The 60,948-nt window shown below is 41.5% G+C and overlaps 1 protein-coding gene across 1 annotated transcript; it reads right to left on the reverse strand.

The window, feature by feature from the left end:
• Window positions 1–28,141: 28,141 nt before the first annotated feature.
• SDC1 (syndecan 1) lies at window positions 28,142–59,656 on the reverse strand. The gene is made up of 5 exons (XM_058179476.1): window positions 59,430–59,656; window positions 34,298–34,385; window positions 32,160–32,686; window positions 31,780–31,915; window positions 28,142–30,212 (listed from the first exon to the last, which is right to left on the reverse strand). Exons 1-5 carry the CDS (start codon window positions 59,490–59,492, stop codon window positions 30,046–30,048), a joined length of 981 nt encoding a protein of 326 aa, XP_058035459.1. The 5' UTR covers window positions 59,493–59,656; the 3' UTR covers window positions 28,142–30,045.
• Window positions 59,657–60,948: the final 1,292 nt, after the last annotated feature.

Genomic DNA, 60,948 nt, shown 5'->3' on the forward strand with positions numbered 1-60,948 from the left:
CCAGCTGTGGGAGTCCCTTTGTGTTTAGTTACCACTGGTACGGAACCTTTTACGATTTTCACCTCAGCTCAGAGTGTAGCACATCACCCAGATTTTTCATGAACTGGATTTGCTATGCCCGTTTATTATTATTCTGAATGGTTCAAGATTTGACATTATTAAAGATTTCATCCCATTTTGGAGAGTTTATTATATTATGATTGCAAAAAAGCAGATTAAATTTTAGGGTTGTTTTTTTTTAAAGAATAGGTAAAAAAACAGTTCCAGGATCCTCTGGGCGATCCGGGAGCAATTGTGGCTGGTAGTTCGGCGATCCTGTAGCAATGGTGGAGCAAACCTCCGCCCACCCGCCCAGGGTATCATTACTTCCTGGTTTTAACCAGGAAGTAATGTGTTTTTTTACCTTCTGAGCATGCGCAGAAGGTTTTGCGCATGCGCAGAAAGTTTTGCACGTGCACGGAAGGTTTGCACATGCATATGACGTGCGTGTGCGCACTTCCGAACTGGTAACAAAGGTAAGTAGTGTAATGTATCTTTAAATATTTTGGCGGGAAACAAACACGTTGCTGATTGGTTGAAGCCGCCGGTTAGACTGTATATAAGGAGAGGTTTTTCCCCAGCCTGGTTGCTGGGTTCACCATATATTAAAGAGCTGTTGTCACTACCCTGGTCTCCAGCCTCGTTACTTCCCGAACTTAACACTGGCGACGAGGATGGGATCTCGAGGCTAAAGAGCACCAGGAACGAGCTGAACGCATGGAAGAACCGAACCCAGCAAACTCAGGGCAGACTCGCGGAGATGGCCAGCTACACTCCGCCCGCGCCGTTTGACCCATCCAGGGAGAAATGGGGAACGTACATGACCCGTTTCGAGAGTTTCCTCGAGGCTAACGAACTGCAAGGAGTTCCAGACAACCGCAAAAGGGCATATTTCCTGAGCCACTGCGGTCCCGAGGTCATCGACATCGCGGAAGCCCTGGCAGAGCCAACGCCGGTACAATCGGTATCGTGGCAAACTCTGCAAAATCTATTGAAGAACCATTTCGCGCCAACACCGTCTAAATACGTACGGCGTTTTGAATTTGGAGAGCGCAGACAACAAGAGGGCGAATCCATCAGCGATTACATGGCCGCCCTGAGAAAAGCCTCCAAAGATTGTGGGTACCGAGACTTGGATGAGGAGCTGTTAGAGCAACTCATCCGTGGGGTCAGAGACATTCGTTTGCGGAGGCGGCTGCTATCAAAAAGCAATCTAACGCTGGCAAACGCTCTGGACGAGGCCAGAGCTCATGAGATGTCCACCCAAGCGGCGGAAACCCTACAAAAGCCGCTCACACCAATGGCGAGCGCGAAATCAACCCCGGTCCACAATGAAGAAATCCAGACCGAATCAGACGGCGAGGATGAGGAAGGAGTTTGCCTCACCGAGAGAAGAGGCAAAGAAGACCGGGATGAATCACGGAAGTTGCGGAGGGCAACACCAGCGTCAACGATGCAAGTTCAAGGACGCTACATGTCGGCGGTGCGAGAAGAAGGGGCACCTGGCTCAAGTCTGTCGAGCACCCCAACCTTCCCGCCGAAAATTCAAACCAGCCAATCAGAGCGCAGGATCGGCAAGGCGACCCGCGATTGGTCAAAACAAAAAGGGCGCGAATTCAAATCGAACGACCGTGATAATAGGCCGTGCAGCAACCCGCGTCGAGAAGAAAATCTTCACTAAACCGAAAATCGAAGGAGTGCCGTGCCGACTAGAAGTGGACACCGGGTTAGCGATCACAATCATGTCCTGGGACACTTTTGCGAAAGTTTTGCCGAGAATCGCCAAACGCAAACTGCAAACACAGCGGCTACGAGTTCACGACTACCAAGGGAATCGCATCCCTGTTCGAGGGACCACCTCCGTCCGCGTCGAGTACGGACCACACAAGAAGACCCTGCCCATCACGATAGTCGAAGGGACCCTGCCAAGTTTGTTGGGACTAGACTGGTTCCGTGCATTGGGCATGGGAGTGACTGGCATCTACAGAAGTGACTTTAACCTAAAAGACACACTCATGAACGAGTTCGAAGATGTCTTCAAGGACTGCCTGGGCAAGTACAAGGGGACCCCTATTTCCTTCAATTTAGACCCCCAGGTAGCCCCCATTTGGTTAAAGGCAAGGAGAGTCCCTTTTGCCCTTAAACCCAAGATTGACAAGGAGATAGACAAGCTCATCAGTCAGGGGATTCTGGTGCCAGTCGATCACGCAAAGTGGGAGACGCCAATCGTCACCCCAGTGAAACCAGATGGGTCAGTTAGAATCTGCGCTGACTACAAGGCGACGTTAAACAAAGCCTTGCAAAAAAGCGCTTACCCGGTCCCCGTGGTGCAACACTTGCTGCACTCGCTGGGGCAAGGCACTTTTTGCCAAGTTAGATTTGGCCCAAGCCTATCAACAACTGCCCGTAGACGCCAACACAGCCGAAGCCCAGACAATTGTGACTCACAGAGGTGCTTTCAAGTGTACCCGGTTACAGTTTGGGGTGAGTGTGGCTCCTGGTCTATTTCAAAATTTAATGGAGCGACTTCTGCAAGGGCTCCCGGGGGTAGTCCCCTATTTCGATGATGTATTGGTATCAGCCGAAAATTTAGAAGAATTGGGGGAACGATTGAGAAAAGTTCTGGGCATTTTCCGGTCAGCCGGTCTAAAGGTTAAAGTGAACAAATGCCAAATAGGGGTAGAATCCGTAGAGTTCTTGGGTTACAGAATAGACAAGGAAGGAATCCACCCACTGAGAGCAAGGTCAAGGCAATAAGAAAGGCTCCAGCGCCCAAAAACAAAACAGAGCTATAGGGATTCCTGGGTCTAGTGAACTTTTACGCGGTCTTTTTGAAAAATAAGGCAACCGTTGCCGAGCCGCTACATAAGTTACTGGGAAAGAATACTGCTTGGTCTTGGGGAAAGACGGAAGCTAGGGCTTTCGAAGCAGTAAAAAACCTACTCTCGAGCGATAGCTTACTAATTCAGTATCATAGCACAATGCCATTGGTATTAGTTTGCGATGCTTCCCCTTACGGAGTGGGGGCTGTGCTCAGCCACAGGCTTCCAAATGGCACAGAAGCCCCAATAGCCTTCTACTCCAGGACGATGTCCTCGACAGAGAGGAACTATAGTCAGTTAGATAAGGAAGCTCTAGCTATAGTGTCAGGGGTAAAAAAGTTTCACGAATATGTTTTTGGTAGAAACTTTGAAATTGTTACAGACCATAGACCATTGTTAGGGTTACTGGCTGGCGACCGCCCAACGCCTGTGGCACTTTCGCCCCGATTGACCCGATGGACTATCTTTTTGGCCGCCTACTCCTACAACCTGCGGCATCGCCCAGGAAAAGAATTGGGACATGCGGACGCATTAAGCAGATGCCCACTACCAGGGGCGATCGAGGACCCCACTCCGGGGACGCCCGTACTGTTAATAGACTCTCTGGACTCTGGCCCAGTCACGTCTAAGGAGGTGGCTAGGGCGACATACCGGGACATTATTTTGAGAACTGTACTTGGTTGGGTACAAAGAGGGTGGCCCGCTGCGCCGGGCGAGCGTTTTAAAGAGTTTGTAAAGAAACGTGGGGAACTTTCGGCTCAAGGGGGGTGCCTGCTATGGGGGGATCGAGTGGTGATCCCAGAGAAATTGAGGAAAAGGGTGTTGGATCTCCTCCACGAGGGTCACCCAGGGATCGTAAGGATGAAGGATCTAGCGAGAAGCTATGTGTGGTGGCCCTTAATGGACTCGGAAATTGCTGAAAGGGTAGGGAAATGCCAGGCCTGCCAAGAGTCCAGACCGCTACCCCCAACGGCCCCGGTTCGGGAATGGGAGAGACCCCAAGGGCCCTGGTCGAGAATCCACATTGATTTTGCCGGCCCCTTCCACGGCCAAACCTTCCTGGTAGTAGTCGATGCCTACTCCAAATGGCTGGAAATCATTCTCATGAGATCCATGACAGCCGAGGCCGTGATCTCAGTTCTCAGGCACCTATTTGTAACCCATGGGTTGCCCGACACACTAGTTTCCGATAATGGCCCGCAATTCACGGCAACCCAGTTTGAGGAATACTTGGCAGAAGAGGGCATCCGACATGCCCTCTCGGCGCCTTTCCACCCTGCGACGAATGGCCTTGCAGAGCGTTTCGTCCGGAGCGCAAAAGAGGCATTGTCCAGAATCAAGCCAGGCGACTGGCAAACAAAAATCGATGTTTTCCTGGCCGTCCAACACAGAACCCCCTGTGTCACAACCGGCAGAAGCCCAGCAGAATTATTAATGGGCCGAAAGCTCAGGTGCCCACTAGACCGGTTAAATCCAAACTATACACCGGAGGATTACAAGGGGGGACTTGAAAAAACTAGAGGGATGGAAATAGGCGACCAAGTGTGGGCACATAACTATGGTGAAGGCCCAATCTGGGTAGCAGGACAAATCTTAAACATAACAGGTCCAAAATCATACTTGGTGGAGTTAAAGGACGGCCGAGTATGGAGGCGCCACATAGACCAAATACGAAAACGCATAGTCGAACAATCCGATCTAGACGAAACAGGCCCTGACCATACAATGTTTGAATCCACAGCTGACTCAAACCCGGGAAAATCGCAGGACTTATCTGAGTTCCGGGAGGTCCAGCGACGCCAACAGGTTCCATTAGAAAACAGCAGGGACGACTCTGCAAATAATCCAGGGCCGGATGGCCTAGAGGAGGAGCTGAGAGGAGCAAACAGCCCCTCCGGTCAGCTCGACCCACTCCCAGGGAATGAACTGCGCAGGTCCGAAAGAGTCAGGAGACGCCCAGTCTATTTGCGTGATTACGTTGAAAAATAATATGTAAATATCATGTAAATAGGGGTAAAGTGTTTTCTGGGAGGGAAGGAGTGTAATGTATCTTTAAATATTTTGGCGGGAAACAAACATGTTGCTGATTGGTTGAAGCCGCCGGTTAGACTGTATATAAGGAGAGGTTTTTCCCCAGCCTGGTTGCTGGGTTCACCATATATTAAAGAGCTGTTGTCACTACCCTGGTCTCCAGCCTCGTTACTTCCCGAACTTAACAAGTAGATTTCATCCCTGCAGCTAATTAATTCATTAATGAGGTTGTTCAAAAAGAATCATATCCACCTGGAATATCAGTTTACTGTCCACTTTTTCTTCACTGTTTTGAGAAAGTGAGCAACTTGGGAGTTTCCTGATGTTTCTGATCTTTTCCCCTCAGCTTCTCTGAACATTGAGCATGCTATCTAAAGCTGATGGCAGTTGCTGAAAATTCAGGGAAGCCACAGCCAAACCCAGATTGATAGGAATGTGAAGTTCATGTAATAGCAATAGCACTTAGACTTATATACCGCTTCACAGTGCTTTTACAGCCCTCTCTAAGCGGTTTACAGAGTCAGCCTATTGCCCCCCAACAACCTGGGTCCTCATTTTACCGACCACAAACTATATGCAAGAGAAGGTCTAGGATGAGTTAAATCTTATCTGAATAAAAGCAGATGATTGCGTATGAGCTGTTCCATAATTTACAAGTGGGAGAACAGTGACATCAGCCTATTTCACAGGGCAGTTATAAAAAAAGAATAAAACGTTGAATATGAGAAGCTATTAAGTATTAAGGAAGGAGTATATAAATAGATAATATGTATGGAAACATGCTAGAAAAGTATGTACGCTTTCATAAAAGCTAGGAACTTGAATGTGATAATGGAACATCTCAAATTCCTAAACAGCCACACCAGTCTCTACAGGAATGCTGCAACATTTCTGAGGTACTCATGGTTTATATTCTGCATTCCTTTTTCCTTTTTTTAAAGAATATATTTTTAAAAAAACCAAAGGTTTTTGAAGTCACTTTTTGATGGTTATTCTCTTTGGAAAAGTTATTACCGGTATGTTATTTAAAGGCAGCATTTCAAAAATCAGAACTCGGTCCATGAAAATCATCAAATCAAATCTTTATAGACATCACCTTTTCAATATTATCATGCAAAAAAGACATCCCTAAAAAAAGTCAAAAGGCTTTTTTTTTCATTTTGAGGGTAGCAATAATTGTAAAAGATTATTGGTCCAAGACACCCTTTTTCAAGTGATTAATTCTTCTTCCGTTCCAAAAGTATCTGCTAACAAAAGCTGTCTCCCACAGAGCAAAGTCTGTGCTACACCTAAGATATATTAACAATTTCTTCTCCGGTTGAAACCTCTTGTATTCTTAAAGGGATATTTCCACTTTGTTTGCTGCTTCTTCTGTCTCGGATTCATTGTTGTATGAAAGATGCTTCTTTCTCCCCACCCTCCTTCTTACACTGGCCTCACAGAATCCGGGAAAGCTAAGGACTAGCCACGTTTATATGGAAAGTACAATCTGTGAAATAATCAACTCTGTACAATAACGCAGGGTTCCCAAGAGTTCGTCTTAGCTGCCAATGAAATCATTGGGGGTGGGACTTTTAGAATATAATTGTCACGCTCGTGTTTTCTGGCTTATGCAATGGCAGCCTTTATTTGCACAGGGTTTTAGATAAGACCTGCTGGGTTGCGTCCAAAATTAGTCATACTCGGGAAAAGTGAATCATTGCTAAGCTAAGTTATATTCATCTCACTGGAACTTACCTGCAAGAATGTACGCTGTTGCATGATTTTCCTACATGACTTCTGTTGCACCTTTATTCCACAGAGTTATTGTCTCCCAAAGCAGATCACATCATTAGAGAGAAAGAAAGGCCCTGCCTTGGGTTTACAAGGGATGAGAGGCGAGAACCATAGAAGTCATAGTCACATAAATGTCTAGATTGGTCTTCATTAATAACCTGCTTGAATGGCAAGCAAGGGTTCTGGGCTATCTGGCAGATGAGTCTTCAGCCTTCCAATCCTGAAGACAAATCTTCTCCCTGGCAGGGAGAGGTCAAAGGTCACTAATTTTACCCAAGGCACAATATTCAGTCTTCCATCCTTCTGAGGTCAGTAAAATGAGGGCCCTGACTCTGTAAACCGCTTAGAGAGGGTTGTAAAACACTAGGAAATGATATATAAGTCTAAGTGCTATTGCTATTGCTATTCTTCCTAGATGGCTGGGGTGCCACTTCTTATTAGCATTGTCTTGAGTTGAGAAAGTGTATGTTTAATTTGAAGCCAAACCATAATATTTTAAGTATTTTAAAGATTTTTGTCCACCCTAGGTTGTGCAACCTTATGCTATAAAAATGATGGGGCACAAGGATAACTAATTCTCAACTTAATCACAGAAACTGTATGTCAATGAAATCCCTTCTACTTCTGGGTGACCCCCTACTTCTAAGTGGAAAGTTAACAATAGTGGTTCTAATTACAGTATTTAGTCAGCACGATATCAGATCAGATGCAACCTATCTTCCCAAAGGACTAACAGATAGCCATTCAGACAGACAGATCCAGAAAATGGGGCCCAGCTCAACAGGGTAGGTCATTGGTGTCCACTTGGACCAGATGTGCTATACTAAAAAGAAGCGCTGGGTGCTTCTAATGCAATTATAGGATGTACAAAAGGTCTTGGACACATTGTCACCCATGCTGAGAGGTAAAATTGATTATCACATTAAACTAAAGTCTTTCTCAAACACGGATTCCAGTTGTCCTCAAAGTCTTTGAATTTCGTATCAAAATGCAAGCAACTTGGTTCTTCAATGGAAGAACCTTGGGCCAACATGGTCAATAATGAGAAGTACTGGGAGTTGTAGTTCAACAACACTAGCACAGAGCCCAGATTTCCCACTGCTTGATGTAGCAGATCTTCGGGGAATGGCAGCCATTATACAGAAAAGTTTGGCTAATCTGCACTACTATTAATCTTCTCATGACTGTAACTTTGTTGCTTGTATCCTTATGATTTATATTGATATTGTTTCCTGATTGCTTATTTGTACCCTATGACTATCATTAAGTGTTGTACCTTAGAATTCTTGATGAACTTTTCTTTTATGTACACTGAGAGCATATGCACCAAGACAAATTCCTTGTGTGTCCAATCACAGTTGGCCAATAAAAAATTCTATTCTATTCTATTCTATTCTATTCTATTCTATTCTATTCTATTCTATTCTATTCTATTCTATTCTAATAGTCCTGTCAGATGTAGCAATTGCTGTAAGTGTTGTGGCTCCAGCCCCCGAACCTGGCCCCATGCCCAAAAGTGACTCCGAGAGTGAGGGGGAAGGGCCGGTAAGGCTTACCTCAGAAGCACCGATTCCTTTGGCCTGGCTCCAGGAGCCAGAACCAGGCCAGTCAGAGGATGTAATGAGGCTGACATCCCCTAATTCCTCCCTTCCTCAGGCTATACCTTCAGACACGGCTGATAATCATACTAATCAAGCCTGGATCGACCCGTGCTTCAGAAGATTAGAGAGGCGGCGTCATCAAAGGGAAGGGTGGGGCAGGAGCCCCACCCCACAGGATATATAAGGAGCTTTGGGACTGCTCTCAGTTCCATGGGAAGCAAATTAGCTGAACCGTGTTGAAGTGAGCTGAAGTCTTAATCTGTTTGAACTTTTTGGCAGGCAGCTGCGTTTTCTCGGCCAGTACTGATAGGAGCTGTGAACCCACTGGCTGTAGGCCAGCTCGTTACTCCAAAGTGAGGATGGAGACAGAACAGTAAGGGATTTTCATCTCCAGGGCAAAAGGACCTTGAGTAGGTAGTACAAAAACTCTTGAGTGAAAATTCCCCTTTGCCTGCAAACTCAATCACCTTTTGTTACAATATTAGCTTTGGGTCTGTTAATTTGTGTAGGAATACACAAATTAATATGCAGCCATTTCTATGTAATTGGAGCCTTCGAGCAGTCAAAAATGTCACAGCAGTCACAGAGGGGCCTCTGTGGCTCAGACTGCTAAGACAGTCTGTTATTAACACAGCTGCTTGCAATTACTAGTCCCACCAGGCCCAAGGTTGACTCAGCCTTCCATCCTTTATAAGGTAGGTAAAATGAGGACCCAGATTGTTGGGGGCAATAAGTTGACTTTGTATATAAATATACAAATAGGATGAAGACTATTGCTAATATAGTGTAAGCTGCCCTGAGTCTTCGGAGACGGGCGGGATATAAATGCAAATATATATATATATATATATAACCACATTCCAAATACATGATGACTGAATATTGCAGGACTGTTAGAAGGAAGACATACATTTGCTTGAAATGCACATCCTTCTATTTATTGCTGTCATTGATTCCTGTTTTGTTTTTTAAAATGGCTGCAGTAATTTATTTGGAAAGCTCATGTATGATACAAACTTGGAGGCCTTAAAATAATCATCAAAATCTTATGCACATCTCCTTGAAGCAAATTGTGGTCTAGAAATGCCTGTTGCTTTCTTACCCAAATCATTTTGCAAATACCTTTTTGGTGACAAAGAATCGGCGCTCAGTCTCCATCAGATAAAGGCAGGGAAACTATTTAGCTGCGCTGGGTGGCTGAGTTTTGTATGCGTGGCTATGGGAGATGATGGACTGTTGTCTTCGTACATTTCTCCACCCTTCTACCTCTGGCTTTCCTGCCCCAGGAGGTCACTGAGTGCAACAGTATGACAGCCAAATTAGTTCCTGCCTGAAATGGCTTTTCAGACTCAATCCAGCTTCTGCAAGTACAAGGGGAAAAAAGAAAAGAAAAGAAAAATAGAAAGATGATGCATTCATTTGTCTTTCTGAAATGTTTTCTAGGTTTGCGGTTATAAGAGATCACTAAAACGGATCTGATGTGCCTTTTTGGCAGTGTTACAGAACTACTGTAAGTTGTAAACAATGCAAAAAATAATTTGGAGAGGAGAAAGAGAATAAAACATTGGTGGGGTGTTTTTTTTTAAAGAAACATTTGGACAGTTATAGCTGATCCTTATATCTGAGGGGTCCTTGGTGCTCTCTGAGCTTGCTTGTTTTCTTCAAGACATTTCATTACCCAAACTAGATAACATCATCAGTGCAGGCCAGAACTGATGAAGTTACCTAATTTGGGTAGTGAAACACCTGCAAGAAAACAAGCAAGCTCAGAGAGCACCAAGGACTCCTTATTTCAACTCTGAGCTATAAATTTTCTCCCTTACTGGATCCTTTGTATCTGCAAAGCATCCAACATTATCCTTCTGTGTTGTAGACTTTTAACCAGTACAGTACAGGAAATCTTTCATTTCTGTGCAAGTATGACCTCAAAAAATTGGATTCTGCTCACACAAAGCAGACTAGAAGTTCTTCTACAGTTCTGCATTAGTTGTCCCATTGTTGTTATAACACAGCAACAATGCAGCGCCATGAAGGGAACAATGTTCCCTTTGCCCCACTCACAAAGGTGACTTCTCTGCTCTGAAAACTGCCAGTTTGATTCCAGAGGCAACTAAAGATGTTATTTATCATATTTAAAGCCCATCACAGCTGTGGACCTGAGCCTCTGTAGGACTACCTTCTCCCAGTAACTTCTCCCCATCTGTTGAAATCTGAAAGAGAAGCTCTCTTTGGGTCCCAACTCAAGAAGAGAAGAGAAGAGAAGAGAAGAGAAGAGAAGAGAAGAGAAGAGAAGAGAAGAGAAGAGAAGAGAATAATTTATTGGCCAGGTGTGATTGGACACACAAGGAATTGTCTTTGGTCCATATCCTCTCAGTGTACGTAAAAGACAAGATACATTCGTCAAGATGTCATGGTTGAGAGTTGGGCAACTATACCGGAAAAGGTGTCATGGGTGCCATGAAATCCAATCTCCTGAAGTAGTCCTAACCAGTGGTGGGATTCAACCAGTTCGCGCCACTTCGGGAGAACCGGTTGTTAACTTTCTGAGCAGTTTGGCAAACTGGTTGTTGGAAGAAATCATTAGGGCAGAGAACCGGTTGTTAAATTACTTGAAGCCCATCACTGGTCCTAACATATTGCTCTCAACCAAAGTAGTTCTAGTTTTGAGTTTTGTTGGACTGGAGCAATGTGCGTCAGTGCTTCTATCATAAAGACATGCTTGTATGAGTACCCACAACATTGCCAGCACCTGAAAATAACCATATCACAATTTGTGCATTAGAGTTAAATCCTCCTGACAGTGAGTTTTGCAACTCACTCTAGACAGGGCTGAATCTTTAATGGTTTCAAGTGAGACACTATAATCATTCCACTTTAATTCAGCAGTAGCTGTCCCAGAGGTCAATCACTCTTGGAAGTGATTGCTCATCAGAGAGAAAAAAACTTGACCACAAGCCAAACAAAAGAGCCCATTCTTTTTCTTTTTCCTTAAGCATGGTTTGAAAGTTGAACGAATTTGCTCTTTTTGTTTACAGTATAACAAATCCCCAGCTAGATAGGGATACCTGGACAACTTTGCCTGATCTTGCAAAGTTAAGCGGGATTGGACCTGGTTAGCAGTTGGATGGGAGACCACCAGATATGCCAGGAATGGTTGAGGAAACATCCTGGATGAAGGCAGTGGCAAACCTCTTCCATATTATTGCTAAGAAAATTACATAGATGGGTCTGTGTGGCCAGTATAGAACCAAAGGTATAAGAGAAGTTACCTTTATCATTTTTATAGACTTTACCATAGATGTTACCTTTATCTTTATAATGGGTTTTAATTTGTTTATTATTTGTTTTGTAACATCCAGAGCTAAAAGTGAAGCAGTTTGAAGGTTGCTTATTTAAAATGGAAGGGGAGGTGGACAGCTAGGGAAGATTGCAGTGGGTGAAGGGAAAGCTGCTGTGACTATCTATCAACCTTCTGTCCAGCATTGCAAAAAATAGCAAAACCAACAGCATTTAGATTTATATACCTCTTCACAGTGCTTCACAGCCCTCTGTAAGCTGTTTACAGAGTCAGCATATCACACTCCCGCAACAATCTGGGTCCTCATTTTACCCACTTCGGAAGGATGGAAGGCTGAGTCAACCTTTAGCGGGTGAGAATTGAACTCCTGGAGTGAGCAGTGAGTTAGCCTACAGTACTGCATTCTAACCACCACACTGACGCAATGAGATGCACGACTAGCTATTGATTCGTTGCTCGATTGTAACTTGTCACTATCACTCACCTCTCTCACAACAACCTAAAGAGTGTCAGGAGTCCTGCTGCTTCAAGGGAATGGGGTTGGGTTCAGATCTACCTATGTCATGCTTCTTGGAACAATTGCATCACTTACTCCTTAGCATAATGCTCTTTAGAACTTTCAAATGTGGAGTGAGAAAAACCAGAGCAGGTGCAGGACAATATGGGAAAAAACAGGGAAGAGCTTTTTAGTTAAAGTGGAGTTAAGACGAAAGAATGGGTCAGAATAGATACAGAAGCGATTTGGGAAAAGACTGCAATAGATGATTGATCTTCAGAAGACTACCACTCCCCCTGTCCTTATCCTGGGAACAGAAGCCTGAAAAGTACCCATCTGATATCTAAAATGAGGATCCAGATTGTTAAGGCAATATGCTGGCTCTGTAAACTGCTTAGAGAGGGCTGTAAAGCCCTGTGAAGCGGTATATAAGTCAAAGTGCGTTTGCTATTTCATAGAACTTTCTAAGAGAAATGGGGCGGTGGGGGTGGAAAAACAGCTGAAGAACAGTGAAATATTATTTTCCTTTATATGTTTGGTTCAAGAAAGAGTGAATTCCATGCTGCGCAGAAATCAGTTTACAGAATCAGAAAGCAGTCTACAAGTTAATAAATAAATAAAATTTAAAAGGATGCTACGATGTGTTGAACTCCTGTTTCCATCAAGCTAAATGCTGGTTGTGGTTGAAAGGGTTATATTCCAACATTTTTGGCTGCCATCAAGTTGAAGAGAGAATAAAAGTAAGCCATGTGTCATTTTTTTTCAACTAGAAAGGGGCAGGGAAATCTATCTCCTGGTTGAGATTAACCCTGAACACAAATTATGCCAAAAATAGACAAAATCTATTAAGAAATTATTTTTAAACATCCGCTCAACAAAAGTAGCCAATTAAATCAAATATAATCATACCTACTAGGGATGTAAGAAGGATCAAGAAATACTATACAGTCATTTTATAGTAAGAGTAAAATGTCCACCTAAATCTTTAAGAGAGTCTGGGTCAGTTGTACAGCCAGTGGCCACTTCAGTTTGACCCACAGTGTTCTCTTCAGGGCCCAATCCAATTTTTTTACATGGCTTCTGCATCCAGCACATTTTTTGAGAGAAAACATCAGATTTTCTTATATTCCTTTATAGACATCAATAAATGGTGAGCTAAAGCCTGCTGTAATTGTATTTCACTTGATTCAGCTATATTTTAAGTAGGTCTCTCACAAACCCAGCAGTAGGTTTAGGAAAAATTACCTGACTCACTTTCATATGATTGATTCATGCAAATGATGATGCAGAGAAACCAAGTCTGTAGGAGAGACTGTTCCTCTGTTGATATGTGAAGCCAGGAGTCTCATATATTGGCAATGGCCTGGTTTACGCCTGATGCTGCATTCTCAGCAAAATTATACTAGTTTTCCCAGTAACACACCTGGATCTACCCAGGGAGCTCACAAAGGGAAGCAACAAATAACACCAGTCCTGAACATGAACACGGGGTTGGATGGTCAGAAGGAGTTCCTGAAACTAAGTGAGAAAAATACAGAATACAGAATAGCAGAGATGGAAGGAACATTGGAGGTCTTCTAGTCCAACCCATTGCCTAAAAAGAAGACCTTATACTATTTCAAACAAATGATTGTCCAATCTCTTATTTTAAAAAAACCCTCCAGTGTTGAAGCATCCACAACATCTGGAGGCAAGTCGTTCCACTGATTAATTGTTCTGACTGTCAGGAAATTTCTCTTTACTTCTAGGTTGGTTCTCTCCTTGGTTATTTTCCATCTATTGCTTCTTGTCCTGCCCTCAGGTGCTTTGGAGAATAGACTGCCCTATTATTCCTATTTTAATCTGAAAGAGTATCTGATTCAGAAGGGGTTCCTGATATCCAGTGTCAACCAGATCAAGAATCAGAATTAAGAAGATCCCAAAGATCTAAAGAAGTATGAATGTAAAGGGGTACAGGGACTGCCAGCAGAAGTGGATGGAGAATGCTCAGGGAGAATGGGACCCTTCAGAAAAGGAAACAGGAATTCTGACAGAACAACCAAACTAAGAAAGCCTTACAAGCTCTAAGTGGGTTTTCAAAACACAGCATGATGTTCATGAAAATGTGCAATCCCATAAAGGAAGATTAGTAGCAAATTAGTAGGCTACACTGAAGATTATGATGAAGTCATTGAGCCAGTGGTTATACATGCAAACATCACAATTGTTTTAAGTATAGCAGCATTTAGAGAATTGTGTGTGGGCACATAGGCATTGCTACAGCCTTTCTGCGTGGTATTCTGAAAGAGGAGATTTAGAGGCACTAAGTCATCGTGTTCGGAAGCATTAAAGAGAGAAAAACTGGTGTATCGGTTTTAAAAATTTTACATATAAACTAAAGCCAGCAGCCAAAGCAGAGTTGATGAATCAAGCTCAGCTGATAATAAGTGCTCCTAAATCATGAAAAGTCATGTGGGACTCCAGTAAACAAGGATGGATCCAAGGATTTACAGATTGCACACCTCGTCCTTCATGGGGAGTGCAATTCTGCCCAGCCCAGGCAATTCCCCTAATTTTCAATTCCAGGAACTACTGAGTCCATGAACTTTTCTTCTCTTCAGGATCTTCTAGATCTTCATTCAGATCTTCATTCAGTTCCAGCCTTGGTCCCTTTAAGACTTGTGGACTTCAATTCCCAGAGTCCCTCAGCCAGCAAAGCTCTTAAAGGGACCAAGGTTGGAGACCCCTGCACTACTGTACTCCAGCACTGGTTAAATTCCCCGTGGCCTCTTCCGTTTCTCATCTTACAGGACTAAATATTGACAGCCTGTTGGTGACACCTCACCTCAAATCTCCTGGTCGCCATATTCAATGGCTTTTAGATAGCTATCAAATAGCACTGACGGTGATACTACGGCAAGACTGGCAGCCATTTCCAAATGTTTTCAGGAACCTATGTCCACAAATAGGAGCAGAGCTATTACTTGATGGTGCACCCCCAATTCCCGATCTTTTCAGCTGACTCAAAAAATGATATCGTGGACAACTATATTGATAAAAATTGCAGAATTGTACTTCAACAGGGCACCAAAACCTGTTTTATCTCTAGACCAGAATCCACCATCAAAGACACCTATAACCTTTCAGAAACACCCCACCCTCCACACTGTGGCTGACAAAATCCAGACTGAATGAGATCAAGTAGATCACCATGCTCAAATATTCTACTGCTACAAGTGTCTTGTCCACATTTCAGGGCCCCAAAAGCTGTAATTGTGCCACAGAACTGAACAAGGCAGTGTGAGGGACAATTTACAGTGGTCCTTGACTTACGTCCACCATTGAGCCCAAGATTTCTGTGGCTAACTGAGACATTTGTTAAGTGAGTTTTGCCCCATTTTACAACCTTGCTTGCCACCGTTGTTAAATGAATCACTGCAGTTGTTAAGTTAGTAGCCCGGTTGTTAAGTGAATCTGGCTTCCCCATTGACTTTGCTTGTCAGAAGGTCGCTAAATGGGATCACATGACCCCAGGACACTGCAAATGTGTCATAAATATGAGTCCGTGGCCAAGCATCTGAATTTTGATCATGTGACCATTGGGATGCTGCAATGGTTGTACGTGTGAAAAATGATCATAAGTCACTTATTTCCAGTGCAAAGTTGTAACTTCAAACAGTCACTAAATGAACTGCTGTAAATCAAGGACTATCTGTATTTGAAACTTTAACTCTTGCAGCATTTACAGCATTAGGAAGATAGGGGCCGGTTTAGCTCATGCTGGTAAAGCCTGTTATTAAGAACACAGTAGCCTGCAATTACTGCAGGTTCGAGCCCGGCCCGAGGTTGACTCAGCCTTCCATCCTTTATAAGGTAGGTAAAATGAGGACCCAGATTGTTGGGGGGGCAATAAGTTGACTTTGTAAAAATATACAAATAGAATGAGACTATTGCCTTATACACTGTAAGCCGCCCTGAGTCTTCGGAGAAGGGCGGGATATAAATGTAAACAAAATAAAATATATATATATATATACAATTTGATTTTCCAAATGACAGTAGACCTCCAAAAATGGTTCTCACTGCCTCATACCAGGCTAACATATGTTCAGTTAGCTTCACATTTATTTCTACAATGGAGATTTGGTCATTAGCTCATCTGCTTCCCTATTCAATCTTCTCTAGTGAGCTCAATAGCAACTTGTACTTCGCAATGTCAGAGCGGACACTCAAGAGTGATTGTATCAATGGCCAAACACATTTAATCATTCCATAGTGAGTCTAAACGAAATTCTGCCTTTCGCACTGTTAATGTATATTTCCCCCCCAGGCATTGTAGCTATTATATCTAGTGGATCCCCCCGCACACACACAATTGTATAAATAACCTTGAATATGTCTCAGAAAGATGTACCACTGGTGCATCTCTTGGCCAGTTCTTTTCATCCTATGTCATGTTCTTCCTCATCTGCTCTGAACCATATGGAAGGCCCAGGGATTTAAGGGCCTGGGCCTGGATCCAAATGGGGTAAGAGATACAACAGTAGTCCCTCTCCTGATACCTCTGGATCATTAAAAACAGAAGCATCATCTCCAGATTGCAACCCAGAGGTCTTGTTAATATTCAAGATACAGGGCCTCTACTGATTCTGCTAGTCTGGTTGCACAGTCCATGAGTACTTCCAATCCTACAAGTACTAATAAAGACAGATTTTAAAAAAAAACACCAGAAATATAAACCCTTTGCTTCAGGGTACCAGAGAGCGTTTTTAAATTACTGATTAATATTTCCTTTTATCTCTTACTTCTTCATCAGATCAACTCCAGACTTTGCCTTATTGAATAACCATAGATTTTCTTATCTGCTGCCTAGAGATAATTAGTCCCCTAAGGCTTTCCCTCCCTCTGTTTTTCTGAGTTTCCCCCCCATTAAAACCAGGAGAATAGTTGAGAATCAAATGAATTGATTTTCTCTACGAAGGTTTTCTCTCGACAAATATATGTTGGGAATCCCAAGAGTCTGGTGTCTTATATCTAAAGGCGAAGACACAAATCCATCAAACCTTTCGGATAAAGTTTCAAAGACAAAGACAGGTGGAGGTTGACTTGCTCCAGTGCTGATAATGGGTGGCTTGATATTGTTTCATGTTCTTGGGGAGTAATCAATGTGAATCAAATGCTTCCATCATATTGAGCTACATTCCCTTCCATATAATAAGATGCCGAGATAAATGTTGTGAATCATGAGGCATGTTCAGAATGAAAAATCCATTAATTTAATTATTAACAACATAACACCATTTTTCTTAACTTTTGATTCATTTTTTTCCGGCCATCATATCCAGAAGGGATATCCAGAAGGGCCCAGGGGTGAGGGGGTGGCGGTTGCTATTAAAGAGAGTCTAGAGCCGAGGGAGACCACTGTACCTCAGATCGCCGGGTGTGAATCCCTCTTTGTGAGATGGGGTCATCGGTGTCAGATGGGCTTGCTGGTCACGTACCTGGCTCCTTGCTGCGTGACAGCTGCCCTGCCCGAGCTCCTGGAGGTGCTTGCCGGGGTGGCAGTGGAGACCCCCAGACTTTTAGTCATGGGGGACTTTAACTTGCCATCTGCCGCCTGCCATCGACAGTGGCTCAGGAGTTCATGGCTTCCATGACGGCCTTGGACCTGACTCAAGTAGTGGATGACCCCACTCACATCGGCGGTGGCACTCTGGATCTTATTTTTATCTCTGGTCAGTGGTTGAAGGATCTGGATTTGAGAGATGTAGTCATAGAACCTTTGTCATGGTCAGATCACTCTCCTTCGCCTGGACTTTCTGACCGCCACTCAACACCGCAGGGAGACGCAACCACAATGGTGGTCCCCCCCCAGGCGCCTGATGGACCCGGAGAGGTTCCGGACGGAGCTTGGGCCACTTCCTGAGGGTCTGGCTCACGGCACGGCAGAGGAACTAGCCGCAGCCTGGCAACGGGCTGCGGCTGGGGCTTTAGACCGTGTCGTGCCTCTGCGGCCTCTGACCCGCGCAGATCCCAACCGCCCTTGGTTCTCCGAGGAGCTGAGGGGATGAAACGCCGGAGAAGACGCCTAGAGAGCTCCTGGAGGTCTAGCCGCTTAGAGGCTGATCGACACTAAGGGGTATTGGGGTGTTGTGTGTGTGTGTGTGTGTATAAATAAATAATATGGTGGGTACAGCAATAGCACTTAGACTTACATACCGCTTCATAGTGCTTTACAGTTCTCTCTAAGCAATTTATAGAGTCAGAATATTGCCTCCTACAATCTGGATCCATATTTTATCAGCCTTGGAAGGATGGAGTCGATCCATCCTTCCGCTCACTGGAGTTGGGAAAAATCTGTTTATATAAATACTGAAAATAAGCTAGTTTTGCGGAGAAGAAGGCTTTGATGAACTTTGGATGATAAGTAGTGGTGGTATTCAGCCGGTTTGCACCAATTCAGAGGAACCGAGTCTCGCCACATGGCCACATGGTGGAAGCTGTGCGTGCTGACACACTCACATTTTCGGTGAACTGGTGGTGAAATTATTTGAAACCCACCACTGATGCTAAGCTGTAATGCTCAAGACCATCATTCTCCCGCCTGATCCCTTTGAGTTCTAGCTCCTAACCCCTTCCTTGGTAAAAGATGGAAAAGATAAATCCATGTATCTGGAGCACATTAGATCAAAGAAAACTTACACTGAGTTCTGCTGCAGTAGCATTTAGAGGAATGTAAGCAATATGCTAAGGGGGTATTGGGGTGTTGTGTGTGTGTGTATAAATAAATAAAGTATCTGAAATCACACCTGGAGCATCTCACTCACATCAGAAGGGCTGGGATACAGACAGTACCCTTGAACTCCGTTAACACAACCATAGGATAAGCCTCATATTTGTGAATATAGTGGCTCTGCTCACTGCGATGTGTGAATCGTTGGCCTTTTAATATGAATTATTGCCCTCAACCATTTGCTGCCATGCATGGAGTGCATCACGGAGTGGAAGGATGGAGTGGATCCATCCTTCCACTCACTGGAGTTGGGAAAAATCTGTTTATATAAATACTGAAAATAAGCTAGTTTTGCGGAGAAGAAGGCTTTGATGAACTTTGGATGATAAGTAGTGGTGGTATTCAGCCGGTTTGCACCAATTCAGAGGAACCGAGTCTCGCCACATGGCCACATGGTGGAAGCTGTGCGTGCTGACACACTCACATTTTCGGTGAACTGGTGGTGAAATTATTTGAAACCCACCACTGATGCTAAGCTGTAATGCTCAAGACCATCATTCTCCCGCCTGATCCCTTTGAGTTCTAGCTCCTAACCCCTTCCTTGGTAAAAGATGGAAAAGATAAATCCATGTATCTGGAGCACATTAGATCAAAGAAAACTTACACTGAGTTCTGCTGCAGTAGCATTTAGAGGAATGTAAGCAATATGCTAAGGGGGTATTGGGGTGTTGTGTGTGTGTATAAATAAATAAAGTATCTGAAATCACACCTGGAGCATCTCACTCACATCAGAAGGGCTGGGATACAGACAGTACCCTTGAACGCCATTAACACAACCATAGGATAAGCCTCATATTTGTGAATATAGTGGCTCTGCTCACTGCGATGTGTGAATCGTTGGCCTTTTAATATGAATTATTGCCCTCAACCATTTGCTGCCATGCATGGAGTGCATCACGGAGTGGAAGGATGGAGTCGATCCATCCTTCCGCTCACTGGAGTTGGGAAAAATCTGTTTATATAAATACTGAAAATAAGCTAGTTTTGCGGAGAAGAAGGCTTTGATGAACTTTGGATGATAAGTAGTGGTGGTATTCAGCCGGTTTGCACCAATTCAGAGGAACCGAGTCTCGCCACATGGCCACATGGTGGAAGCTGTGCGTGCTGACACACTCACATTTTCGGTGAACTGGTGGTGAAATTATTTGAAACCCACCACTGATGCTAAGCTGTAATGCTCAAGACCATCATTCTCCCGCCTGATCCCTTTGAGTTCTAGCTCCTAACCCCTTCCTTGGTAAAAGATGGAAAAGATAAATCCATGTATCTGGAGCACATTAGATCAAAGAAAACTTACACTGAGTTCTGCTGCAGTAGCATTTAGAGGAATGTAAGCAATATGCTAAGGGGGTATTGGGGTGTTGTGTGTGTGTATAAATAAATAAAGTATCTGAAATCACACCTGGAGCATCTCACTCACATCAGAAGGGCTGGGATACAGACAGTACCCTTGAACTCCGTTAACACAACCATAGGATAAGCCTCATATTTGTGAATATAGTGGCTCTGCTCACTGCGATGTGTGAATCGTTGGCCTTTTAATATGAATTATTGCCCTCAACCATTTGCTGCCATGCATGGAGTGCATCACGGAGTGGAAGGATGGAGTCGATCCATCCTTCCGCTCACTGGAGTTGGGAAAAATCTGTTTATATAAATACTGAAAATAAGCTAGTTTTGCGGAGAAGAAGGCTTTGATGAACTTTGGATGATAAGTAGTGGTGGTATTCAGCCGGTTTGCACCAATTCAGAGGAACCGAGTCTCGCCACATGGCCACATGGTGGAAGCTGTGCGTGCTGACACACTCACATTTTCGGTGAACTGGTGGTGAAATTATTTGAAACTCACCACTGATGCTAAGCTGTAATGCTCAAGACCATCATTCTCCCGCCTGATCCCTTTGAGTTCTAGCTCCTAACCCCTTCCTTGGTAAAAGATGGAAAAGATAAATCCATGTATCTGGAGCACATTAGATCAAAGAAAACTTACACTGAGTTCTGCTGCAGTAGCATTTAGAGGAATGTAAGCAATATGCTAAGGGGGTATTGGGGTGTTGTGTGTGTGTGTATAAATAAATAATATGGTGGGTACAGCAATAGCACTTAGACTTACATACCGCTTCATAGTGCTTTACAGTTCTCTCTAAGCAATTTATAGAGTCAGAATATTGCCTCCCTACAATCTGGATCCATATTTTATCAGCCTTGGAAGGATGGAAGGTTGGGTCAACCTTGAGCCTTCTGGCAGTGAGCTGAATTAGCCTGCAACACTGCATTCTAACCACTGGCCCACCACAGCTCTAACCAGCCATCGAATCCCAGTTTACTCAGTCCAGTGCCCCTGCAAGACTGCTCTCTAACATAGTCATCATTTTCTAAATAAGTGGACAGTTTTGAATGCAAATAATTGGGCTATAACCCCATTGACCTCACCCCATTCCTAAGAGGTCTGTAAGGGGCGTGCATAAGTACACCTATGTGCCTACCGTCCCAGTCCTACTGCCCCCATTTATTTGTATCCATTTCCTGTATTCATAATCATGTTTATACCAGCGGTGAAATCCAGCAGATTTTGACAGGTTCTGGGGAACCGGTAGCGGAAATTTTGAGCAGTTTGGAGAACCGGCAAATACCACCCCTGGCTGGGAATTCCCCTGCCACACCCACCAAGCCACGCCCACAGAACCAGTATTAAAAATGTGGATTTCACCACTGGTTTATACTTATATCTGTTACAAGTATAATAGCTTGACAAACACAGTTCTGGGCTGCATAAACAGAGGGATAGAATCAAGATCACGTGAAGTGTTAGTGCCACTTTATAATGCCTTGGTAAGGCCACACTTGGAATATTGCATTCAGTTTTGGTCACCACAATGTAAAAAAGATGTTGAGACTCTAGAAAGAGTGCAGAGAAGAGCAACAAAGATGATCAGGGGACTGGAGGCTAAAACATATGAAGAACGGTTGCAGGAACTCGGTATGTCTAGTTTAATGAAAAGAAAGACTAGGGGTGACATGTTAGTAGACTTCCGATATCTTAGGGGCTGCCACAAAGAAGAGGGAGTCAAACTATTCTCCAAAGCACCTGAGGGTAGAACAAGAAGCAATGGGTGGAAACTAATCAAGGAGAGAAGCAACTTAGAACTAAGGAGAAATTTCCTGACAGTTAGAACAATCAATAAGTGGAACAACTTGCCTGCAGAAGCTGTGAATGCTCCAACACTGGAAATTTTTAAGAAAATGTTGGATAACCATCTGACTGAGATGGTGTAGGGTTTCCTGCCTGGGCAAGGGGTTGGACTAGAAGGCCTCCAAGGTCCCTTCCAACTCTATTATTATGTTAATATGTTAATAATATATACATGCTTGACAAATAAATAAATAAAATAAACCCTTCCTTCCTTCCTTCCTTCCTTCCTTCCTTCCTTCCTTCCTTCCTTCCTTCCTTCCTTCCTCCCTCCCTCCCTCCCTCCCTCCCTCCATATACGACCCAGGGCGAGTCATCTTATAAGGGACAGAATGAAACAACCTCCTCCCCAAGAAAAACAAACCAAACAATCCGGAAACCAAAACACGCACCATAATAGCAGTAAAGTACCATCCACTGTTTCCTGTTTCTAAGAATGATGATGGTTCTTTGCATTATGGAATGCTATACCATTTGTCTTTGGTCACTGAAATAATCTTTAAAGAAAACTTTTTAAAGAAATCTGACAGGCAGGAAACCCAGTAGGTACCAAGAGAAAGGTCTATTGACCAGAGGTGGGTTTCAGCAGGTTCTGACCAGTTCTGGAGAACCTGTAATGGAAATTTTGAGTAGTTTGGAGAACCGATAGTAAAAATTCTGACTGACCCCACCCCCATCTATTCTCTGCCTCCTGAGTCCCAGCTAATCGGGAGGAAATGGGGATTTTGCAGTAACCTTCCCCTGGATTGGGGATGGAATGGAGATTTTACCGTATCCTTCCCTTGAAGTGGGGTGGAATGGAGATTTTACAGCATCCTTTCCCTGCCATGCCCATGAAGCCACACCCACCAAGCCATGCCATGCCCACCAAGCCATACCCACAGAACCGGTAGTAAAAAAAATTGAAACCCACCACCGGTATTGACCCTTCGGTGTTCAATGGCACCATGTTGGGGAACCCAGCACTACAATAACTAATGGCTAAGGGGGCTGGGCTTTGCAATGTTTCCAAATCTACCTAAACACCCAAAGGAAAAAAAAGCTGGATGTTTCATTAATTTGCAAGTCAAAGGGGAGGGAGGGGAGGGTATCTTGCTAATATGAATCCTGACAAGTGAAACAAAGCTCTTTTCACAGAAGGATCAGCTGAGGCATGCTTCTGCTTCCTTTTGAAAGGAGCATCAAAGAGCAGAATGCCTGGCAGATTAAAGGCAAGTGCTTGCCTGTAGATGACAAAGAGAGACTGAATGTTAATAGGTGGTTTGAGGAAAGAATGTTCATGCACATGTATGCATAGTCATGGATACACACACACACACACAGTTTCTCCTTGAAGTCAACAGTGGAAATCCACCTCCCTCTTCTCAGTTTTCACAAACATCTGTGCAAAAAAGCTGCATCTGCCTCAGAATAACAGTGTCAGGTGGTACCTTGGAGTCTTCTAGAAGACCTTGGAGGTCTTTTAGTCCAACCGCCTGCTCAGGCAAGAGACCTTATACCATTCCAGACAAATGTCTCTTCTTAAAAATCTCCAGTAATGGAGCACCCAGAACTTCTGGAGGCAAGCCATTCCACTGATGGATTGTTTTCACGGAAAGGAAATTTCTCCTTTAATTCTTCAGGATCTGTGTTGAAGCCCCAAAGTCTTGCCCACAAGCATCGTGGCCAAGATCAACATTTTACCAGGGTTCAAAAAGGAAAGCTGTGCCAGAGGTGCTGCTGATCCTCTGGCAGCTGCTACAAATGTGAAAACTGAGGTCACTGCAACCTGTTACGCAGAAAATGAAAATGTTGAGGACTCCAGGTTTTGCCAGGTAATATTGTTTGTCTAACTAAATAGCAGCCCCATCCCTTTTTTTAAAAAGCAAACAAGACCGTCTCACCCCACTGGGATTGGTCCATACCAGTTTTGCTGGCAGAAGAGGCATTCTGTGGGTCCCATCAGCCTGATTATTCCAGCTGATGGGATCCAGCCAGGAGGAGGGTTTTCTCTGCTGTTGCTCCTGCCTTTTGGAACATCTTGTCCACCGATGTGAGGTTGGCCCCAACCAACCTCACAAATCTTTTCAGAAGGACTTAAAGTTGTGGCTTTGCCGGTCAGCTCAGGGCCTCAGTGGGGGAACAGCACCATGGAGGTGGTTGATTGAGTAATAGCAGATCCCCCCCTCCCCACTCCACCTCTGCCCCCTCATGTGTCCTTGCTTTTAATGTCTGATTTTAACTTTTTATGTTTTAACTGTATATGTGTAACTTATTGAGTTTCTTTAGACGTTGTTTTAGCCATAAGCATATTTTTATCCTTTTTGGTTGTTATTTGATGGACATCACCAGAGTTATGGCTATGCAAATGGTATACATTTTGTAAGAAAATAAATATAAGTGATTCTGGATCCAACTCCTTTCAATAGAAATTCCAAATTGCTTTCATTTTAGTGCATGTTTCCTGTTTGTCTTCCCCTGTGCCTTGTTTGGGAGATTATATACCTTTCTCCAGTTACTGAAAATACCTCCTTCATTCTGCCCATCCCACTGCCAACTCTAATGGAATTTTATCAAAATTTGGTGGTGGTGGTGGTTTTTCAAATCCAAAAACAATGTTTTATAAAAGAATCCGTTGCTACATGGAGATTTATCATCTGTCATTTCCATAAATATACAAAGTAGGTAACTTCACAAAGAGCTTTTTTTTCAAGCAGTTTATCTCATTGGCTCAAGGCAGCATGTAAAATGTTTATTATCTCTTATTTTACTTGGTTAGAAGAGGGGAAAATTACATTGTGCCATGATTATAGTGCAAAGACAAGGACTAGACAGATTAAGGAGATTAAAGTTCAGATCTCAGCGTAGCAACCTAATTCACTGAGTCACTGGACCAGCCGCACTCCCTTACCTTAACCAATCAGTCGGTGGTGAGGAAGAAAGCGGAGAGGATAAATATAAACCCTGTCTGGTGTTTAATTTGTTGCAGAGCATGAAAAAAGCTAAGTAGCTTTCCTTTCACGTGGATACTTCTCACATGCTATCTCTCTAAACAAACAAACAAACAAAATAATTTCCAATAGCCTAGCCTTGCTCAGAAACCTGATGATAAAAAAAAACCAAAAAAAACCCCCTGATTTTAGATATATTATTGTTATTAAACACCCCCCACCAGATTGATTAACTTGCACTGGTACAGTGTGTACAGGTGTGCTTGCTTGCCCAATGTACACACATGCTTTCAACATTTATTCCTCATTTAAAACCTTTAGCTTAATGAGGAATGATAAATATATGCTGGAGCTTTACCTGGTGGACCTTGGCACATTTTTCTTGGTTTAGGAATCTGCAAATACCATAATTAAAAGCTTTGTGATGGAAGCTGCAAAAGTTCCAACTTTGGCTACTATACGGGTAAAAACAATTTGTCTTCTCTGGGAGGATCCAGGGCAAAACTCATCAGCAATGCAAGGATGAGATCAGTGGCAATCCATGCAGAACTTGGGCCAACGGCTTGTGAATAGCGTCAAGGAAACCTTTCCAAAACTGTAAAGATATTATTTTTACAATACAATTGCAATGCAATGCCTTTGTTGCTATGATCTGTGGCTGTAATGAAGTCAACCCAGGAGAATTATCATTTGTCATTAGACAACTTTTTTTTGGGGGGGGGGTAGATACATACTTAGGAACTACCAGTAGAAATCCTTTCTTCTCTGAGCTTTTGGTGTTTTTATTTTGTTGACATGTCAACTGTAGGGATCCCAAGGAGCCATTTTCTAGTGCAAATACACACCCTTATAGTCATTATTCTGTTTCATGTTTCATGCACATCTGAAAAAATTGTATTACCAAATCAAGTGAGGAACAAGCTGTGTGTTAATGTTTGGCTTTCGGGCTCTCTCCACATGTGAGAATAATATACACAGAAGATGAACATACTTTTGCTCCGCATAGCCCTGTCCAGCATTTCTCTTGGTTTATCCTGTAAACCCATATTTTACAGAATAATCTTATCATTAAGGACTGTTAAAGAAAAAATGCCTGACTCAGATGTCATGATGTCCACGTTTTGGACTATGACTGACACAGATCTGATAAGAAGAGGTGTCCAAAACAACTGGAGGGCTTCAGGCTTCCTATTTCCATTCTGGAAGATCAGTAAACAATCTCAGATATTTTATGCATTAGCAAGTTTTAGCCTTTGGCTGGGAATGGTTGCTATAGCAAACAGACTATGACAGCAAGGGTATATGTGTGCAAAAGATGGGGGGGGGGAACCCTAATTCAGAAAACTACTTCTTAAGCTGATGATGTTCAACATTGTAGTTTGGGTACCGTTTTCCCATACTCATTTTCACAGCTGTGGTTAACATGCAACAGACTAATACTTACTTGTGAAAAAAACCCACAACTGCTCCTTAAATTGTGCAACTTATTAAACCAGTAAGCGCTAAGAGAGAATAAAAAGAATAGATGGATTTTGCAACTTCTGACTATCTAAATCTTATGTCCCCTATTATTTTTTTCTGGCTTTAGCACATTTTACTATGAATTGTGACAGTCAGCTATGAATACAGGATGTCAATAATAATAATAATCACAGTAGCAGAGCAAGGGGACCAACGAACAGAAGCAAACACCATCAAATGTTAATGGCAGTAATCGAGCCACAGCTTTCTCCTGAACTTCATGTTCTTTGAAATCATAACATGTAGTATGGTATGTTGACCACACAAATATAGCCCTCTTGCTCCTTGTCTTAGAGCAATGACTGGGATGGGAGCAGTTTTTTTCGCAATCTTGACAGTAAGCTTCACAAAATCACTCCAAGGAGAAAAGCTCTGAGTATGAGCAAATGAAACAGAAAATTTCAACTGTAGAAATGCTACTTTTAACATCTTTCAAACAGAAATGCAGAAATGCTATCCAATCACTCTCCATGTGCATAGCCCCTGTACGGGTCCGAATGAATGAGTGAACGAATGTTGGGTAAGAATTGGAGGAAAAAAATGTTATGAAATTTCTGTGAAAAGGTTGAGTAAAACTTCTGGAATATTCTGTAGTTGTTTCCTAAGTTTTTTGCAAGCAAAAAGTCCAGTAATTTGAGGTGGTCAAATTGCACACAAAGATATACCCAAAACAAAATCCTCATGTGAAAGGACCCCAAGTCTCATTAAAAGAAGAAAAAGTTTTGCCCCATACAGTCGAGTTATATCACTTCCATTTCTCAATGGAAGTGATTCTATGTACATCAAATACGTAAAAGATAATTTCAGACTAGAAATGGACAATCAGACCACCTCTTACAGAAGAATGCTACCAGGCTAGTCCTACTGTACTGCAATATAGAATTTTGTTTATTACTCACTACCACATAAGCCCCATCTAGAAAGTTAGTAATTACATAGCTCCTAGAGCAAAGTTTTCCCAGGGTAGAAGACCAGCTGCTTTGCACAGGTCTTGATCCCTACTCAAGAGTTCATACCATCCCTTAGAAACATTCAAACTGACCAGTAAGTTGCCCTCATAATAGACCTTCACATCTTCCCTTACACTAGAAATAAACCTCTGCGAATTGTCTGCCTTTAACAGGCATTTTTTGCATCTTTAACATTTCAGCGCATGACTAAGGTAGGATAGGTGTGTGCTCATTTTGACCAATATTCTACCCTTTATGTCTATGGAGATTCTCCATCATCCAAGGTCATGGTTGTCTCAAAGGTGCTTTTCCAAAAGTGAACTAAGAACTTTCTTGGCTTATTTTTTTTTTCTTTTGAAAACGTTACACTTCTCATTCAAGAAGCTTCAGCAGCTTTTGGAAAGGCAACTTTGGGACAATATTCTATCTTGTTTTTTAATGCTCAGGTTGCATATTTTTCAAATAGTTCTAAATGCTTCTTGATCAATCCATCTGGAAACAGCCCAGGAGAAAGCCATTGCTTTTTTCACTAAATGGAAGCATGCACATTTTTAGATGCATTTCAGTCAACCAAGCTAAACAGGAACAAGCAAGCAAGGGTCCTTGTATTCTAAGTCCCCCTCCCTCTCCCAAATAACCTTGCAATTCAAAACATGGGGAAAAAAGTAGAAAATGAGTAGAAAAACGTTTTTCAGGTAAATGACGTGAGACAAACTTATTTTGACCGACTGCCTTTTTATTGCATGTGTATGGTTGTGGAATACAAAACAAACAAAAAAATCAGCAATTGATTGTACTTTTTAGTTTCAAGATTCTATTTTCAAGCTTGACCATTAAAAAAAAAACCACGAGTTTTATTCTTTGCCTGAAAAAGAAAAGTATTTCCTATGTCTGAGAAAGTCAATGATCATATTTTCCATACATAAAAAGGACACATTACTTAAAAACTTCACCATATAGTTTCTTGGTACTGTAAGAAGCTGACAGCCTGTTTTCACTCACTGAAGCTTGTAACCCATCAAGGGTCTTTCCAACAGGAAGAGATAAGAAAGGCACCAACTGTGCAGTGGGCAGCAAGTCACAATTATGCTCCTTCTGAAATATTTACTCCAGCTGAACATTGCATATTTCCTCACAGTGCACTAGTGTAGCCCCATCCTTTTATCTAAACTTTGCTAGAAGCAGAAAAATATATTGCAAACCAAAAAAATGATGAAACAAAGAGCCTAAATTGGATGCAAGTGTTTTCTTATAAACCCAAAACCTCTACAAAACATTGCGGTATAGATTATTCACATCCATATCCTCCTCCTGTGCATTACGGAAATAATATGTCTATGCTTCTTTATTCTAAACAGAAATTTTCCTGTTAGGAGAGATCATCGTCTTTTCCAAACATGGCGAACACACTTAAATACTGGTTCAGAAGTGCCAACATTCATTGATTTGGTCCCAGTGATACAAAACCGAGCCATCACCTCCCGACATTAAATTTGGGACACCACAACGGTGATGAAGGCACACAATCCATTCCTACCTCCCTCTTCTACACAAAATAATTTCTGAAGATCTTTGAACTTCAAAATCTCTTAATGTTCTCGGCTGGACCGAGATAAAAGTCATCACCCATGTACATAATTCCCCTAGGCCCTGCATGTCAAAAAGGTGCGCTCCCTGAATTCCTACTGCAAACACCAATCTAATAGGATTCTAATCCCTGGGATTTGGCAGAAACAGGAACCCTCATTAGCCTTGGCATGCTTTATCCTGTAAGTTGCAGGCCACACCTGGCATTCTAGATACTATGCGAGAGAAGTTTCAAGGCGGCAGTGTTGAGAAGCCATTATCAAAAACTCAGTGCAGAAGAGGTAGAGAAAAAGTACTGGTCCCAATGCTAGGACTGGCGTGGGGGTTTTGTGCAGCGAGCAGCAGAGATATTGCAGTAAGATCAAAAGAAGAGGAAAAGGGGTGAACGTCTTAAATATCTACTTCCCTAGGTGGTTGCTTCAGAATTTGAAGCATCGGTGATACACCATTTCTCCCACTGAGCTCTAGTGGAATCATACTTCTATTAGAGAACTCCACCTCTCTGGTCAGATCTGTAACTTTTCAGGTGGACTTCCCACACTATTGGCTTATTTATTCAGGGACTTAGCATTAATGGCCAAAATGGGGAAAATTAACTGCCGAAAGCCACACCGTTGTCTTTAAAAAGATTATTTTCTAAAATGTGGCTAGCCAATTTTGCTGGGGAGGGAGGGGGGTGTAATCTCTGACAACACACATATTGTACCATACGAATTCCTCGGTGCGTTCGTAAGACATCAAGACTATATATATATATACACACATATATATATACAGTTGATTCCTTATCTTCCCCTAGGAGTCTTTAGACAAGATAGGAAGTCCCACTTTACAGGTAATCTTTTGTGCAAGAAAGCAGGTAAGGTTTTTATTAATCCCGATTGACTTTGGAGAAATTATAGTTCCCAATGGCAAGGAGGCAGAGCCTTAGATTCAGTCTTATGGCTTTTAGTTTTCCCCCCTTTTAAATTGCAGCGAGAACTCATGATGTCCAGGAATAAGAAAACGGTCTTTAGTTTTCGCTCAGTGTGTTCATGCATAGAATTCTTCTTGCTTGTGTGGTTTTTGATAGCCTCCATTCGATTGTTTTGGCTCATCCAATGAATAACTTCCTTCATCTTTTTTCTTCATTCTATATAGCATGAATGCAACTAGGAATCCAGCAAAGAGTAAGCCTACGAGTCCACCAGCGATGACTCCTGTGGGAGAAAAAAAGGATAACGTTTACATTTTCAAGCTAGAACCAAAGTGGAAAGAGAGGTTGTTCTAACCTCTGAGGGAGATTATTGCCAAAGGATATCATCAAGGAAATTCTGTATACTGAATTCAAAAGATAAAGCAATCTAAACAGCCATCTTTTTTCTCCCATATCCTCAAAAGCAATCTCTGTTTATGGTAAAAGTATTTTCAATCAACTTTTGTGCACATCTTTACAATCTTTAAAATAATTATAGGATCTTTAACATATGAACATTTGCTTCAACAGCTACTAGTTTCTCTGCCTCAGCTGACTTCTGTGGTTCATGATTTGCCAGGCTCCAGGTATTAGCAAAGGTATAAACATATCGTTATAAGAAAGTTCACATCAGACCCACAATACTCTTTTGAAATATTAAGGATGATAACCACCTAAAAACATCGGAAAAAACTAATGCAAAATGTCATGATTTCAAAATGCTAGACACATTCTTAGAAGTCATTGCTAAAAGAAAATTTGAGATTATAGTGCACAATGGAACAAATTTAGCAATATGAAGAAAATCCATAGTTCTCTGAGGAAAGAATGAAGGATAAATGTACCAAAATAAAGAACTATGGATGGGCAGCAGAAAGAAATGATTATTGGGTCCCTCTTCATTGCAGGGAAGGGAAGGGAAGGGAAAAGGAAAGGGAAGGGAAGAGGGGGGGAGGGGGGAAAGGGAAAGGGAAGAAGGGGGAAAGGGAAAGGGAAGGAAAGGGGAAAGGAAAGGAAAAGGGGAAAGAAGAAAAAAGGAAAGGAAAAGAAAGGAATGGAAAGGAGAGGAGAGGAGAGGAGAGGAGAGGAGAGGAGAGGAGGGGAGAGGAAAAGACATCCACAACATCAGAGTTATATTTTAATTGGCTTTACAAATAATCTAGTTGCATAAAGGTGTGTGATTTCCTTTTGCACACACCTTTATCTGAGCCATTCAACTATTTGATTCTAGATTTTGGCTTTAAAATCCATGACCAAGACCAACTAGTTGTGAGCATCTTTAAGCTCTGTTGTAATGCCCTGCAGTAACTGTCACATTCTGTCAGAAATAACGTCCATTATAGACATTGATATAAAACAATTAATATTATACAGAAAACAGTGTTGGCTGTTCAACCATGAATGTAAACCAATGTATTGAACATACATAAATTTATATGGAGGGTTGGTGCATTTCAATATACAGAAATAACATATACCCCGTTCAGATACATACATATACATTTGTAGATACATAAATACCAGACCTATGCAATATTTGAGTTTCAGTTCCCAAATGGTGTTTCAGTACTTGTAGGAGCATGAATTTAGTAGATCTACAGATCTTTAAAACAATGGTGTCTTCTCTCAGGGTTATGTAGCAGGTTTGAGGAGAGTAGGGCCAACTACTTGACCTTGGAAGAACAACAACTTTAAAGTATTATAGATAGGTGGCATATTTGTATCTCCATGCACTGCTCCAAATATATTTTTGGAACTAAATCTGAAGTGCTGCACAGTCCTAATACACCCCAAAACAAACACAGGCCTACCTCCTAGCACTTCTTTCCTGTCCATTAACCCTTCGGATTTTGCGTCCTTGGCTTCTGTATCGGCCATCCTATTTTCTGTTTCAACGTCCTTTGCATTCATTTGATTTTCCTCATGTGTTGAAAATATAAAATCTCCCTGTTTGGAAGAAAGAGACATAAATGATGTTAAGTTTCAAGGCCCCTATATTTTAAATACACATCCATGTATCCCAAGGGATCCAGCACTGTGTCACACGTTCCAAAGCCTGCATCTAAAACAGTTAAATTTTAATATGTATCAGGAGTAACTGATAACTAAGAAGTGACGAAAGTACTAGGAAAAGTATTCCAAAGCACTTGTGTTCCAACATACTGCAGTCAATTATTTATCTTATTCTTACCTGATCACCAGAACCATATTCTTGGAAGCCATCATTTTCAGGTAGTGGAGAGTTATCCGTTACAGCAGTAGAAGACACTACAGTGGGTAGGGCACTATTCAAATTTCTCTCACTTTCTGGCACCATGCCAAGCGAGCGTGTTTCGTCAATATTAGATTCGTCTTGAATATCAATGAATTTGACTGTGCTAGCAGCCCGAGAAGTCGTAATTCTGGCTGTGGAAACGTGATGTGCTATTGGGAGGCTTGTTGTCAACGCAGCAGGTTTTGTTGTGTCTGGCTCCGTAATTGAGTCAAAGCCTTCGAGAGTTACTGGTGGCTCCTTGGATACGACAGCAGTATCTGGAAACTCGGGTATGCTTGCTGTAGAGACAGGTACCCTTGAATAATCTTCCGCAGGGCTGTCTGTTACTTGAACCTTTGTTTGAGCATCTCTAAAGCTGGTAGAAACTTCAGGCATCAGAGAAGTATTTGTGCTTTCTTGTAATGGAACATTGTAGGCAATCACTTCATCTTCTATCGGAGAACCTAACATCAAAATTAATTTTAATCAGGATTCGAAAGTAAAGTATAATGCTACAGTAAGAGAAACCTTGGCCAAATAGTCTGAAGAATTCCACCCCACATTTTTAATAATCCCACTTGATGTCATCCGAATGTTCCTTACCAATGCTGCAAAAACTCTTCTGTTCCCCTGTATTTGAAGACGTTACAAGCCTTTGCAACATTTATTTGCTAAAATGAGACCTGCCAGATTAAACAAAGCCTACCTAGCCCTCCAAAAGGCTTACAAAAAGAATATGAGGATGATAGTCCTTTGTCACTACTCCTTCCTAAGCCGTTCCAGTTTAAGGAATGTCACCTTTGATTTATGGACTCTACAAGGTAGGCCACACTAAGAAACAAATGCTATGTAGGTCAGCACTACTTTTACATAGTAGCAGAATCTTGCGAGTCTGAATGTGCTTTTCCCCTTCCCTCATTTTATCTTCGCGTGAACTAGGGAGGGGCTTGTCTGAGATGTTTTCTCAAATTAGTTTCTCAGCCCACGCTAAAGTCCCTCTTATCCGATCATTGCCTTGGAAGAGCTCTTTCCCTTCTTGTTTAATGCAAATCCCTTTGCTCTCTAAAACAGGGGTCCCCAACCTGTGGTCTGTGGCCTAGTAGTGTAATTGCCACTGGGCCGCGTGAGGGACCGGCTGGTGCGGTGCCTCTGTGCGTGCATATGGCCCCACTTGTGCTCACGTTGTTGTGGGTGCTCCCAGCACCTGAGCTCACGTCGCTGCAAATGTTGCGTGCACTCGCGTGCACATGTGCTTTTCCCTCTCACAAAATCATCCCCTCTTTTCCCTCTGTGCCACCAACCCGGAAAGGTTAGGGAATTCTGCTCTAAAGGGACAAAGGTGTATCACCTTTTCTAAGCCATGGGCAGTACTAAACCTCAATCTCATTTCATATAGCACTTAAATTATAGTGTTTATGTTTATATTTTCTTCAACCTTCTATTTAATAGCATTCCTTTATATCACATTTTTAAAATGCAGCTAGAGAGCGTCTATGGGGATTTCTAGGCGATGCAGACTTTATTAGGAGTTTATTTATAAATAAATTTATAAATATTAGGAGCAAACGTGACCTCAGGTTGTACAACTTGGATTTATTATAAGGTAGCATGCAACCATAGAGAAATTCAGCAACTGGAAACCTTATATTGTATGAATTTCTTTAACCCCCTTTCCAAATTTTCTGAAGCAATAATCATTATTGCTCTCCTGGCAATAAATGTTAATTCCCTATGTTAACACTTTTTTTTAATTATTATTTTTATTTGAATTTATATCCCGCCATTCTCCGAAGACTCAGGGCGGCTTACATTGTGTTAAGCAATAGTCTTCATCCATTTGTATATTATATACAAAGTCAACTTTTATTGCCCCCAACAATCTGGGTCCTCATTTTACCTACCTTATAAAGGATGGAAGGCTGAGTCAACCTTGGGCCTAGTGGGACTTGAACTTGCAGTAATTGCAAGCAGCTGTGTTAATAATAAACAGACTTAGTCTGCTGAGCCACCAGAGGCCCCTTAAGCACTTAAGCAAGAGTTTTATTTACAATAGAAGAACAGAGAACTAAGCATACCTGCACCCGATGATAAACCAGAAAATGAATCATCGTCATCTCCAGATGAATCCTGGTCCTCAGGGGGTAGACTGATGTCCATTGGTTGCTTTAGAATAGAAAATCATTGTATTATATATATTAGAATACATCTAGCTAACTGAACAGGCCACATGACTGAATACTAATTAAACACTCATTATGCTGGCTAGGATGCAAGATTTTATATTGCCCCTCTCACGGCCTTTGCATGGACACACAGCACACCTGTATTTTTTTCTGGAAAGAGAGCCTACTATTCCTTACTGTATTGGGGATGCATGTAATATAAATGCTTGGAGAAGAAAATAAGTCAAAGGCCATACTATGATAATTCAACATTGAAAAAATAAATCAACTCTACTCTTGGCTCAAGCCATTCAAACTCCGCTTCGCATGCTATAGGCTATAAAGTGAAGGTTCATCCATGGTCGCAGTGAAGAATAATCAAAATTATCCTGCTTGAAGAAATTCTATAGCACAGACATTTTTTGCATTTGCATTTTGCATTTGCATTTTCGATGATATACCTGCAGTTAGTCCTTGATTTACAACCAACAGCACTGAAAAAAAGTGACTTACGATTGGTTTTTACACTTACAACTGTTGCAGCATCCCCATGGTCATATGAACAAATTTTGGGTACTTGGCCACTGGCATGTATTATGACTGTCCAAGGGACATGTGATCACCATTTACAACCTTCCCAGCCAGCTTCCCATACACAAAGTCAATGGAGGAAGCCAGATTCGCTTAACAAACAAGATTCACTTAACAACTGCAATGATTTGTTTAACAACTGTAGCAAAAATGTCAAAAAATGGGGGCAAAACTCCCTTAACAACTGCCTGGTTTAGCAACAGAAATACATAAAAGTCAGGCATTCATAGGATTCAGAACCATCCACCTCTCTCTCTCTCTCTCTCTCTCTCTGTGTGTGTGTGTCTTTTACTGTTTGTGCAAATGTACACATGTGGGTATTCTGTAATGGTTTTCCTTTTGTTCTGTTAGCCTGAGATGTTTTTAGATATCAGAGAAGCCCCAGAACAATCAATTTTCATGGGTTTGTTTCTGGAGCAGGAATCTAAGCAATTAGCCCTTCTACATGTTGATGGATCTTACATTATGATGAAGATGGGTCTCTTTCAACAGGGGCCTGGGATAACCCAATAGGGGCCTGGGATAACCCACACCCTTTAAGGAAATAGATTAAATGTTGGCAAAAGTTTGCTACCATTAAATATCACGCAAACTTTTGCCAACATTTAATCTATTTCCTTAAATAATTGTGTGGTGAACTTCTTTAACAGCATTAACCCAACTATGGATGAAACATCAAGCCACAGAGCCTTACAAATCATAGTCCAGTTCTTCCACACTAGAACAGTGTCATTACAATAAAGCTCTCATAAAACGACAACCTATCTCTTAAAATCTCTACTGAGGTCGACCACCTTCTAATATAGATCATAAGAAGAAAGTGTTAGGAAGAATGAAAACACCTTTTAGAAACAATAACCATTGCAGGCTGGTGAATTCTGGGAGTTGAAGTCCACAAGTTGCTAAGAGGACCCCTGATCTAATCTGATGAGCCACTTGAAGTCCTTTAGTATTACATTCCTACAAATAAACATTACCTTTGCTCCCCTCACACTGATAATATTAAGATTAATCCCCATCGTATCTTCCCCTCATGTATTTTATAACGAAAGTTATTTTATACCCCCAGATCTCTCTGATCTAATCTATGACTATGAACTGGTCTGCATGAATAACTTGAGATAACAGCCACAATATAGCCACACTGGCCAAAGTCATCCTTTGGGAAGATGGGCGGCATAAACATTTAATTAATAAAAATAAACACAACTTTGGCTAGTGACTGTGAAGCAATAGCTCTATATTCCCTTTGGGCCTCACCATACAATGCTCTTCAGAGAAAGACATGTGCAGAGCCATCTTATCTATATTGCTTGATTATATATTTCCATTCTGCTTTAAGTTATGTCAGTAGGTCACTGAAATTGTTTTTCCACTTGTAAAGGAACAGCAGGATTAATAATTTCTTTCTCTCCATAGAGAAATCAAGTTAGCCATTAATAATTTACCTACTTGCTATTAAGAAAGAAAAGTTGGAGATGGAATGAAAAGCAAGTATTCCTAGTAGCATGTTTGTGCTTTCTGCACTAAGCTATCTATGCAGAAAATTCCTCAGAAAGAGTGCAGAGAAGAGCATTGAAGATGACAAGAGGCTAAACCATATGATCAGTGATGGGGTCATAATTTTTTAACAACCGGTTCTGTGCCCTAATGATTGGCTGGGTGAGCGTGGCTGAGTGGGTTCATGTGACTGAGTGGGCATGGCCAACTCTAGGTCACTTATGTGGGTGGTACCTGTATGGGACAGGCAGGGTTGGGGAGGGAATCCAGGGGTCTCGGTAGGAGTGGGACGAAAGATGGAACCTCTCTCTCTTTGTGTGTGTGTGTGTGTGTGTGTGTGTGTGTATGAGAGGGAGGGAGGGAGGGAGGGAGAGAGAGAAAGAGAGAGAGAGAGAGAGAGAGACGGGTGGGGTCAGCCGGTGGTCCGATTTGCTGATTCTCCGAACCATGCAGAATCGGATCAACTGGTTCAGGCGAACCAGTCTGAACCGGCATCAGCCCACCTCTGCATATGATGAACAACTGAGGGAATTATGTATGTCTAATCTAACAAAGATAGCAGTCTTTCAGTACTTGAGGAGCTGTAATAGTCTGTCCACTATTTAAACAGTAAAGTAAAATAAGTAAAAAATTAATGGGACAATAACAGTGAATAATGAATAGTGACCAATAGATTGGTTATGAACACTAAGACTGAATGGAAAATTGAAAGCTTCATCTTTGGCACAGACGGTAGAGGATACTGGTACTAGCCTGGCCTCTGTGGTGGACTGGGGAATCCTGGGAGTTGAAGTCCACACATCTTGAAGTTGTCGCAGTTGAGAAGCATTGCTATAAATCATACCACTCTCAACTATAGGTTGTTAGAAAACGTAAGACGCCAACAGCTTGGCTGCAGTACCTCCTGCCAGCGGTTTTATTCAATAGCAGAATTTCCCCACCTGATATGGTTATTAATCAGGTTTACATCTTTTAAATGAAAACCAGTAAATTAATTTTCAGGCAACATATCACACATGGACATGATTTTTTTTCTTTCAAATGTACAGAATTAAGCTTTGGGGGAAAAACAAAACAGATTTGAATGAATTATTTGGAGCACCACCAATTCCAATCCCAGCGCAAAAAGCACACGAAACCATTTACTTTTGAACGACCCCTATCCTAATTAAAAGTAAGAAACTGCAAACACTATTTGATTTTAATTTTACTATCCATACAATGTGAAGTATATTCAGACTCTTTTCTTGTACAAGCTTGTCCTACACAGGTGTGCAGTTAGTTAAAAGTAGCACCCACCTGAAGTATGGAAAACAGCTAGAGGGGAGACCTCTGGGTAGAGAAGTAAGCTTACCCATCTTCTCATAAGTAGCCAGACATGCTTGTAACTTTATTTCACCAAGCAATTTGAACGTAGATATGTGTCTTAAAGGCAACAGTATAGATAATAAAAGAGCAGAAATTTCAGCAATCTACAAGTTATTTTTCAATCCTTGGCTTTTAAAGACTGGGTTTTATTGTGTGCCAAGACATTTTAATGTCAGTTGCTCATACACACATTAGCTATTAGATTTCAAACTGCAAGTTTCCCATATTTAGCCTCACACTGTGTTATAAGACAAATCGATATGAGGCCTAATTGTAAGAATGACTCCATGGAAATGTTAGCTTAGCTGTATTTGTCCTGTTAATTTGATCCCATCTTTATGGTAAAACTCACAAAAATTCTAGAAAAGCAATTAATAAAAAAAGGTCAAGTGACTCCAGCAACTTTCTTCTCACATTGCATTCAAATGAGGAAAAAACACAGTAAAATTCTATTATTATTTTTTTCAGTTCATAATTGGGAAGGGCAACTTCCCAGGAATATCTGAAACAGATATATAATAGGCTGCTATTATGCCAACTATGTTAAACTGAGTAAACCAAAAGCCACAGATATCTATCTTCAATTTCTCAGGCAGGAAATCAGGTACTCAATAAATATTTCGGGCCATTCATTCCAACAAAGACTATGGTAGAGAAGAAACCAAAATGTCTGATCTGCTCCATTTTAGGAAACGAATGCTACATGCACCTCAAAAGGAATGGCACAAACTACAGTTGGCAGAGACAACCAGTACTCAATTCAGGGCTAGCCCACCCCTGCAAGAGGGCAAAGGAGGAATCGGTAAAGGAGGAACCAGCGCCTGAGAGGTGGAGGCAAGGCTCAGCTTTAGACTGGGGCAGGGGCCAGGGTGGGAAGGTTTGGGCTTTGCTTCACGTTACAAGGTGTCTTAGGCTGGCACAGATTCCACTATTGCAAGAGAAGGATATGTTCTGCTCAATTCAAGTATAGGCCTGTCACCTGGCAGCAACTACCGTAGGCAAGAATAACAAGGAGGTCAGTTGTTTTTTTCTGAGCTCCAATTAAGATGGCTGGATGTACATCATCAACTCCTATCAGCTCACTTTGGTTTCATTTGTCTTACTTGTGAAATCCAGAGAAAGAAAAGGATATTTAAAAGCCTGCAAAGTTTTATTACTTCGGCTCAATGAGGCAGGAAGTTCTGCCTTCTAATTACCTAAATGCAAAATCCTAATGAGCTGCACTAATAATTCATCCAACCACTGCCAATTGTATTTCAAACATTCTTCCCAACTGATTAGTTTAAAAAATTCCAGAGTTCTTTAATTGGATTATATATACAGTCAAGTAGTGGCTTGCCTATAAGTAAATAGGCATGAACTCTTGCCTGTTGGGGTTCTAACCTGAAGGTCTAAACCAGGATAACAGTGTGCTATCTGTGAGCCCCAGTGTGCCCACAGACACCTCCCTGGGCAATTACCAGGCTCCCTACTCCTGCTGACTTTCAAAATATTCGTTCAATTAAAACAAAATTCTGTGGGAAACTCCCATGCTGCTAAGTAGACTACTTGTGGCACTGTCATTGTTTCCATGAATTGCTCTGGCTTCGAGAGGCATGCTTCAAAAATCAAAATGCCGGGTGACCACACCATGCTTTGTTTGGGAAATTGTCTATCTCCCCATCCCTCTCCAAGATAAATGCAGCATTGGGTAGGAAGCCACTTGGCAAATGGGTATTTTGAGACTGGCTACATTAACTGTGTTAATTTACAAATCACACAGCTGCCTGCCCCCCTTCTTCCCAGCAGCTATTTTTTAAGAGCTCTCATGGCATGTTCTTATCATTCCAAATCTCTCGGTGTCAAAGGGTGAGGTGTCACCCAAAACGTTGACTTCTTCTTAGTCTAGATCGGGGTCTCAACTTTGGCAACATTAAGACTTGTGGACTTCCAACTCCCAGAATTCCTCAACCAGCAAAGTCCACAAGTCTTGAAGTTGCCAAGGTTGGAGACCCTTGGTCTAGATAGTCTAGTCTAGATATACTGTGAACCCCATTAAGGATATGGCTAACCTTTTAAATAGTTAATGGACAAGAGTTTGAGGGGAACATGTATGGGTGAGTAACAGATATAGTCAAGGCAGCACTGCCTCTAGTATGGTAGAAGACTTCAGAGCTGAATGCAGCATCTCAGCGAGCGGGATCTGGAAAAAGAGCAAGTGTCTTTAACACTTGGCTTTCTATTCCAGCTTTTCCATTTCAGTTGTGAGGGTTTTTTTTGTAAACTCCTTGTGGTAACTCTCCTTATTCTGTTTCCAACACCCACACCTTCTGGCATGGGTCTGGTCAGACAGAAAGCTGTCCTTGGAAGAGACAGGCAAGGTAAAATTTCCATGTTGAATCATCGCGTTGAGGTAGGATTCCCTTTTTCAGACATATCAAAGCAAGGCTGCATCCTTGATAGGAGAATGTCTGCTTGTAAACAGGAGATATTATAATAAATGTCTTATTAAAGAGACAGATTATAAGGATCAGACAACACCAAAGTATTGGGGTCAAGGCCTTTCCATGACATTTTTAGCTATTTCCTCCAGGAAGGCACAACCCCATCGATTAAGCCAGAAGCAATAGGAGGAAAGAAACTCTACCTTAGAAAAAAGGAAAGTACATTTTAAAAGAATGTTTAATTGAATTGTCACAGGTTGTTAAAAACATGGTTTGATTCAAACTGTTAACATAAAATGAATGACAAATATATAGGTTACTTGAATTGTGCTAGAAAGCAGAACTATTGAATAATACTGACCACTGCTGAGCTAACAAGACTGGCTGCATCAATTCACCATAAAACTAGAACATGTGATGTGAAATGCAAGCTTTTCCCCGTCATGTATGATAAAGTTAATAATTGTTCTGAAACTTATATAATCATGGCCTACAGGAATAGGTCTAAGGGCTGCCAAGTGCAGAGATACTAAGCAAGTAATAAGGTATTTACCTTCCAAAAACCAAGTAAGCACATGACAAAAAGTTGCAATGGTGCCAATGGTCCTCATTTCCCAAACTCTACCAAACTGTTCCAAAATATCTCTGTTATTTCAGTAACCTCTCCTTGAGCTATCTACTCCTTAGAAATGTTGTAACAAGATAAAAGTGTCAAGAAGACAATGTTCTAAGAAGAACACTTACCCCTCCCATCAAAGTCAGAAATGGAGTTTCAGAGATGCCACAGAGAACTTACTATAACAATGTTAACAGTTTCAAGAATTTGGTTCACAAAAACTCAAGACTGAATGGCCATATGCATATGTCCTTCATATTTGAAGACTTCCCACCTTCTCTTAAAAAACCAGCTGTAGCCTATTGGATAACACAGTACATGTTGTCTCACCTGAAGTACAAATTGAGCAGAACTGCGAGTTCCCTTCTTTCCCTCTGAGCTTACCAAATAAGTGTAAATATGGCCATAAAATTGCAGTTTAGCATTTCAGCAGAAAATACAGTATGAGGAATATGTCCTTCAAAACAGTGCGGTAGAACCTACTTAGCCATATCTGATTGCAGATTTATTTCTAAAATTCCCCCTGCACAACAACGGGGAATTTTTCTGATAGCAGAAGACTTTTGATAGCAGAAGACTTGCGGTAGGCTCTGGGAATGTTTCGCTTTTTGGTATGCTGTTGCTAAGATTGTTTTTACACAGTAAGTATTTAAAAAGTCTACTTTTGTACAGTCCAACTCAAAATACATCGTACATTCTACAAACTCCAGTTTCATGCCAATGTTACTACTTGGATTACCATTGCATTTTAAAACCAAAGTACTGAATCCTATGACAAATAATTCACCATTATTTCCTCACACTTTTCCCCAACTCCCTATCCAAATGCTAACAGGATTCCTCTTCTTCCTGATCCTTGACAGATTGCAAACTTTAATTCCCATTCTCCATTGTTCAATTCTGTAATCTCCACATTTTGATACCAAGGTATGTAGCACCCGGACCCAAATCAATGCATATGCGAATAAAAAGGCCATTAGTAATCCGCCTCATCAAATTATCCTCCATTACCTATCAGTTGAAGCAGAGGGCTACCATAAACCCAATAATACTTACATTAAGACATTCAGAACTCCATTCCTTTTCCTTATACAATCCTCTAATAAGCATGTTTCTCTATCCTGGAAGGTAGCACATTATTATTCCTACACTTGATAAGATAAAGCAAAGGCAGAGAACATGATTACCATTACTGCATACACTTAGGTGGTTGGCCCACAGCTACAAAGAGTCCTGAATGAAGCGGATTATCTGGAACCTTTTAAGTCTGGGTTCACACTGGGACACAGCTCTGAAATAGCATTGGTTGCACTTATCAATGACCTTTGCAGGATTTGGGATGGGGGTGCGGGACGCCATCCATCAGCATGTGGTCTGGTATGCTGGTAATAGCCAGTTATATTTCTCCTGTGCACAGGTAATACTGTGGCATCGCTGGTCAGGTGCCTGTAGGCTATAAGGATGAGGAAGAATTGGCTTTGACATAACCCTGTCAAGATGGAGTGGCTGTGGTTTTCATCCCCAGGCCCAGAAATTTCATCTCTGACTCTGAAAAAAATCACACTTACCTAGTCTGATCTGGTGTGCAATCTGGGGCTTACAGCTCCTGCTCAAGGAGGTGTCGGTTGTGGCTGGTGCGCAGGGGGTGTGCCCCAATTGGAGAGGTCCTTGGTGTCTCTTAGCTTGATTTTCTTGCAAATGTTTCATTACCCAACCTAGGTAACATTAATGGTGCTAGTAGGGAGTGGGGTTTGCTCTGTTTATATTCCAGTGGCTTGCCCTGTCAATGTTGGTGAGGATGACCCTTGGAGGTTTTTTGATTTGGCTGCTTGCTGTTAGCTTCTTTGGCAGTTTCTTGAATGGGAATATTGTTTACTTCTTGATTGTTGATGTCTGATGTTAATCTTGGACTAATTTGAACCTACTGGTCTGGTGCAGCAGTTGAGCCCTTTCCTGGACTTCAGGTGTTTCCTTTTAATCCTGGCTAACTTTTAATTGGTTGGCCAAAACTCAGCGGGCAGAAAGCAGGGCACGGAGTCAAAACCAGAATTCTGCAGCCAATAATTTGGAAAAGAAAGACAAGAGGGATTGTGCCATTTCTTCCAGGATTTCCTTCCTGGAAGCAGCTGCAAGGCAGAGCTGGAGATATTGTGCATGCGGATCTGCTGCTTGAGTAGAAGGCTGGACTAGACGACCTCCAAGGTCTCTTCCAACTCTGTTATTCTGTACTTTATCCGTAAGACTGCCTTCCCTTAAGAGCGTTTATCTATCTTGCCAGGTTAGATAGGATGGGACATGCTCCTAGTCCCTTCCCTTAAACATTACCAGCTTATGGGAGCTAAAAAGCCTGCCTTTTCTGGGGCAGCCTCCCTCCCTATGGGACATTCTTTCCCCTGAAGTTCGGCAGGCTTTTGCTTTCCTAGCCTTTTGTAGAGCATGGAAGAAGTGATTTCTTTCCCCCCTAAGAACTGAGATGAGGTGGCTGCATGTTGGAAGCTTGACTTGGAGCCAGGTTTTTGTTTTTAATTTTAATAGTTTTAATATGGTCTTTATGTTATTTCAATTCTTGATTGGGAGTTGCCCAGAGTTGGGCATAAGATGGGCAGCTATATAAATGTTTTAAAATGAATGAATGTATCAATAAGCAATAACCAAAGGTTTGTTTTCGCTATCTAAGTCCGGAAAAGAATCGCAAGCATTGTGTCCAAAGTATCCATTTTCTGTCAAGGGCCCTACAGTCAGAATTGGCAGCTGATCATAGAGCTTTGTTTGCATCCAAAGAGCATGCAGACTTCTTCTGTGTTGCTCTCGCAAAAAGGGGATGCCAATGCGCCTTCGCCTAATCACACCGAATTAGGGCTCTTTCATCTCTGCATGTATACTAAGCTGTGAAGGTTATTTTCTGATGCCACTGATCTGAGATCAGGGCGGCTGAGCTGTAAGACCTTGAACAGTCTAGTCAGCTCCTTGCTTTGACCCAGACAGCGGGGGTGGCTTCCTAGAAGGCTTCCTGCCGTTTCCATGAGCCACTGTCAAGGTTTGCAATTAAAGCTAGCCAATTTCATCTCCTACCCTCAAAACGACGCTATAGAGCACTGCATACCAGAACAACTAGACACAAGAACAGTTTTTTCCCGAAGGCCATCACTCTGCTAAACAAATAATTCCATCAACACTGTCAAACTATTTACTGAATCTGCACTACTATTAATCTTCTCATAGTTCCCATCACCAATCTCTTTCCATTTATGACTGTATGACTATAACTTGTTGCTGGCAATCCTTATGATTTATATTGATATATTGACCATCAATTGTGTTGTAAATGTTGTACCTTGATGAACGTATCTTTTTTTTTTAATGTACACGGAGAGCATATGCACCAAGACAAATTCCTTGTGTGTCCAATCACACTTGGCCAATAAAAATTCTATTCTATTCTATTCTATTCTTTCACAAGGATTATTGATAAAGTCATATGGGACTGTCACCTGCAAGAAACAATTCTGATCTCGTCCATGCCTTCAATTGCTTTTGAGAGTACATGCCAAGAACAAACAGAGGAATAAACCTCATTCTGCATTACAATTATGTTGTGCCTTTCTCAAAATCTGCCCTTTCCTGAGATGTAAATGATGATGAGAAATATCTACTCAGTTGGGCAGGCAAGTGAGATCCATTAGAGCCATATAAAACAAGTTATGGATAGTTTATCTCAAAACACTCTCATCTTAAAACTTTCCAGAGCTTATTAGCAGGGTACTTTTTCAGGAGTGTCTCCTTCAGGTGGAACACAATCTTCTGAGTATTCATACCACCTGGAGAAGCTTGAGGTACTTGTCATGAGAGGTGTGGACACACACCCAACACTGCAAGACAAGACCTGGAGATTTGGGTTGCATGTACACAAACATTATTCAGGAAGAGTTTGGCCATAAACCTTTTTTACAGGAATTACAATCTTGACAGTTTAGGCAGTTGTAAAATGCCATAATTTTATTTTCTTATCTTGCCCATCATACAGATAGCCTTTTGACTTTTGACCATAATTTGTCATTTAACATTGTGATGAAGTAAGTCAATCACAACTTTGCACCTGCTTTTATGACCTTTTTTGTGGCCACAGTAGTTCAATCCAGCTTTCCCCATTGTCTCTGCCTGTGGGAAGCCAACTGGAAAAGTCACAAATGATGATCATGTATCCAGAGGATGCTGCAACTGTTTTAACTGCAAGTCAACTGCCAAGCACGATCACCTGACCATGGGGACGCTGTCACAATCATGTCAGGACTGGCTGACAGTCATTTTTTCCAGCCCTGTTATTACCTCAAATGGTCGCTAAGCGAATGGTTATAAGTCAAGAACTGTAATTTTACAATGTTACTGTCTTCTTATTATGTTGACTTTGTGACTATAAGCCACTGAGAACTGGTTAAAGCCAACAGTATATAAAATTGATGAATAAGCCATAATTTCAGAGGTGGGCTTCAAAAATTTTAGCAAGCGGTTCTCTGCCCGGTTGCTGGGTGGGCGTGGCCATGGTGGGCGTGGCCTAGTCGGCCTCCTGCACCACAGGTAGGGGGGTTTGCCCTCCCCAGGCTCAGGAGGCTTTCCTCGAGACTCTGGGAGGGCAAAAACGGCCTCCCCGGGCTCTGGAGGCCGTTTCTGGCCTTCCCAAACTTCCAGTAGGCCCGTTTTTTGCCCTCCCCGAGCCTCCACATGCGCTCTGCACTTACCTGCATCCAAAATGGGCCGCGTGGGGATTCCAGGGAGGGGTGGGCGGGGCCAGCCAGGAGTGGGATTTGGGAGTTCTCTGAACTGCACAGAATTTAGCTAGAGGTTCTCCTGAACCCCTGCGAACCCCCAGCCACCCAACCCTGCATAATTTAACTGATATTAACTACATCAGTATACAAATATAGTGTGTATAAATCCAGCCAATGTGCAACAACCACAGTTGATATTTATTACAAGATTTTTTTAAAAAATAGCTATGGAACTCCCCTACATGCTGTTAACATATATTTGGCTGCCTAATTTCAAAAATTGAATCTCTGGGGACTAACACAGGATAAAACTCAATATTTAAATACAATTTTAACACAAGAAAAACAATGGGAAAAGACACAATCAGGGACAGTCTGAAACCATTCAATAATAATGATCGCAAATAGGCTCATCTACCATCCTTATACTCAATGCTTGGGAAAAAACCCCAGGCTTACCAACCCCGTAGTATGCTAGACTTCATCTTCTTCCTTCCATTTCAGCAGAATGAAGCATTGGAGAAATGTTAAATACAAAAGAAAAAAAATCTTCTCTTCCACTCTTGCCACCCTATAGAATCATAGTATCAAAGGGCTGGAAGGAACCTCAGAGGTCTTCTGATCCACCTGCTCAAGGCAGGAGACTTAGACCATCCCAGTCAAATAGTTGTCTAGTCTATTTTTGAAAGCCACCAGCGAGCACCCACAACCCCAGGAGGCAAGCTATTCTACCAATTAATTGGTCGCTCTGTCAGAAAAATTCTTCTTGCTTCTAGGTTGCTCTCTCTAACAAGCTTCCATCCATTACTTCTTGTTCTGCCATTTGGTGTCCTAGATAAGTCAACCCCTCTTCTCTATGACAGCCCCTCAGGTACTGGAAGATAGGTATAATGTCCCCCCAAATCCTTCTATTCAATAGGTCAATAGTATAGCTCCTATTGACCTATTGAATAGAAGGATTTGGGGGGACATTATATTGAAGCTCCCTTCAAGACCCTTTATCATCTTGGTTATTCCTCTCTGCACACTTTCTAGGGTCTCATCAACTTTTTTGTATTGGGGTAACCAGAAATGGATTCAGTATTTTTCGCCGAGTTCCATTTCGCTCCAGATTACATGGTTAAAAATATTAGTATATGCTCTCATCTCAAATCTAATCTAGTACAGGCAGAGCAAGTCATCAAATCCAGTGAAAACCCTAGGAGATCAAACCATAAAATCACTGCAATATTCAGGTGTAATGAATGTTATTTTTCAGAATAAAGAAAGGAAAAAAAAATCTGCTTTGAGTTCATTATTCTGCATGGAGATTTTACCTGTATGGTATCCTCAAAGTGAATAAAATATTCAGGTAGTCCTCGACTTATGACCACAACTGAGCCCAAAGTTCTCATTGCTAAACAAGACAGTTGTTAAGTGAGTTTTACTCCATTTTTACAACTTTTCTTGCCATTGTTGTTAAGCAAATCACTGCAATTGATACGTTAGTATCATGGCTGTTAACTGAATCTAGCTTCTCCATTGACTTTGTTTGTTAGAAGGTTGCAAAAAGTGATCACATAATCCTGGTTGCCAAGTACTGAATTTGGGAACGCTACAATGGTCATAAGTGTGAAAAATGGTCGCAAGTTACTTTTTTCAATGCTGTTGTAACTTCAAATGGTCACAAAACAAGCGGTTGCAAGTTGAGGACTACCATTTGGGGTTCATTTGGAAATTTACTAACCAATGTTAGCAGCACATTTAAAATATTTTATTTACTTCCAGTTTTCCTCTTCCATTATTACAACATTATCTGCCACTTCAATTGCCTCTATGTTGAGTTTAGCCTATTGTTGTGGTTGTGTCTACAATTCCTAATTCCTCTTGTCTTAACTACCTCTAACATTAAAAATAAAAGCTTTTTTTAATTATTTAAGTGCATATTGCATGTTTTGCGCTAATTAGAAAACATATAAAATGAATAGTAATTAACAGAGAACAAACGTACTCGCTTTCTTTAAAATAAAGCTCACATCTTAAAAACACCTATAATTTTTATTCCAATAGTTATAGGCTATCCTTAAACAAAAAGATTCTTTAGAATTCTTACTATTAATTCAATAGAAAACCATATTGAATGCCTGACTGGCATTGTTTCAATTAAGCTGGAGATTAGGTAGAACAGGAGCTCTTTCACACAGCAAATCTGCCACTGCCCACAAAATAATACATTATCATGTGCCTTGTCAATTATAAACTAGTAGTTTCTTGGTAGAAGTATTAATACAGAGGTCTCAAAGTTAAATTGTTGTGAGCATCATTTGAAGACTGGTTCCATTGACAGCAGAGCTCCAGAGAATAAAAACCAAAGAAAATGATCACAGCATGCCATTAAAAACAACAACTGCACAAAAACCTACTTGTTTTATCTCCAGCAATTCTTCACTAACCAGAACATCAGTGTTTGATTTTATATCAGGAATATCAAATAAAGGGCTCTCCGAGGCATCTTCTGAAACCCACAACACTCTCAGAAATTGTGTTCCACTCCTTGAACTGGGCAAGGAGTAATTTTTCTTTGGAGGATCTCCCTCTCCAGTCAAGGGACATCTGTGCCGCTGGACTTTCTCTTTCCTAAATACTGTTATGGACCACAGGAAATGACCTATAGCAGGGATCTCCAACCTTGGCAACGTTAAGCCTGGAGGACTCCAACTCCCAGAATTCTGGGAGTTAAAGTCCGCCAGGCTTAATGTTGCCATGGTTAGAGACCCCTGACCTTTAGAGGCCACAGGGAGACATTGAAGACAGACCTCAAGTCCTCTAGCTAATTTATCATACTCCAGGGCATATGAGACACTGGTCTTTAAAGGATAGCATTCAGGTTAGTAAAAGAAATCTAGCAGTGAATTTACAATATTGAAATATAAGATTGATTCATAGCATTCCCCTAATCTACAGTTTATGTCAGTGCTACCGTTATGAACCCTAATTGGATGCCAGCCACACATCATCTAAACTCTGTAGATGTTGTCAAAGGATAATAACACGTTTATTGAGTAACGTTTATTGAGCAAGACATATGAATATTTATTGTGAAGGAAGGAGAAACAGTGTTAGTGATCAAGAGTTGTACAACAATAAACACACTTTTTAATCTAGTAAACAAACTTCTTTAGGGATGAAAAGGAGAAGGCCAGGAAGACAGTTTTCAATGAATATAACTGTCACTTCAAAGCTTCACCCTAATAAGAAGTCTTATAAGAAAACATCAGTTAAATATGGCTTTGAACCAAGAGTCATTTTCATTCCTTAAGACATCTCCTCTCCTATGTTTTTTATGAAACACTATAAATTATTCTCAAAAGCTAGTTCCACTGATTTCAACTGCACTTATTTCCAGATAAACATATATAGAATAAGCAACGTAAGCTTTTTATGAGGAGAATAAGGTAGCTTGCAAATAGTTTGCTGCAACTGACCATAGGATTAAACTGTATTATTTAGCATACAGTTCATACTACAGGTTGTAGTCCTCGATTTACAACCATTCAAATATATATGAGTGGTAAAAAAGGAGATGCATGACCTTCCTTGAACTTACAACTGTTACAGCATCCCTGAGGTCACCTGATCATGGTTCAGATGTTTGATAACAGGCATGAATTTACAATGATTGTAACATCCTGAGGTCACATGGTCATCATTTGTAACTTTCCCAACTGGCTTCTGACAAGCAAAGTTGATGGGGGAAAGAAATCGCTTGCAGTCACATGAGCCTCTGAACAACATCATGAAGGATTAGAGGACTGGAGGCTAAAATATATGGAATTGGGTATGTCTAATTTAATGAAAGGAAGGACAAGGGGTGACATGATAGCAATATCCCAAAATTCGAATATCTCAGGAGTTGAGACAAAGAAGAGGGAGTCAAGCTCTTCTCCAAAGCACCTGAAGGCAGGACAAGAAGCAATGGATGGAAACTATTCAAAGAGAAAACAACTTAATATTAAGGAGAAGTTTTCTGACAGTAGGAATAATTAATCAGTGGAATGACTTGCCTCCAGAAGTTGCGAACGTTCCAACACTGGAAGTTTTTAAGAAGGGATTGGGCAACTATTTGTCTGAAATGGCATAGGGTTTCCTGCCTGAGTAAGGGCTTGGACTAGAAGACCTCCAAGGTCCCTCCCAACTCTGTTATTCTGTTACTTAGCAATGGGAATTCCAATCCCAATTAAGTTGAGGAATACCTGTAATACAATTGGTTTGCACCTTAAATCAAATACCAGAATACAGCAAGGAAATCAAGCAGAAACATATTCCTTCGTAGCTTGCTTACTGAGTGCCAATAAGTGCCAATTTCTCATGTAGCACCTGTATAAAACGCCCTATTTTTCACAACTTGTTTAATCCGGCAAGCATAAATTATAGCTGTTGAAGAGTGTTATTGCCCACACAGTCACTTTGTAATACTGTTTGTTCAAACAAGAGTTTATGTGACTCTTCTAAGTTAACCATCCTTCTTGCTTCAGTTACAATACATGCCAATAGTCTTCTTCTTGGAATAATTGTGAGGCTGCCATTAAAAACTGAACAGGTAACACTTGAATACCAGGCAGTTATTTCCAAATACTAGGCAGTATTTTTTTTTCATTCCGATCATTTATTTCCTTCATAAATGCTATTTCCATATGTCTAGATTTTAATCAAAATTACCATTCAGCATTTGAAACTGAAAGAGCACACGGGAGGGGGAAAAGCAAAAAAGGAATTCATTTACTTTGTAAAATGAGTTTTCTCTCTTTGAACTGGCTGTAAATGTATGAAACCTATACTTGACTTTGGCTTGTAGCAATGTACAGCCCAGTGTATCAATTGTCACATAAAGACTTCAATCATGTAAAGACCTCAATATTAATACTTCATTCTCCACAGAGAGAAAAGCCAGCTCCAAGCATAAATATGTAAGGATCTGCCTATATCATTTAATAAGTAAGGGACACAGGTGAAGCTAGTCAAACTTCAATCTGCCTACACAATCCAATTTTTATGGCAGTATAATTAAAATGACCTTCATGACAGCTGATCAAGCAGTTTTGTCCACCCCAAAGTGTCTGGAATAGGTAACAAGATTACAAACATACAAAGCACCTACGTAAAGTCTATTTAATTTCCCTATGCTATGGCTTTTCACAAAAATTGCTAGAAGACCCATCAGAAAATGTGCATTTGCAGAGGGAAAAATAATTATTGTGACCAGCAGTTTAACCTCAGACAGCAGACAAGAAATAATGTGTTTTTTCTTATTTAATAATATTCCCAAATAAAACAAATAAGCACGAGTTACCATTTACTTCCTTCTCCAGAAAAAGATAATGTCATTTAGCATATGACTCAAAAGAAGATTGCAGATATGTGCGAAGAACAACACATCAAGGACAGATGTAAAATGCAACAAACTGGTCTTCGTAGTCATTCCGTCTACCAGTAAATCAATTTATTATACATGTCTTTCATCAGCTTGTCATCTCCTACTGAATTGTTAAACGCCTCAATATACATTAACTCAAAGGTTTCTTAGATAGGCATGGAAGACGCTTAGGTTTCAAATTTCAGTAGGCCACAGAAGTAGTAGTAGTGCCTGCCAGCCAATGCTTAAGTCACCCAGTACCAACCAAGGCTGATATTGTGCCAAACTAGGCCTGGCGAATGCCAGCATGCCAAGCAATCCCAACATCCTGAATCATGGAACTGACTCTCAGGGGAAAGTGGTGTTATTAAATTATTTAATTCGCTAGCATTAGTCACTGGCCAATTTTTAGACATATATAAAGCTAACATTCCATCAGAGTTTCTTGGCACTTCTGCCTTCCTCTTTCATTACTCAAAAAGCCTAAAGTTCTCCATTATGTTGAATCTCTAAACCGCTTAGAGAGGGCTGTAAAGTTCTGTCAAGTGTTATGTAAGTCTAAGTGCGATTGTTTTTAGTTGAAGAAACTACTCTTTTAGAAACTCCAAATAAACATCATGTGCAAAGGAGAACATCTTAATATTATAAAGTTCTACATTGATATTTTCTTTCCCCTGGCTGTTAACTTTGCTCACTTGAAACTACTGATAGTAATATTTGCTAACATTGCTATCTTTGGTATAAGACTCTGAATATAACAACAAAAGATTTCCTCAATATCTGGAAATGCTGAATTTATTAGATCCAAACAGCCTAAAAAACTATCTTGCTTGGAATTGACTATAGCCTTAGATACCACCTTAATAATACTTAGATCCTTGGATAGGATTTGAATTATTAAGTTTCCATCAGTCTTAGACTGTGAACATAAACTGTAGATTAACCACACTTATTGCTAACACTACTGTTCCTTACATCTCCGGATTTGTGTTCAGATGTAGGAATGTCTGGCTCTATATGCATCTATTCCCAACCAAAATGAGAATTATTTTGCTTCTTGCCCTCATCTATATTTGGCATCATGTTTAATTCTTTAATGTTTCCATCCTCATAATTAACTCTGTTCCTGTTCCTGCTCAGATTTCCCCTTTGTCATTTACTGTAACTAAAGCCAATACACTTCTACAATTTATATCTACTTCATGGGGGTTTTTTTCCCTCAAAAAATTTTCCGATGCCTTTTTCCCCCTGTCCCTGCAGTGACCTTTATTAACCAGTCATCATTTTTAGAGTCTATGAAGATGGAAACTGATGACTGGAACTAGTATGCTTTTTTTCTTTTTTAAAATTATATTTCAAATATACTTTACATTTTTCAATATTCATATAACACTGAATGTGATATTATGTTCTACTCCAATTTCTATGATGTTATCACTGAAAATTACAGGGCAAAATAGAGAAGAATTTCTCCATAAATATGTTTCTAGTCCACATATTTATACATATTAAGTTTCTAGTCCACAGGTTTTGAGCTGGCAGCATTTATACTAGCCTGTGTATATGTGTGCCCTCAAGTCAGTTTTTGAGTCTTGGTGATTGCCTGGACTAAATGTAGAGTTTTTGTGGCAAGATTTAGAAGTGCTTTGCCCTTGCCTCCTTCCTAGGGCTGAGAGAGAGGTACTGGTCCATTAAAAAGGTTCCAATACTTAAGCAGTATTTATCATTCATACTTTATTCACCCTTTCTCAGTTGCCCCTCCTTTGCCTTTCTTATAATTATGGATAATAGGAACTGTAGCTTAACATACTTAGAAGACATCAAACTGGGAAATGCAACTCATAATTCTACAGTCTCCCTTGCTTTGCTAAAGGATTAATTTTCTAATAGTTTAATAATAGCCTAAGAAGGATATACGTGTATTTTATATTTCTTCCAGAAGTGCACTAAAATATTTCCTGAGTGTTACAGGCGAAGTTTTACCTAAGTGAACAGCTATTTGTTTATCAATCAAATTTGTAAGGCTGCCTGACTCCACAGTGACAGTGATTGAGGTATAACATGACAAACAGATTAAGTAATGCCCAATAAAGGAAACAAATGCAGATTTGGAAAGCATTAAATAATGCAACATGTTAGAAAAGGTGCTTCTCACAATACTCAATCCATTCCAAGACCCGGGATGGGGGAGAGGGCAAGGCCAGGTTAGTATGGACGATATGAATCTGTTACTTTAAGTCAATTGATTTGTAAGACTTAACACTTCAGAATAACTCTGGACACATACAAGATTCAGAACTGATGAAGAAAATAAAGCAGCAATTCATTAAAAAGTATAAGTGGCACAGACAAATCAGTATGCCCCTACAACGGCAGACAGCACTCCTAAGAATCCATGTTAGCCCAAGAGCTGGGAAATGAATCAGGATTTGAGGGCCTTTTTAAATGGGGCCAAGTGGAGACCATGCAAATCTCAGGGAGAATGCAATTCCAGGGAGTTAGAATAGAGACAGGGAAGATGAGCTTCCTAGGACCCAACAAATTATAATTCTGTCAGATTGCATGGGACAGGCAGATGTCATGGGACACAGGCAGCCCTTCAATTACATACTATGCCATGCTTTTAACTTCCCAGGCCACTTCATCTGGAGGCGCTCTAGCTTCCAAGTGGCCTTCAAGGACATTTCAATAGTTTGCACCTGTGGTAACTACTCTAGTATGAATGACAGTCCAAATGGCCTGCTGGTCTAGAAAAGCATGTAATTATTATACAAAATAAATCTGTGTGAAGGCCCTCCTGTTTAACATAGTTGAGATTTGATGACATGCAAGTCATTGCAATTCCTGGCAATGCTTTCCTGCTGAAATATTCTAGTAATACTTGATTGAACAGGTACTGCACTTAATGCTACCCAGAAATCACTAGAAATCTCTAGTTTTCCTTCCCAGCTGAACCTCTAAGTTGCAAGTTGCCATAGATTCCTGCTGTGCAGTACAATCACAAAAATAACATTGACATTCTCGGAAAGTCTTGATTTTCTGTGGGATCAAACAATTTCAACTAAGTAACCATAATTATTAATGAAAATGGGAAGGGTACAGGCTCTACAACTGAGTTGCATTCCATTTGATATCTTATTTGTGTATAATATTCAGGTGCATTGTACATCCACTTAGTTATCATGCTATCCAACCCATACATAAGGACCATTCCAATTAGAATATTATGGAATACTTTCTCAATTGGTTTCTGGAAATCAAGACATATTACATTTACAGCATTCCCACAACCTGCTAAATAACTTATCTTCAATGAAGATTCTCAATCATGCAAGTAGAGTTAACTGAAGGTTTTCTGAAGCTTGAATCATTGCAACTGGACTAATCTTTAGTTTGAGAGACATTTCGCTGCCCATCCAGGCAGTTTCATCAGTCAGAGCAAGGCAGTTTGGCAGAGTCATTGGAATGTACCAACTCCTGCCACACCAACCTCAGGGGTTTCCTCCCCAGAGGGTCCAGTTGCAATGTTTCTACTGTGTGTGGCGGGAGTTGGTACATCCCAACAACTCTCTGCCTAACTTGCTTTGAATGAGGCAGCTGCCTGGATGGGCAGTGAAAAGTTTCTCAAACTAAAAATAAGTCCAGATGTAATGATGCAACCTTCAGATAACTTCAGACAACCTTCAAACAACTTTTCTTAGTCTGCAAGATTTGTTTTCAACCAAGCCATGCTAATATCTGGCAGTTATCACATAGTTTTCAAAGTACTTACAGAACAATATCTCTATGATGTCTTAAAATCTTTGCTGACACTGCCTTTACTTTTTCAATGCTAAATAAAAAGCCTCATATAGAAAGATCTGAAACACAGACTGGCAGCTTTTAAAGTAATATACTGCATTGCTTAAATAGCCTAACAGAGTAATTATACAAAGTTCAAATTCATAGTATGGAGGTCAGATCAAAGTCCAGAATTCTGTTCTATTATACTTAATTCTGTTTTAAGACAAGTCATGAATTTGATTACACTATTTCCTTACCTATATAAATGAATGTAACACATTTATTGGTCAACTAAAGTCTGTACTAATTAACAATTGGTTCAGTAATATTTAAGTCATTTGATTACTTGTAGTTAACCCTTCCTCCAGTTGCAAAGCCAAAAAACAGCTATTTTCAGCATAAATTTTTAAGAAGCTTCTTTTTAATCCAAATTTTCCATACAACAAATTTTCCTTGGTAAAAGATTATACAATCTTATCACAGATGAAACTGGACATCTTATTGAAACTTTAAAAGCAGTCAAAGCTTTTAAGTAACTAACACATGAAATTATTTTGAAATTTGTATTTTTAAAAAACACTTATAGTTACTAGTGTACTAGAAATCCAACATGGGTTGAATTACTAATGCCTTTTTCTTAAATTATTTTTATAGTTACCATATTTTTTGGAGTATAAGACACACTTCCTCCCCCCCCCCAAAGTGGATAGAAATATATGTGCGTCTTATACAGTGAAATGTTGCTGAAGACCTACCCACCAGCCAGCCCCCACCCTTCAGCTGTTTTCAGCCTCCATGCATTGCGTTTTTGGCCTCCACATGCTCCATTTTTGACCCGTTCCAAGCTGCAGGGATCGCCACAGCATATTGCCGCCAATGGCCACCTCCGCGTGTTGCGTTTTCGGCTGGTTCCAGGCAGCGGGGAATGGGCCAAAAATGTGACGCACGGAGGCCGAAAACACGACACACGGAGGCGGCCATCAGTGGCAATATGCTGTGGCAATCCCGGAAGCCTGCAATGGGTCTAAAACGGAGCGTGCAGAGGCCAAAAACACGACACGCAGAAGCCAAAAATGTGACACAAAAGAGGCGGCGATGGGCTGTGGCAATCCCCGCAGCCTGGAACAGCTGATTGGTGGTATTCCAGGATCCAACCGCCAATCAGCTGCCCATGCTGAATCAGGCCGCTGAAGCTGACTAGGCTGTTTGCTGCAAGGACGCTAGCCAAATGAATACCAGTGGATGCTGGTAGACAGAGGCAGATTTTTTTTTCTTGTTTTCCTCCCCAAAAACTAATGTGCGTCTTATACTCCAGAGCGTCTTATACTCTGAAAAATATGGTACATTGAGAATTCTATCAGTTTCTCTAATCGCAATATCTTGGGGGGGAAACCTGAGATAATCTTTAATTTAGCCATTCACCTATCTCTCAGCTGTCTACTACCCATGCTTAGAAGTTGCAATAAGTATTGTGATTGTTCTTTCTACCTTAACAGGTTTAAGGTACATATTATCATTTAATGATAATATATACCTTAAACCTGAGTGAACAATCTCTTCTTCTACTACAAACCCTCTACCTGGAAGAATCAGCTCCAACAATCTGGTCATAAAGGAGCACCATTATTTCTTGGCTCCACTCCTTTCTTTTAACCACCCCTTTCCTGCCTGTAAATGTTGAGAAGGAAAAAAGTTAAAGGCACATTTATGTACCTCAACAGCCACCACACCAATTGTGACTATCCAACTTCCTCCCATACATGTTCCACCTGAAAACCATTTTTACTTTTTTAAAAATACAGTCTGTACTATTTGATTTTTCCCCTGGTTAATAATGGAAGTGCAGAGTTGCAGTTTGAATAACAGCCAGCAATCAATAACAAGAAGGGTAGAGCTACATACAGAACCAGATAGGCCAGGTTACTTTCTGAGTCAAAGCGCCCAGTACATACTAAATGGATCGGGCGGTCCATCCATAGACTTCGCAAGAAGAGTCAGTTGCAGACTGTAGCATTGTTTGTAGCTGATTAATCTTTCAACAAGAGAGATTCATACTATAATGGAAGTTATGATGAGCTATTAGACCCAAATAAGAGTAATTAAATTATTTAAGCAATTTGTTAAGGCTGAGTCTCTGGGAGTAGGAGTTAGATAAACTATAGTTTGTTCAGTGGCGACATCTGGTGGTTGAGAAAAAAAAAGAATTCAGATGATAGCTTTAAAATACTGAATGCACTCTAGCACAGAGTAGACTAACATTACTTTTTAAAGTTGCAATTCCATGGAGTGGTTTAATAGTTTTAATAAATAACATATTTACTGTTATTAAAAAAATAAATTATATTAATGTTGTATCAGTTTTAACTAATATAACACATTCTGTTTGCTAGGGAACATTACGTATCCATCTTTATTGAATTCCACAGCCAAGAAAGTCTAGGTGAAATACAAAATCTCTTTTCTGATTTTAAATTGGTGTAATTTTGTAGTCTCTTGCTAGCAGTAGGGAGGCATTAAAGCAAAAAGAAAAAATATCCCAGCCCTGAGGAACAAACACAGCAGAATGAGGTGAGCTTGTCTACAGCTATCCAGATGCAGTCCTATTTTTTATTAATCACATAAACAAAATATAATTACATCATATAGTATTTCATTCATTGAATCACACCAATATAGAAATGCCTCATTGTTATAAGACTTCTTGGGGTCAAGTTAATCATTACACTGAATTATGAGGTCACTGAGAGGAAAGGGTGGTGTGTTCAGAAACTTTACTGCTGCATTCTAGTTTTCCACTGTCATTTTAACAGCTGTAGCTGAACTCCATTAAACAGCGGTGGAGAAGAAAGGGAACTCTACTTCTGCTTGAGAGACAAAAGATTCTTGCTACGCAAGCAAAAAAAAAGCAGGATAAAAAATGTATCAGAGGACTTAGGTGTTTTCTGCCTTCAAGGCTGGGTGTTGAACAGTTTCGCTGTTTCAGGCATTTATAAATGCTAGTTATTTGGACTTGATAAACAGCAATGTGGTTTATTCAAATTTTGTTTTAGGATCCGTGGTTTATTCAAATTTTGTTTTAGGATCCGTATATTTGGTAGTCTCTTCGCACCCTACCCTCATGATCCAAAAACTTTACCTGCAAAAGCTTTATATGATCTGAAGAGTATTTCAGATAACACAGTATTTCAGGCTATTATTATTTTTTACTGTTATTAAAATTGTTTTAATGCTTTTTGCTTGCTGGTCCTGTGATTGTAATAAAGACTGAGTGTAATAAAGACTGATTGCTTTATCTATCCGGAGATAATATCAGAAGTAACTCAATTCATTACCTAACCTGCCTAATCTGCTTTGCTTAGTTCTCATGACTGCTCCATTTGCAGCTCAATACACCCACATGATATATGGCCAAGCTACACAATCTCATAAATGAGGTATCTCAGGGAAGGTTGTGTAGTGGGAACTATATCCCCTCCTGATATTACATTGATTTCTAGAAATCACTTTTCTCACCGCGACCCCAGCATCCAACTTAAAGCAGGACTTTGCAGACACGTATAATGCTCCCATGTCCCACACCAAAATTTCCTAACCCGTGAAAGACCTACCCTACCGGCAGCTTTCAGGTTAGCCTACCCACAAGGGGGCTGTGTGTGTTTGTGTGTTTAAACTGGCACCATTACGAATGGATTTGGCACAGAGCACCGCAGCAGAGATTAGCGAGGTCCCGGGAAGGAGGGCAGGGCCACCGAGGCACCGGGAGCCAGGCGTGCCACATCCTTAAAACTCGAGTTATAACTTGCCACGAAGAGTTAAAAAAAAAAGGGTGGGGGGGAAAGCAGCCAGCAGAAAAGACGCACCGCCGCGCCGAAGTAGGCAAATATCCGGTTAGTTACAACAGGGAGGGAGCGGGAGGCTTTCAGGAGGGAAGAATTCCAGTCAGGTTATGAGGCTCTCCCTGGTCTGGTTTGAATTAAAGCTTTCGGGGGCAGCCAATAAATAAAGCCCGGCCACATTCCCGGGGCTCACACAATAGACTCTCAATCCCCCTACAGTTTTTAGTCCTTCAGAACCTGTTGAGGAATTGAGGGAAGAGGAAGGCAGGGACGACACGGGTAGCAACGAGCCGGGGAGGGGAGGGGGAGGCAATAAAGAAGAAGAAAAAAGAAGAGCGAGGAAGGGGCAGAAATCGCTTCTTCTGAGCTGTGTGTCCCCAAAACATCAACGGGGACCGCTCTGCCAACAAGGGCGAGGAGGGAGAAGAAAAAAGACGCGGAGGGGGGGCTTGAAAGGGTCTCTTCTTTCCCCTCCCCCCACTACCCGCGCCGCTCCTACTGAAAGGCATTAGAGCCCCAAGCTCAACCTGGCTGTTTGTTTTTTTTCCCCCATGCCCGCTTCAAAAAGAGTAAAGAAAGACGCGGCTTTCTTCTCCTCCTCTCCAGGCTCCCTTCTCGGAGCTTGAGCGACCACGTGCAAGCCGGGCTCCTCCAGGACTCAAAACCCGGCGGCTGCGGCGCCGACCCGACGCGGAGAAGCTTCCCTTCTCCCCACAGCTCAGCTCCCCCCCTCCCCACACACACACACGAGGGTTGGGTTTGCTACTCACCGCGAAGACCGCTTGGAAGCAAAAGACCAAAGCGCTCAGCCCCGCTATCGCGCTGACCCTCATCCTCGCCGTTCGTGAAAAGCAGCCGCGTTGCAAAAGGAACCCCGGTGCAAGCCAACCCTTCGCTTCGCTGCGAAGAAGAAAAAAAAAAAAGGAAGAAAAAGCGCTGTGGGGAGGAAGCGAGGCTGAAACTCTTGCCTTCTTCTAATATAAATCAAAGGCGAGAGCCTAACCTTCACCTACTGGCTGGTGTCCCACCCACCAACAGGCAGCCCCGCCCAGACCTGCCACGCCCCCTCCTCCTCGCACCATAAGCGGCGTTTCCTGCTCTCGCCCGCTTGTATTTATTCCCAGTCCCACGTAAATTCTTCCTCCGCCGAGGGACGGGGCTCCCGCTTGGTTTCCTCTCGGGACTGGATTCCTTGATTAGCCAGCACCACCAGTGACTTGGTTGATCGGGGCGACCCCGCTGGGTAACCCTCGGCTTTGCCTAAAAGCCGTAGAAGCTTCACGTCTCCTGGTTTCTAATTTCCTCCTCCTCCTCCTCCTCCTCCGAGGGGCTTGTACCACCTCCGTAATACGGACGGTGCGGGAAGGAAAAAACAAACCAAAAACGACGTAGTGGAACGGGGAGGGGAAGAAGAGCCATTAATCTCCTCCGAAGAAACCGAGAGAAAGTCCCTAGCCGTGGCCCGAGATACTATTCAGACGATCCTGTGTGTAACCTGCGAATTTAACCACCTAAAACAAACGAAAACGGAGAACCTGCGAATAAGGTCTCGCAGGAGGAAGCGGGAGTCGAGAGAGAGAGAGAGAGAGCGAGAGGAAGGCTGAGCCGAACGCTGGATCAGAAGCGGCGCCCTTGTATTCTCCGATTCGCTTTAGCTCCTGAACCTCTGAAGATACCCAGTGAAAAAGGCTGATAATCCAAGATTTCTCTTTCTGTTTTCTTAACAGCCCTTGATCTAACAAGCTCCTGAAGTCCGTGCGGGCTATTTTTTTACCACATGAAGTTATATAATTTAGACGGGGAGGGGGAGAGGTGTGTAGCTATGCCTCGAAACATGCTTGGCTTTCTGAAATTTGAAAATTAGCAACTATACTTAATAGTTAAGGCCCTTAATTTTTTTTTCAGCTCCAGCCCAAAGACTTTTCTTCTTTCTGTCTGATTACTAGAAACTTGCATCCTTTCAATTTCCTGTCAGCAAAAAGCCAAGCACATTTTCACAGCAAGGCAAGGTTATTTGACAAACAACCTAAGCAAACATGTGGTTTCTCTTCAAGTCCATAATGTCTACTGGAGACTTCATCCCAGGTTGTTTTCCTGCCTTAGGTTTTGGCAGTACAGAAGTGAGCTTCCACTATCTCCTCTGAGACACTATTGTATTTTTCCAGTCTATCCTTTTGGATGAATAGTTGACACTCGCTTACGGTAAATACTGCCCAGCCTTGCTAGCTTTGTCAAATCCGTCAAAATTCACCTAGTGCTGCTCCCTAGCTTGGTGATCAATACAGAGCT

The sequence above is a fragment of the Ahaetulla prasina genome, chromosome 1 (assembly GCF_028640845.1).
Source record: "Ahaetulla prasina isolate Xishuangbanna chromosome 1, ASM2864084v1, whole genome shotgun sequence".
NCBI classification, from domain to species: domain Eukaryota; kingdom Metazoa; phylum Chordata; class Lepidosauria; order Squamata; family Colubridae; genus Ahaetulla; species Ahaetulla prasina.

Bases quoted from the DNA above. Each gene is read 5' to 3' on its own strand.
- SDC1 (XM_058179476.1), bottom strand. From the start codon at position 59,492: ATGAGGGTCAGCGCGATAGCGGGGCTGAGCGCTTTGGTCTTTTGCTTC. The intron at 32,687-34,297 runs GTATGCTTAGTT...TTTTGATGTTAG, and splicing joins TGGTTTATCATCGGGTGCAG to GTTCTCCGATAGAAGATGAA. The intron at 31,916-32,159 runs GTAAGAATAAGA...TCTTCCAAACAG, and splicing joins AATATGGTTCTGGTGATCAG to GGAGATTTTATATTTTCAAC.